Source organism: Quercus robur, chromosome 2, assembly GCF_932294415.1.
Source record: "Quercus robur chromosome 2, dhQueRobu3.1, whole genome shotgun sequence".
In the NCBI taxonomy this organism is placed as follows: Eukaryota; Viridiplantae; Streptophyta; class Magnoliopsida; order Fagales; family Fagaceae; genus Quercus; species Quercus robur.
Genome location: NC_065535.1, coordinates 33,928,652 through 33,998,472, shown reverse-complemented (window position 1 = coordinate 33,998,472; position 69,821 = coordinate 33,928,652). Strand labels below are relative to the sequence as shown.

The window sequence follows — 69,821 nt, the reverse complement described above, 5'->3', positions numbered from 1 at the left end:
CCTATGGAATGTAGATTAGGCATTTTCCTTATTTACTTTCTTTAGATTGACAACTCCATTGTTTAACTTCCATAGCTTAGGGGGATGAATATCAATAGTTGACCAGTATATTGACTCCATTATTTACTTTATATTGACTTGTATACCTTAGGAGACCAACTTAGTTGGGCGGGATGGGGTGATTGACACCTTTCCACCCAATAAGTTAGCCTTTGAACCTAATCTCTAGGGATGCAGATTAGGCATATTCCTTATTTAATTTCTTTAGATTGATGACTCCATTGTTTAACTCCCATAGCTTAGGGGATGAATATCAACAGTTGAAGCTCCATTTTGAGATTTGCTACCTTAAAGCAGTGGTGGGAGTTTTAATCTTGGAATTGAAGTTGTTCGTTCTTCTTACGATATTCATTATCTCATCGGAAATACGCTCTTCATCTTTTGTGTGAGACTGGTTTCTTAAGGAGCTCATCCTACTCGTATAGATTCTACTTTAATCTTGTTGGGGAGTAAGCTGCATTAATTAAAGATGTTGGTTGATACTGCTGATTGGTTGAGAAGTTAATTTACCTTAGTGTTACTTGTTGTGCTCCTCATCGGACTTAGTGGGCAATTCCCCCACCCCCCCCCCCCCCCCCCACAACCCCCCACCCCCAAATTTTTTTTTTTTTAATATTAGTATATTTATAGATACTAATTTTAGCAATTTTGTTCAATAAAAATTACATTTTGCCCTCCCTTAACAATGCCACCAATTTTTTTAAGAGTAATATTATGGTCACAAATTTTTCTATAACATTTTTACTAATTGTTGAGATAACAAATTCTTATTGGTTCGTACACTTGCATCACTTTTTACTTACCAATAACCACTCACCGCATTAGCAATTTGTAAAAATTTTGTAATTTTATCATTTCCCACCTTTTAAAGGCTATAAAAAAATTAATAAATTAAATCTAAAACAAAATATACAAGCTCAAAAAATTATTAGTCCAACAACAAAAATTAGTAATAATAAAGCTAAAAAAAAAAAATTAAGCCCAATCAACCTATTTTACCCAAAACAAATAACCTGGCTCTTTAAAAAGTTTTAAACAAAAATCCTTAATGGTTAAGCAATAGAGTCAGAGGCTAGAGCCACCGCACAACAACAGAGTCACCCTCCTTAACTCTAAGTCCTGACTTCATCCCTGCCAAGGAAGCTATGTGTTATTTCTTATGTCATGTGAAGGGTGCTTTTAGATGAGGACTATTGCACAAACCCATTGTTTCTCTGCACGTGATTGATTTTTGTGATGTTGACTAGGCTGATAGTCATTCTCATTGGCCATCCATATCATGCTATTGTACCTTTGCCAAAGGTACTATTGTTACTTAAGACAATAAAAAGTAATATGTCATCACTCGTTTTAGGGTGAAAATAGCCAAATGCCATGTTTTTACAAACTTTGTGGCAATCTAGCATTGTTTCGAAAATATTTAATAGTCTACCACTTTTTCAATACTCAAGCTTCATAAAATTAAGTTTTAAACAATACTCAAGTTCACTGAAGTCGAGTTCCTAGTGAGTTTGCTAGTATGGCATTGGTTGAGCTAGAATTTTGCACATTAAAAATGCCACCTGGAACTTGATGGTGCTAAACTCGAGTTCTTTGTTGAGTAAACTCAAGTATTGTCTTATTTACATACATAGAACTCGAGCTCCTTAAACGTGAGTATGGCTCGGGTACTTTACTCCACCATACTTGTTTTCACAGAACTCGAGTCTAAATCGGTTACTTACTCCATCAAACTCGAGTTCATAGAACTTGAGTACTATGTAAATTTAAAACTCCCTCTCCGGCTCAGTTTTTAATCTCACTCAGTCTAACTCTCAATCTCCCTCTCACTCTCAATCTCGCTCTCACACTTTCCCTCTCCGTCTCAGTTTTTAATCTCACTCACTCACTAGCCCATTACAATTGCAAAACCAAAATTTGCATATTTCTTTTGCTTGTATTTGTTCTGGGGATGGAGGAAGCACACACAACTTCTATTATAGTGTTGACATGCCATGAAAGTCTAACAAAGTCTTGTTTACGGGTCTTAATTTTCGATGTATCACAAATCCTGGATCTACCACACATTTTTGGACAATATATTTCCATATAACTCCTCAAACATCAATCATCCTTTTGGTTGAACCAAAATCAAGCTCAGATACTAAATAGGCCAAAACAAATTTAACATTTAAAGTTTGAATATGGAAATGGCTAACAGTTTCTTCAAGAAGCCTAAATTTCCATTAAAAAGAATTTTCTCAACTTTGTTAGCCCAATAAATATTAAACTGTACATATTATATGAAACTATCACAAAAGTTTTATAGAGTTGTATAGACGCTCCTTTACTTGCAAGATGCTGTGATAAAAAATCGCAAGAATACAACAGGATTTTTATTTTTTTGGTTTCTCCTTGGGATTTTACAAAAGTTGAACTGCTATAATTGCTAGAATTGTCTCTTGCAAATTCTTTGTAACGGTAACACGAACAATCATCACACCTACAGCTGGTCCCATTATCCTTACTTTGACTGTTGGTTCCTCAATTGCCACCAATTCAAGAGATCCACTAGCTACCCCTACCAAATAAGGCCTGATTTATTCAAGAACCTGAAATGGACAAGACAAGTATGATAGACAAAACATTAAAACAAGCACCCAAAAAATAGAGAAAGAGGAGGGTTGGAGAGGTGCGAGGGAGGATGAATTTGCAACCCCGCCATTGGAGTAAGGAACATAAAAGCAAGCTTTGGCAACAACTCAAGAACAGAACCTACATATGTCACAGATGGTAGGGAGTCCACATAGTAGTTCAACCATCAAAGAACAAATTCAGTAGATTTAGCAAAAATTATGAAATTCACTATTTAAGATCACACTCAACCCAAAAGAGAATCCTAGCTTTTAGCCAAAGATAACTTAAGTAGCTTGGTAATGCATCACTATCAAGTATCAACTATTTACAGATTTAGTTTTTCCAAGTCTTGAAGTCCTTAACTAAGCCCTACAACGAATGCTTTTACCTTATTTAATGAAATTCATCATTGCCTTTCCAGAAAAAACTACTTAAAAGCCAACAAAGATGAAGGACCCTCTTAATATCATCACTACAGCTTTGGCCCCTAGTGGCCGATCACTTGGTAAGAGTCAAGTAACAACGACGTTAACCTATTAGGTATCAATTCTATATGCTTCCATAGCCAACAACCAAGACTTCAGATATATACTATAGAATGGTGTAAAAGAATACATGTGGTTGAATCTTACTGGATTTTGGAACTAAGGTTTGGTTGTTGTTGTTATTATGAAACAATGTTTATGTTCCATATATTCAAAACTCATAACAATTAGAATTAATGTATCTCCTTGATTCACCCCTCTCAATTTTATTCTACTTGTTTAGCCCAAGTGAAATATGGCTTCTTTTTCAAATCCTTATTGTGTACCGACTCTTACTCTCTAACCCTTCTGTATGACAAGTATTATTGAAGGCAAAACCAGAAAAATAACACAATTTTTGCATTTTAGCAATGCAATACTATCTAGGTGTAAATGCACTTTTAGTCCCTACATTTTGGCTTTTTTCCATTTTAGTCCCTACATTTTAATTTTACCACTTTTAGTACCTAAATCAATTAATGCGTTCCATTTTGGTCCTTTCCGTTAGCCCACTAACAGAAATTGCTTAGGTGGCAAATTAAGTGCATTGCTGGCACATTAAATGCTAACATGGCCAATTAAAAAATAATAAAAAAAATTTAATTAGCATTAAAAAAATGCCATGTCAGCTCCTAAATAATAAAAAAATTAATTAATCAATTTTAATGAAATTAAAAAAGAAAAAACAAAATTAAAAACAATAAAATACATCAATTCAGATCTAATTCATTTTGAACAAGAACACAATCACAGATTTAAACATCAACACAAGAACATAAAGCACAAACCCAGAACAAAACACAAAAAACACAAACACAAACTCAAATTTAAACATTAACGCAAGATCACAAACACAAAGAACACAATATCAAACATAAACCATTTACTCTCAAGAAATGGTTGGAGGGAGCCGATTGGGTTGGAGGTTGGGTGAAGAGAGAGAGATCGTAGATTTGGGTTTGCTTACCCAAACGAAAATCTCTAAAGATCTCTTTATCAGACCAAAATCTCCCTCTCTCTTTCATCTTTCTAAAGCTCTAAAGCTCACAATATACACATCCTCACAGAGTCACCACACACACCCTATCTCTAATCCGTGGCAAACACTTCTTTCTCATACTCACAAGTCTCACAACACTGAGCACACAAACACAATAACCCAACACTTACTCTTTGTTTTTGCAAACGCATACACTTTGTGACTCTTTGCTTCACAAACACACACACTTTTACGTGTACACAGAGCCTCAGACACAAGCACACAGAACACAAATCAGCTCTTACCCTCTGTTGCACATACATACTTGTTCACGTGCCACCACGTGTGAACCCACGTGCCACCACTGCCTCAGTGTTTGGCTGATCCGAGATTCCCTTAGCCTCCACACCCTTACTTTGCTAGGTCACACGCTGTCTAGTGCCTTCGTAGGTGGTAGATCAGACATGGGTTTTGAGGTTGAGAGTGAGGGAGTAGAAATCAGAGATGGGAGTTGTTTTGGCTCAGGTTTAGGGGAATCGAGGGATAAACCACTGTCTATGATGGCGTTGATGTTTGAAGTGGGTGACTTTGGGGGTTAGCCATGAAGCTCGTCGCTTAGGGAGAGTAGAGATCAAGGAGAGAGGGAACCCGAGTTTGGGTGAGAGTTTGGGTGAGAGCTTGGTGAGGAGGAGCTCGCCGCCATGGTGGTGGCGTTGATGCTCAGTGTTGGGCTTGAGGAGCTCTGCCATGGAGGTTTGGTGACTTTGGAGGTTATTGTGTTCTTTGTGTTTGTGATCTTGTGTTAATGTTTAAATTTGAGTTTGTGTTTTTTTGTGTTTAGTTCTGGGTTTGTGCTTTATGTTCTTGTGTTGATGTTTAAATTTGTGATCGTGTTCTTGTTCAAAATGAATTAGATCTAAATTGATGTATTTTATTGTTTTTAATTTTGTTTTTTCTTTTTTAATTTTGTTAAAATTGATTAATAATTTTTTTGATATATTTAGAAGCTGACATGGCATTTTTTAAATGCTAATTAAATTTTATTTTTTTATTTTTTAATTGGCCACGTCAGTATTTAATGTGCCAACAATGCACTTAGTTTGCCACCGAAGCAATTTCTGTTAGTGGGCTAACGGAAATGACCAAAATGAAACGCGTTAATTGATTTAGGGACTAGAAGTGATAAAATTAAAATGTAGGGACTAAAATGGAAAAAAAAACTAAAATGTAAGGACTAAAAGTGCATTACACCTACTATCTATGCAGTCCATTGGTATGGTACAACAATTTACAAAGCAAAAAGTGAAAATGTTTGAGTGCTCTAATGGCTGTGATATAACTATAATGCATGAATTTTTTACTGAAAATGAAATACTACCTTCTCAATATTTTCTTCATTCAGCTCAAGGCCAGATTCTTCATTAGCTATTGATTCCACTGCAACTATTTTAGGCTTCTTTTCCATCAAACGACGCTTAGTATATCATGCATATAAAAATTGAATGGCATATAGCATGCATTTTGATCTAATGACATATATCATGCATTTTGATCTAATGACATATATCATGCATTTTGTTTCAAGTTACATTTAGAAAGATGCCACGGTTTAAACTTAGCGTACCTAGTCCGCGAGACTACTACTCATCGGTACCTCGTTCCGCTTAGGGCATGTTATTCGATTATGCACCTCTTGGTTACACAACCCGCATTGCACCTCCCTCTCCCCCGCCTTCCATGATGTGGTTCTCGACCGTTTCCCACCCTCATCCATCTCATTCCTGATTTTTGTTGAGACAAGGCGGCCTTTCTCTCGAATCAATCGAGGGTTAGGGATGACCCTTTGAGTTTTTTCAAGATTCGGCCATGATAATTTATCTTTCAACGCAGGGAAAATAGGAGCATAACTGCAGAATAGTGCATTCACGCTATAGCATAGGTCAATGTACTGCTCTGCATCGTGTTGACACCTACTACAAACTGCAATGACATGTGAATATGGTATCTTGTACAGTTTCCATTTCTCACATGTGCAAGTTCTCTGTAGCAAATTAACTTCATGTGTGTGATCCCCCCACCAGCAGTCCCTGGATTATGCAATGTATCTACTTGATATGATTGTTGTTGAGCGCTTAATCTCGTCATCCTGTGACGCTCTACCTTCTCCTTATTTCTCATGAGGATATCCAATGCATATTTACACCATTTTTCCTCGAATTCAACTGCGCTATGCTTTTATTGCGACGATCATCAAAGTAAGCATTCAGTTTAAACCATGTGTATTTCACCATTACCGTAATGGGCAGGCTGCGATCACCATTTAGAACACCATTGAAGCACTTAGAGACGTTTGTGGCCATCGCCCCATAACGGTAACCCTTGTCAAAAGCTAGAGCCTATTTGTCTTTGGGCACATCCTTTAGATATTGGTGCGCTACCTGGTTGATATTTTCAATTAATTCGAAGGTGGTTTTGAACTTTCACTCTTGGGTAGCACTTGCTGCCCTCCATACTAGATTCTTTAAAGTTTCATTATTCCATCTAATGTTGACATTACTACATAGATGACGGGGGTAGTAACAATGTTTTGTCATGGGAGGTTGCAAAGAGTCTTGACTAGTGTCTTTGAAGACAACTTGTGTCCTAGGGTGTCTGTCAGATATGACGCACAGATCGCTCTGATTGGTAAAAACCAATCTAAGAACTAACCCCAAATCTCTGTGCTCTCGCTCTCAACAACGGCGAAGGCCAGTGGATAAATCTTATTATTAGCATCTGTCACCATTGCAATCATCAAATTCCCTTTATATTTTCCATAGAGGTAGGTTGCATCAATGCTAATCACAAGTTGTAATGCTTGAACCCAACAATAGATGGACAAAACACCCAAAATACAAACTTGAATGTACAGGTTCCCCTTTCATAATTATCATCCACTAGTAACTTATACTTTGTACCCGAACTTGCATCTTTCAGTCCTGCCAAAAAACGCGGCAACTCTGTATACAACTCCTTAAAATCCCCGTATATAGCTGCAACGATCTTTTGTTTGACATCCCATACCTTGTAGGTGAACCATAATGATTACGTTAGAAATGAATACAAGTTAAATAATTAAATTGAAGAAAACAAATCAAGACTTTTAAGGCTATAAGATGAAGATAATCTTTCTTTCTCTTTCCTTTTCTTGTTTTCTTTTTTATTAAAACTATAGATGCTTGTTTAATCAGAATGTCAAGAATGAAGATGCTTATCAGATATTATTGTGTGTCACATGCATTTAGTGATTCACAAAACATTTAGTGTGTCACATGCATTAGTGATTCACGAAACAGGTTGCTGCCAAATACTTCAAATCACCACCTAGCCTTTTTTCTTTTTTTTCTCAATTTCAATTTTCATAATATAAGGTATTCATGGGTCTTGGGAAAGAGAGGCATGAACCTGTGACCTAACCCCCTTAAAAGATAATTCTTATACTTCCATGAAGACTGATGTCTGTACATTGTATTGAAAAAAGAATGCAAGTTAAAGAATACCTTGTAGTGAGATACATCGTGTTTTAAGTCTGCCAAAACAAGGTGGTGTAAGGACTCTATCTTATATGCGGGGTCTTCTCGTATATAACGCTTAAGTACGTATGCTAGGAACGTCGAATCAAGCATCTGACCATCATGGGCATCTGGAATTTTGTCGCACATGTGGGAGCCCTTGCATTTTGTGATTTTCTAGACATTGTCTCCCTTACAATAGATCACACGGACTGACCATGGATAGGAATCATCCTCGCAACTCACCATAAGCCTCTCTAAGTCTGAATGCTCAGTTTTGAAGCTAAAATTCTCCCGCACTGCGTACCAAGTCAATGCACGTCGCACCGCCAATTTAATCGGGAATACCATCCCTTTCACTAGCTACTCCCCATGCTGGCAACTTGATACTGCCGTTTGCATAACCGATGATGGATCAAACATATTATCACAAGTGTTTTTGGTGAACCATTCCAGCATAGGATCAAGACCGGGGCACGTGTCTTTATTCTCTTCTGCAAGCACATCTTCGATACCATCAATATCCTCCTGTTCACCCACGATATTTAGGAGCTTCTCGAACTCATCCCTATTAACTTCAATATGGGTTGCATTGTCACCAAGTCCGTGATCATCTTCATTTTCAAATGTGCCCCCATGCACCTCATCATGAGGTAAACGCTCTCCTTCATGCACTTCCTGGTAGCCTTCCTCCTCCTCAATGAAGTTCACATGCGGAAATGTCTAGCATGGTTCACCACCATACCCATCTCCTATGTTTTCTGCACACTCTTAATAAGAATGTAATGGTATTGAGTCGATATGCTCATCTCTAATTTCATACAAAACAGCGTGTTGTGAACCCTTTCCAGCCTCTACTATAGTGGGCTTAATAATGACATAGAGATCCGAAGCAATGAATCCCTTTACCAGCATTTGTTCAACAAATTCCCACATCATCTTCACTTCGGCGCCGCCCGATAACTGTAGTGAATTGTAGAAAACCTAGGTGTCTACAACCCATTGAGGTGCTCAATTCATGATAGAAATGTTATGCCTAGAGTGATCCAACCCCATTGCTGTCAATATTCTTCGTTGCAATTTCCTAAGGCTTATCCCACGCTTCACCTTAACACATTTATGCTTTTGGTTTGAGCCTTGGTATGCCAACCCATGCAACTCATGATAATACGTTTCTCCATCATAGTACACATAGAAATAGTGAAAATCCATCACTGACCTGTTTAAATAATATTGCAGTTGTCATAATCTATAACTAATTAAATAAATTAGGCGTATGGTAAAAAGAATTTATATTCAAATTCAAATTCAACCTCCTCGACTTCGTGTATACACATAAATAATTAAATCTCGATCATACAAATAATTTATACACAGACATAATGTGCACTTAACCCCATATATATATAAATATATATATATATATATATATATTATACACATATAAATAATTAAAACTCAACCATTTCGACTTTATTTTATTAAGCCAATTTTTTTGTTGAGTAATGAATTCATATTGCTATGAACTCCTATATTACTATAAAAGTCAATAGAATACCATATTACCTTTATTTATCAACCACAAGAGTTTTATACAATTAAGCCACACGTGAATTATACTTGGCACTAATTGGGAATTCAACTAACATTTATTAATATGTGTGTGTGTGTGTGTGTATAAATCAGCAGTTGTACATAGTTAATATTTATCTAAAACTCATTACATGAAATACACCTCATGCACAAAAATTTTATACAAACCACATGCAAAGACAATCTAACTAAGCATTTAACTATTACCTCTATATACTGATCATAGCAGTGTTGACCCAAAGGTGGAAATGGACAACACGTTGGTCTTGGATGGAGACACTAACACTAAGAATCCAAAACTTGCAGATGGTGACCTAACTATCAGTAAGGCTTCTGCTTCTTCAGAGGAAATAAAGTGGGAATGGTAGATACTGAAAATGGTTGAGAGCTGGTGAGGGGTTAGAATGTTAAGAGGTACTTGAGTTTAACAAACTTGAGTTCTTAAAGTAAAAAAAAATACTCGAGTTTAGAACTCTCAAGTACCATTCATTATGCATTAATTGAGATGGTTGACACCAGTAAGTTGGTCTGCGTAATAAGTATAGAACTCGAGTTCAACAAACTCGAGTTATGTACTTGCTAAATACTCAAGCTCAGTAAACTCAAGTTCCTTCAATTAAACGTCCACTTTTCTCCAACGACCACTTTGGCAGTTTGTATCCAACATTAACTTCAAAAAACTACTATGGTGGAGTATTAGTCACAATTTATGTGAATTTCTTATTTAAATATTTTATTAATTTATAGAAAATTTTAAAACTTATGATTAAATTTAATACCACATCAAATTATATTACTTACCCAGGTTAAAAAAAGATACTAGTTTGACACAAATACAAATTCTAAGACCCAATTTTTATTAAACAGTATGGCATAGTAACTCTATTTTTTTCTTAATGGTTGGCATCACAGAGCAACGCTTGTAACTTCACTATCTACCTTCCAAGCCCGTTAACAAATGAAAGTTTTTTTCTTTCAAGAGAGAGAGAGATTGTCTTATTGTACTATTGTTCAACTAGCAAGTGAGATACTCTTGACCTACAATACAATGTTAACAACAATCACTACATATAGAGAGGAGCCCTTTAATAAAAGTGGTAAATTCATCAGTAGCACCAAGAATAATGTCGTGGAAGCCCAATTGGTTCAAATGAAACCGGCTTTCATAAGAACATCGTTCAAATGATCCTAGGTTTTGGGTCTTAGCTATATCCTTTCTCTAGTAGCTTTTATTGAGTATTTTTTTTGTTTTGTTTTAATTCCCATTAATTTATACTTCTTTATAATATTTTATGCATATCATTTGTCCCATGACATAGTTCCTATTTTCCAATAAAAAATAATGACTAAATGAAAAAAATTGACATAAACTAACAATTCATAAAAATCAACTTATGAAAAAATTTGGATAAATTAGATTGACATAAACTGAAAAACCAACGTTCCTAATTCCATTTCATGCGTAAGTTGGATAAATAAGATTTAGTAGGTTGAACTAAACTATGCGAAGCGAGGTACATCTGTAACAGAAAAGCCTTTGTGAACTTACCAAAGTGTCCCAGTACAAGGTCTTTTTTGTAATATGGTGTCGAGTGCGGGGAAGAAACCACACCATATACTTGTCATTGTAGCTCATCTCCCAATGAAAGAGTAGTGCATCGGCAATTGTGGCGTGCGTAGCCCATTTAGCAATATGCGTGGCATGTTCTACAACTCAGTTTTTGTCTTGCTTGCCCTGGAGTGTTATTTTGTGTAGTTCAGGTAAAGTATTGACATCGACTGGTATGTCTAGCTTCATCCCAAACTGTCAAAGAACACGTTTTGGGTGATGGCCTTCAACCACCTAAAAATGTATGAATGGCACGATAGACCTCCATATATGTTGGCTTGTCGTTCAATATGCGGGCAGGGAACCTAACACAGACTTGTATGGCTCCTAGACAATCTGCAATGATCCAACAAATGCAAACAACCGTATTAACAATATAATTAGAAAAAAATGTGTAACTAATGTGAACAATACATAATACAAAGACATATCTCTATTCTAAAAAGTTTAACTCAAAATGTTTATTCATTCCAAAGCAAACTGTAAATAGAACAACTACATGCCAAAGCGGTCCCTACCAAAGGCACGATACTTGATTTGGCCGTAGCGAAGCAAGCGACATACGATAGGCGTGTAGGATGAGCGTTGCATGTTTAGTTGTGCACTTAGCCCCTTTCAATCTAGCAAACAACACACACATAACCTTCATATTAGTTACTTACATAATTCCCATGCAAAAAAGTTAATGCGGAAATGTAAAACGATAACTATCTAAGATCCTACATACCTAACAGCAAGTGGACTTGATGTAGTGCCTGGTGTGGATGCCACATCACAGGACATATGTGTGGAAACCTGGCCCACGCCCACAACTACACCAATAGCAATGCACCGCCAATCTACTTGGTTGTCTTCTCTGATGCCTTACAGAGGTGTCTATATAGCCAACTTAGTGCTGCTCTACCCCAGCTATAATTCTTTCCATTGCTGATTGGATTGAAAAACTGTAGATACATGACTGAGAACCATTCGCTAGACTTGTCCATAAACAGCATACCACCCAACATCTCTAGTATGTAAAACCGAGCATACCACTACACAAGCAAGTCATTGGCGCTAGCCAAGAGGGGGTTGCTAAACCGTGACTTAAGCCAAGACGCTCTTAATCGAGCCCCACACAGCACTGTGGTGTTCTCATTAGCACCGACGTCTTTGTGTGGCGGCCTATGGCCTAGCAACTTGGCGCAGAGGTTGCCCCAATCATTCATACGGGTAAATCCCACCACCGGCAAGCCATCTACAGGTACCCCCATTATAACCTCCATGTCTTGTAGCGTGATGGTCATCTCATCGTGGGACAAGTGGAATGAGTGCGTCTTTGGCCGCCATCTCTCCACCAACGCCGTGATCAGTGCATGGTCAAGGTTTATATCTGGGACCCGAAGTAGCCCACCTAACCCCGCATCTATGATATAAGCGGCAACCCGTGGATCTAACCCACCTTTAAGCACACCACTAAATCAGTGACGACAAGTCAGTACACCTAGCACTTCCTACAAACAGAGTAACGTTGTAATAATAATAGCATTCAATAAGCACGTAATAATTACACTTCAAATTTAAATGCCAATGTAAGGGACAAGTGCATAGTAAGAAAAATCTTTGTAGTACATATAGTAAGTACGATTTTGGACAAGTGCATCCCTTGCCTACCGAAGGAGCATCCCAAAACAAACTTGAACAATGCTCAAGCTGCCTTGTCAAGACAGTACTCACAGAGGGTCCCGCTCGATGTGGGTCCATATCTGGCATAAATTAAAGGTGATCAATGGCCCATTAAGTGACTACTAGCCGAGTACATACAACAGTTATGCCAATTGTACTTAAAAGCAATAAAATACAACAATATGCATCCTAGTACAAGATATTCAAATAGGAGCTTAAACACCATAAAACATCAAGATAAAATACTATCAACAGGTCCAAATCCAATGGTTTATTCTTTAATCCCAATTACCAGTACTGGACAAGGATTAAATCGTGTAAAAAACCATAAGAAACTTTGGGCACAGAAGAATAAACCTAACCCCCAAACCGTAACCCCCAATGGTTTAAAAGATATTTATCTAAAACTATAAGGTTGATATAAAAATATTTGAGACAATGTGATTTAAATCAAACTTTTCATAAACTATATGAGGTTAACAATTTCACAATTTGTGATTATTTTAATTTTGTGATTCATGGGAAGTGTTCACTTAGGAGTTAGGACTTGTGTTTAGAGGAAAGTAATTATTGTTTCACACTCCCTAATGTATACTTTGCACATACAATATACACACTTTTACGCAAAGACATATCGAAGTATTCATATTTTTTAAAAGTGTGTACGTTTAACACGTAATGTACACATGATTTATATAGAAAGTGTGTAAAAGAAGTGTGAAACAATCAAAGTTCGAATTCAAAAATCTAGAAAGTCAAACTAATCGTAAACTATATATAGGAACTCTTATATTTATGCATGTCATATTGTATTGTATTGTAGCAAAACAATGGATATACGATTAGAATATATATCTCAGTTATTTTTCTCATAACTCATAATCAATAATCGAGATAGAAGTAGGTTATTGTCCTATTTTGACTTACCAAAGAGGAATGTTGTCCAAGAGAAAACAGAAAGGAAAAGAAAAGGTAACCTGTGTCAAATCTAAATTTAATCCCAATCCTAATTACCACAAATAACCCTAACCCCCAAACCATCCTAAACCAAATGGTCAAACAAATATTGAGAGTAAGATTGAGTATGTACCTTGTGATTCGAAATTGAAGATGCAGATCACCAACTAAAGACCTCAATATCATCAACATCGAGATTGAGAGTGAGAGTACACCCGAGAGAGAGAGCGAGGGGGAGAGTGAGAGTGAGAGCAAGAGCAAGAGCGAGAGCAAGAGCGAGAGTGAGAGTAAGTGAGAAAAATTAGGTGGGAGGGAGATTGAGAGCGAGCGGGAGAGTGAGAGCGAGAGGGAGACTGAGAGCGAGAGTGAGAGGGAGATTGAGAGAGTAAGATTGAGTGAGAGAGAGGGAGATGAGAGTTAGACTGAATGAGTGTTAAAACGGGGAGTGATTTTTAAACTTGCATAGTACTCGAGTTCATAGTACTCGAGTCTGTGGAGCCTAGTACCCGAGCCAAACCCAAGTTCATTAAACTCGAGTATGGTGGACTATAATAATCCTGGAACCCAAGCCAGACTCGCGTTTAGGGAGCTCGGGTACTGTGTATGTAAAACAACATAGTACTCATGTCTTAGGAACTCGAGTTTAGTCAACAAAGAACTTGAGTTTAAGACCATCGAGCTTGGTGGCATTTTTTAATGTGCAAAATTCCAGCTCAGCCAATACCATGCCGGCAAACTCAGTAGGAACTCGAGTTTAAAGAACTCGAGTACTAATCAAAACTTGATTTTATGAAGCTCAAATACTGAAAAAGTGGTAGACTGCTAAATATTTTCGAAACAGTGCTAGATTGCCACAAAGTTTGTAAAAATGTGGTATTTGGCTATTTTCACCTTCATTTTAGTGCTGAAACTAGATATTGAGCTATGGCTTATACTGCTTCTGAGAATTCTCTCTCTCCTTTCATGACTTAAGCCAACTTTTCTATGCAAACGTTCTATGACAATCAAATTTCCATCTTCATCACTAGAAATTTTGTTTTCCATGAGAGACTGTTACTTTATTCGATATATGTTAATGTGGCAATGGTTCACTTAGATGACATTCTCATAATTTATCAAGAAAAAGATGACATACTCACAAGGCATTTAGTTAAAGCCTAATTCAACGTCTACCTTTTTAAGTTGGGCATGTTTGAGGAGTGTTATAATTACTGTCATTATTTTACCTTAGCAGCGTTTTCTATTTACCATAGTGGTATTCGTGTAATCTCGCCATATCACTCTAATATAATTATACAAATATGAGCACAGGTGAGTGGCTGATTAAGAAAACCCTAAACCTTTTCTCAAATCTCCCCTCTCCGCACATCATTTCTCTCCTTCAACCCAAAGCAAACCATCAACCTGTTTTGCACAATACTTCTTACCACCCGTGGAACCTTCTGCAACGGTTTCAAAATCTTTACAAGATATTCCCTGAAGCATCTAAAACTGGAAAAGGCTACAACAGGAAATTCACAGTATATCAGTAAACATAATAGTGCATTCTAATTAATTCAGTCATCTACTGTTAAGAATCACGTGCATATCACCCTTCATCTTTTCCAGCCAAAGAAAAACAAATAATCAAATACATACATCATAACCTCCACAGCTATCTACTTTGAACAAACAATACATGTGTTGAATTGTTCATGCCGCAAGAGTGCATCTACACCCTTCTCTAAGACTCGGTCTAGGAAAACAGAATTGCACACCAAAAGCTTGATGTCAATGATTAAACTAAAGAGAAAGATGTCTCAAGCAGGTAAAATTTGGAAGAATTTTCTCTACCAACCCAAAAAAAAAAATATTATTGGTAAGAGAACTGAACTGAATATGCCATATGATTGGGCTCCGAACTTAAATGAGGAAAATCTTCCAAGAGCTTGACCGTGAGAATCCACATGACATGATGCTTATAACTGGAAAGTGCCCAACTCATGGCCATGCCCTGTAAGAAGTACTTTCCGTTCACCAACCCATTCTAGCCGATAAGACAGATCAAGATTATGAATCAACAGTTTCAAGCGGTCAGCATGACTCACACTGCTAGCATTCTCCTGCAAAAAGAAAGATAAAAAGGTGTTATCTTCAACAAGGAACACTTGCAGTGATCCTTAGTGGGTCAACAAAACCAGATGGATGCAAAATATATAGATGGCAGTATTATTGGCAGAAGTCATAATCAAACAGACTAAAGTGAAAAATATTTAAGGATAGATGGTAGTATCAGCTTCAAAATTCATGTCTATAAATGCAACATAACTGATAACACAAAGGAAAAATACCTGTGAATTGACCTGTCTGTCGTTTCCCGTTATGCTTGCCATGATACTCAACCTCGAAGAATTAGGTGAGAGTCCCTCCCATGGAGGAACAAAGATCAGTTTGGTGCATTGCACAGGAACATAATTCCGGCTCAATCTTTCCCACCATACAGATCCCAATGACCACCATCTGATCATCAACCCATGCTCGGAAAAAGCAAGCAGCCCCTGCATTTAATAGGATACAAATTAAACTTCACCAATTCAAAAAATCAGTGGAGAAGGCAACTGGAAAAGATAGGACTAGAATCCATTAACAATAAACGCTAGACAGCTAGAGCATAATAAAGCCTTATTTTGAAATGTGAATAAGATCAATGCAGCTGGCCATGGTTGAAAGTAAGTCAAATAATGAATTGACAAAAAGATTATGAACAAAAAGAATACAACAAGTTTGAACTAACTCACTGGGCAAAACTGTCTTGTGAGAGGTAAAGACTAGCTTTGCCTAGTGAGTTAGAGTGAGGGCACCTTTGGGTGTGTTGGGGTTTTGGGTTAGTTTATGTTTGAGAGTCTTTTTGTGACAGTTTGTGTGGTTGTAATTTCTATTATTAATAGTGAACTTTGGTTGGCATTGCCCGTAGAGGTGGGCTTGGAGTTAGCCTAACCATGTAATTTTCTTTTTTTGTTCTGGTGCTTGGTATTTTATTATGTTGCATGTATTTCACAACACAAATAATTCTTGCCCCTGCCATATAAGTGCTAAGCCCCAATTTAATCTATAAGAAAAAGATAAATTACCATGGAGTAGACTTGGGAAGGATCATGCTAGAAAAATGGTTAAGCAATTTAGCATCTCCTATAAGCTTAAGCTTAAGTTCTTGGTACAAGTTGTAATTTATCATGTTATCAGAACAGGTGGTCCTGAGTTTGAATTTTCTCTAATCTACCTCCCATTTAAAAGTTATAAATTCCACATGTTGGTCCCACCTATTGATAGAGAGTCTAGGCCCACACGTAGGGGGGAGTGTTAGATCTACCCTTCACGAATTTAAAAATTCCAAGTGCAGGGACCAAACACATGGAATTTACGACTTTAAAATTGAAAGTAGATTGCAGACATGGTTTGAACTTAAGACCACTTGCTCTAATACCATGATAAATAATAACTTGTCCCAAAAACTTAAATTGATTGGTAATGGTTAATTAATCACTTAACCATTATTCTACTAATGGTTCAAAATCACTCAACCTAACTAAACCTGCTAACTCACAATTATTCAAACTACAATATAATGGCACTTAACATTATAGAGATCTCCAAACAAAAAATGAAAAGACTAATATTTTCTTTTCTTAAAAAAAAAAAAGAAAAAAAAAAAAGAAAAGAAAAGCAAACTGGGTTGGCACTGGTCAGTCAGATCCAGAATCAAGACCAAACCTTCTAAATCAGGTTGGTTACCAGGTTTGTTCAGACATTGCCACTATTAATAAATCTTATTTTAATTATCTGCCAAGTGAATACATGCAGAAATAAAGATGCTATAGAGAAAAATAAGGTTGGTCATTGTATTATGAACAAGCATGAAAAGGAAAATTTGTGTTTCTAGAGTCTATCAGCAAATAATTAAGTACCTCTCCATCTGGCGAAAAGCTCAAAGCTGAAATTGCAGTAGTTACCACCGTTTCTGATGCTGTTGCAAGCAAAGTTGGAAGTCCAGGAGGTCCAATTGCATCCAAAACTTTGATTTTCATCACACTACATTGGAAGTCAAAAGACACAAAAAATTGAAACAATTGTTCTCTTCCATAATCTTTGAAAAGAAATAAAAGAAGCAAGATGACTGAAACAGTTCAAGAAAAACATATAAAGTACATAAGAAATATAAAACTAATTCCAAGGGTGTCAGGAAGAAGAAATTCTTGCTCGTATTGAGAAAAATTAAAGATCAAAAGTAATTTAAAATAAATTTGTGCCACATATATGAAGAATTGATCTGTCAAGGATGCATAGCTGACCCCAAATTTTGGGACGAAGGCTTTGTTGTTATTGTTGTATATGAAGAATAAGTCTTTTTTTATTAAATATGACCCCAACAGACAATTCATCATATAAACAAATAATTAATTTGATAACATATGCACCAGCTTGGAAGCTAATTAATAATTAATCACCTAAACAGAGTACTATATGCATGGGTTTTTTTCCAATTTTTGAGTTAATTATAATTAATAGGACCTCAAAAATATAGCATCAGCTTCCCAAGTTCCTTTTCGTGATTCCCCAGATACTGTCTTTGCCTTGCCTCCAGGAAAAGAAGATCATGATCTGTAGGCCTTCTACCTCCAAGCAGCACTGCTCCATTAGGCTTTTGCCCATGCTCAAAAACTAAAAAATTAAATGGCTGTCCAACCATGCTTGTGTATTTCTTTTTTCTTTTACTTTTGGTGTTGGGGGGGGGGGGGGGGGGGGGGGTGGTGGGGGATGCAAGGGATTTTTTTGATAACATGCTGGAAGGTCTGACATATTTAATAACCCAACACTGTTAGTCCCATTTGTGCATTCATTTAAATGGAAAAAGGTTATATTGGATCTCCTAGTACCTTTGCACATCATATACCCGAATGCTAGCATTGTTGAGCTCTCCAATCACATCCCCAATAGCCAATCTGGTCCATGTGTCATTCAAGGCTACCATCGGGAATACACGTGCAACTTCCTTTAAGGCTGTCATTGAACTTTGAAAGCAAGTTTTACGCATGACAGAATTGCTAGGGTCCATAGTTTGTAAAATGAAGTTAACCACCTGCAAATCTGTCCAAATGTCATATATAAATTCATATTGACTCAATAACAATATTTTTCGGTGGTGAAAACTGATTTAAATTTAAGAGAAGTAAAATATTCCTCCGCATTGTGAATAACTGCAATAGACAGATAAAAAAAAACAGGGATCAGCAAGGGTGTTAACTTTTGGTGGACTACAACAAATCTTGATAGCCTGTGGAATTGGATCAGTCACCACCAATCAAGTAATAACAATAATAAAAAGGAAAGTGATAGAAGCATGAGCCCACAGATAAAATATTTGAGTAAAAACCAAATGTGTGAAGCAACAAGCAGTTATGACACGAACTTCCCTAAAAGATTTGAAACAAACACAATACAAAATAAAAAGATGATTACTGAAATTATTCATTCAGCAGTTATAACTGAGTACATATACATAAGTGCATACAAACACAATAATCATGACTCTTAATGTAATTATCTTAACAAGGAAAGAATAGGATACACATCAACAAACTAAGAGTCCAAGATATGTAAAGCAATATATAAAATGACTCATATAGAGGCTCCAAATCCTATCATCAGCATTCCAACCTGACATACTAAATCTAACAGATCTCAAAACCATATATCAAGAACATTAATGGCATCACCCGTGCCTCCTTTATGCTGCTACACACAATGCTGAATTTTCTATAATTTTGCGTGATGTCATGAATTTAAGATTTCATCATTTTAATCCCCCCCCCCCCCCCCCACCAAAAAAATATAACAAAAGCACATGGACTATTCGCTGCTTAATTGGAATTGGCCATACAAACCTTATCAAGGTACTGAGCCAAGCTTCTTGGAGAACCACGGATAACCCTGATGAGTGTCATAAGGGATACCAAATGAACAGGTGAATCGGATGCTGTAGACCAGACTTGGCTCTCTATAAAAGTTAAAAATCCTGGTATATCAGCCAGTGCTAAACTTGGAAGAAGAATCTCAACCAAAGTTTCCCGAATGGCAACTGGTATAACTGGATTCTGTGCAGCTGAGTTCGCTGATGGGCCACTAACACACTCTATTTGGAAGAATATATCTCCAACCAAACGAGGTATTTCAGAACCAAGGCAAGCTTTCCATGTACTTTCCATGCCTTCTGCAAGGAGCTCTGCTGCAGTAGAACTATATTTCCCATTCATTGCCATAACCAATTTCACTAATGGATGAACAACCAGCATGGCAAGATTTGGCTTGACAAGGCTGGGATACCAAATAGACAATGCTGCTGCAACAATAATATGAGAAGTCATTGCATCTTGGCTCGTTCCTCCTACACATGAAATCCAGTCTTGCATTTCAAATGATTCTAGCCAAGCAAGTATCTTAGATTCCTCAACCTGAGATATCCCTTGTGTTTCCAGCAGCTGGTCAGAATGCAATCCGTTAGCAGATGTTTCTTCTATGTTTAATTTGTCATGTTCATTTTCTCTGGTTCCAATTAGAGAGTTCAAATTTGCTTGATCAGTTGCTTTTTGACTCCGTAGAGGAAGTGGAATTGCCCGTGAAGCAGCACAGTGGAATAAAGAACGAGCAGCCATACGTACGTGTTCACTTTCATCTTGCCAGAAACTCACCAAAAGCTGTAAAACAGAGAATAAGAAATAAATAACTTAAAATTAACCAAAACTAACTGGTCTACTCAGCCATGCCACTAGCTCAACTTGAAGTCATTTTTCTCATATTATCTTACAGAATACTAGAACAATGAAACACACATGATTTCTCACCAGACATTAGGATTGTTAAATTACTGATTGTCCCAAAAGCTTAAGCTATGGGATAGAACTTAAGATCTTCTGCTCTGATACCATGTTAAATTACCGATTATCCTAAAAGTTTAAGCTATTGGGATATGAAAATTTTAATTATTTAACCACATACTTCTAACAAGGATAAATGCTTTTTTTAATAAGTAAAAAGTTACTTATGAAGGTCATTAGGATAAATGTTAGGTATTTGAAAAAACTGAAACCAGGCTGTCAGGATTCCATCCTGTTAATACACATAAAATGTAATTAAATCTTACCTGGAGTTTTGCAATTAACTGAACTACTAATTTTATTTAATGCTATGTTTGGTTGGGGAGAACTCAGACCAGGAACAATGGTTTTAGAATTTTAAGTCTTGTTTCTACATCGCAATCTTCTCAGTAACCAAATGGATCAGATGTGCACAGTGAGGACTAAAAATCAGTATATACTTTCAGAAGATATATCTGCATCACATGTTATCTAATTGCTTATAATAAATTATCATGTGAAATTACTACAAAAATATAGAATGCTTCTGTACCCTCTGGTTAGACAAAAACCAGGTGAGAAGCCATTTATATACACAGAGAAGAATCCTATAATGTATGAATCCTGTGCCTGACAGCAAATCAAAACAGTTGTTGAAAAATAGAAGCTTTTCAGGTACTCATCACCTCTAGAACATCAGGAAGGGAAATCCCAATTAGTAATTTAGTTAACACAATTTAATGACCTTGTTCCTTGATAGGAGTTCATTCAGATCTGACATCAGCCTAAGTGAGTAGTTCAAATAATGTGATACATTATTAAGAAAATAAAGTAATTTTGTTGCTTTCTTAAGGTAACAACATTATTAAGGCTGGACTAATAAAAAACGAGCCTCCTTCGGATAGAATGAAAAACATCATGAATATTTGTCTTATATTTACTAAGTCAATTTCACACAATATTAGGTTCAGATAAGGAATATAGAATAACAAAAGCATTAGCACAAGATAGAACCTGGAGTAAGGGTGGCTTCAAATCTGGATATTTTTCTGCAAAATTCCTAGTATAGAATGCTGCTAAAGCACTGCAAATAATTCCCATTATGTTGAAAAATTAGCAATAAAAATATATATAACTAGTCTACATCACTTCTAAGGGAAAACAATGATTATACAGGGAATAAAAAGACCAGAGGAAATGCTCAGTTGGCATGATTGACATTTAGAGAGAACATTGCTACACTAATAACCTAGAAAAGGAATTAAAATTGAGCACCGTAATTACATTTATTCTACTGCAGAGGACAACCTTAGTATCAGGCTTCCTTTAAAGTAAACGATCAGCTAGGCCTAAGGTCAACTGAATGAAATATACCTAATCTTCATTTGAAGTTTTCTTTTGAGTCAAAATATATATATTGCTCACCATTTGGAGTCAACAATTGCCCAGTAGACAAGACAATAACTTGATTTAAAGAACATATTCATATCCAGATGGCCAAAGAGATTACAAACCTACAATTCTTTTAATCACGAAAATTGTCCACAAACCTCTTCAGATATAAGCCAAAATGGAGCTAGTTAATTTTTTCTTTATCATTTTTAGCTATTTCAAAATTTTTGACATTCTTACCTTTCCTACACAAGTTTCCAGCAATATTGCAACTAAAAAATGAATAACTGAACAGGATGAGGAATAATAAGTCTAATAGAAATTATATAATGCAGTGTATGGAACCTTTGTATTACCTACTAGCAGTGGAGCCAGAGTGAGACAAGCTAATCATGCGTTGGGCAAGGGACACTATTGTCAGTGATCTCATTGCACAAAATTCGGATGAAGATTTCCAAAGCTGAAATATTGTTTTCAACATCTCAGGAAAAAGTGGAAGGAACCAAACAAGAAAACATGTCCCAACATTTAAAACAGTTCATCCAAAATACCTCAAGGATAGAACTCAAACCAGGAAATGTCAACGTCAAAGACCCTTTGTCCCCAAGCAAACCGGAAGCTACAATAAGATTCTCCGGCCTCTTTAGCTTCATGTCAGTTATAAGTAAATTATCAAGCTCACAATCTACATTCCACAAGTGTAAAAATGACAAGCTAAATCGAAGTAAACATTCTTCAAGTGATCTAATCCAGTCAAGTTCTTCCATAGAATCAGTCATGCTTCCATGCATATCAGAACCATCATCTAAATTAATGTGGCGTGGGCTTGGTCTTTCAGTAACCTGTTCCTTCACATTGGTACTATCTGCCTTATCATTGCCATTAGCAGTGGATTCACGCTTCTGACAGGGAAACATCAACAATCCAAGGTCAAAACTCAGAGTTGAAATTCCAGGGAATGGACAATAGCATTTGATGGAAGGCTTGATGCTTTGAAGGATTGATTGAGTGGTTAAATAGGGTTTTACAGAAATTCCTTTACTAACATTTGCTTGGGAAGTATTGGGCTCAATTATATTTGTAATACCTGGCACCACATTTGACAAAGTAACCAACTTCTCTTTATTATTTAAATTAGAAGGAGAAAAGCTTCCATCGTCAATTATTGGAAGATTTAATAAGGAAACTGAGGTATTTCCATTCAATACAGTGCCATATAAGGAATTCAAGCTGATGCCTTTACAGAAATGATCAAACATTGAATGAGAAGCAGTCCCACGAAGAACCCGCTCCCTGGCACCAGACTTTACATCCCAAATATATAGAACATCATTGGCATCAGACGTTCCTGAATAATTTTGGCAGAGGCATGCAATATAACCTCTTACACCATCCCATACAACTTTAGCAGGACAGCTGGGGTGTCCAGGAAATATTCTCTCAACCCGCAAAGTCTCAAGAGAAGCAAGAGCAACACATGAGTCCTCCCCAACAGAAAGGAAGCAATCACTCCAAGGGTGGTCAGTCCGAGATGGAGGAAGAATTATTTGGCACACTGGAGCCACATGTTGGTGCATTACCGTAATGATATTTCCTGTGTCAAGATCCCATATACGAACCGTGCAGTCCATGCTACCAGACACTAAAACCTGATTGAAACTCCATCCTTTGCTAGTACCCAACATTTGATGCGCTGCCAAACACAATACAGCACCTGTGTGTCCTAGAAAATATTGCCTGGATACATGTGAACTCACTGCACATCGTGGACTATTACCATGAGAAGTAAGTCCATGAAACAAATCAAGTCTTACAACCTCTATTTCCCCACTAAAGAAGCCATACACAATACCATAAGGTGCATAGAGATTTTCTGAAATAACCATGGAAGAAGATACAATCTGTCCCTTATGCACACAGCCATAATTATAATCATCTTCATGTATATTATTAACACTTGTTGAACTTGGACCAGAAGATTGCTTAGAACTTAACTCATTCTTCCAACCAGCGGGGCCCTCAATTTCTTGAAGTGGAGTAGAGTTCGCAATCCAATCAACAAAAAAACTACTTTCTCCAAGCATTCTGCATTGCAAGCACAATTTTCCGTGGTCATCATGTTCTGAATGTAGTGACCAGATTGTGATGTGTGGTTTCCACTGTAAAGGTTCTTCAACACCAAAGCAAAGTGAGTCAATGCGAAGAAGATAGCAGTTCAATTGAATTAAACAAACTGACAATCTTACATCATGGGGATGAGAAGTGGAAGGGATCTCACAAAGTAGCTCACTTTTGAATATGCTATTTGAAAATGATATTGTGTACACAACTGCATAACCTTTATTATTCCACACGGAAAATTTTTTAGAAAATAATTCATTTAGTTCATCGTTGTTCAGCTCATTCCCAAAATCTTCACTTTCAAGAAACATTCCCCCTATGACATGAGATTGAGCTGACTTGCTTTCTAGACAAATGAAATTGTCCTCAAAATAAATCTCTCCAATTGTAGTACCACTGGCTAACAGCCTAAATACGCATCGGTTTTGCAAAACAAAAGCGATAACATCCCCACGAGTTGCAATTGACAAAACCTGTCCGCCCTCACTCAATTCATCTGCCCAGACAGTCATTCCTGACTGAGAAGAACTTTTATGTGAACCAGTCCCAACCTCCCCATCTCGGTGGGGATCCTTTAATATCGAAACCAATTGCAATCTACCAGACAAATCACCCATGACTACAGAATGTTTTTCTCTATGCTCAGTGGGTGGAACTACAGCCATAAACTTCAACGAGCCAATAGATAAATTCCCATGAAAAACAGTTTGGACAATTGTAAGGGTATATGTATCAACAACTACTACAGTACACTTTGGTGGTTTTCTCTGCTGAGACACTCTATCCACTGACCCTTCACCTCCTTCTGCAGAGTCAGTGGAATGATGACCAGACACATGGACAGTGTCTACAAAAGAACAGCCAATGCATACGTATCTTGCATTCGAAGGCAATGTTCGAACCATGGATGGACTACCTACCCAAGGTGGCAATCTCCTCCTTCGTCTGCAATGCCCACTGCTTCTGCTCCATACACACAACACACCATCAGTACACGCACTGATTAACGCACCATAATAACCAGAAGTAGAGTTCCCCCCACCATTAGTCAAAGAGTCTTTCTTCTCATTTCCAAATGCCACAACAGGATAACAAGTCCCGAGATCAGCTATGGGCGCAGCATGGCCACACAACATAGCTATTGGCGTAATTTCCTGTTCCAAATGAAAAGTTATCACATTAGGCCATGACCAATTTTTGCTGGAAGAAAAATCTGGTTTTTTTATATTTTCTATAAATTATAGAGAAACAAAATTATTTATAAACAAACAAGAATTTAATCCAGCCAAGTACTGTGGTTGAAAAAAGAAAATTTGCTTAAATCTAAGAATAGCACTAGACTGACACAAATTCCAAACTGAAGCTTATGTTTGGTTGCTGAGAAAATGTAGGCAAAGAAAATGCCACATATAAAAATTGAAAATTTAACTAATAACAACATTTTCTCAGCAAGCATACAGAACCACATTTCAAAACCAAAACAAAAATCCATTCGAATTATATTAGAACTTAATTTGTGCGATTCAGCTAAAAGTTTTGAATAAGTGATTTTAATAAACAATGAGTAATGCAAGAAAGTAAATTAAAAGAACGCTAACTACAATTAAAATTTTAACTATATTACTAAATTTTCTCAGCAAACAAACAGAACCGCATTTCAAAACCAAAATAAAAAATCCATTCCAACTATATTAGAACATAATTTGTGCGATTCAGTTAAAAGTTTTGTATCAGAGGTGGTGAGCGAAAAACAACGAGTAATGATAGAAAGCGAATGAAGAGGAGGCAAGCTAAGATTGAAATTTTAATTATTACTACATTTTCTCAGCAAACAAACAGAACCGCACTTCAAAACCAAAACAAAATTCCATTTGAAGTATTTTAGTGCAAAATTAGTGCAATTCTGCTAAAATTTTTGGTTCAGTGATTTTAACAAACAGGTTGTGAGCCAAAAAACAAAGAGTAATGATAGAAAGGAAAATTTTTGAAGAGAAGCGAGTTGAGTTACCGGGTTGGACTCGGTGGAGGAGAGGTTCCACCAAATGATAGAGCCATCGGATCCGCCGGTGTAGAGAGTCGGAGGAGAGTCGAGCACCGCCGTGGCGGTGACTCGGTGAGACGGAGGCGTGGCTGACCATATGCACGCCACGGATCGGCACTTCATGACTCAGTGAGTCGAGGTGAGTCACGATGATCGCATTCGAGCGCGAGTGAGCGAGTTTTGATTAGAGAAGAGCAGCGGACGGAGAAACTGTACGGAATGAGTTGAAAAGCAATTATCGTAAGAAGTTAACTGGAGGGAAACTGGTTGTTCTGACGTGGCGTGATATGAATGGTTCAGGGGCTTTTAGTCGAAAATTTTGCATTTTTTTTTAATAACTTATATTTACGAAAACCAGTTTTTTTTTTTTTTTAAAAAAAAATCATTTATTCAATTTTTTTAAGAAATAATTTATGTCTTTGGCCAATTCTTTTGAATGGTTTCAATTCATTGTATTTTGTGTGTATTTCCATCTTGTTACAACACACACATATATTCACTTTAAAATTATTTAAGAGCATGATTGTTTTAATCCAAATCATGTTTTTGAAAATACTCACTTTTTTTAAGTATATAGCTAAAATTTTATTTTAAAAGGGCTAATTTGATTTTTTTTTTTAATTTTAAGTTAAAAGAATTGGAATTAAAATCTTGGAATTCTTCGGTTAAATTATCAATAAATATCATTTAACATAAAGATCATCAACAATTTACTTTTATTGATGAATTAGCGGTATGTCAAAAAATCAAATTTAAATTAAAAAAAAATCATTAATATCATCAAAATTTTTTTTAAAAAAAAAGTATTAATAAAAAGGTAAATTTTTTTTTTTTTTTTTTTGTTGGTAAATCTTATATTACATTGTGGAAATATACCATGCATAAATGACCTGTCGCACAAAGTGCTTAGGAGTTTAAACTTCAAGGAGAGGAGAGCACATATTTAAGCTGTTGGGGCAGTATATATTAGGAGTGTCAAATGAGTGGGTTTAGGTGGGTTTCGAGTGGGCATAATTGGGTTAGGTATATAAAACTCATTCACCCATTAAAACCCATTTAACTAATTGCTTCTAACCCAAACCAAATCCAACCCAACCCAATTATAATAGGTAAACCCCAACCCACCCAATTACCCAATTATCAAATTTACCAAAATGCCGATAAACACAATGACAGCATAGCAACAGGAAAATAGAGGAATGTTAACCGTTTGGTTGCCAAGAAAATTTAGAAAAAAAAGGAAATGAATTTTGAAAATTGGATTCCAATTATTTACGAACTGAAAACCAACACACACAAAAAAAAAAAAAAAAAAAAAAAGCGCTTTCTCCTCCTCCTCCTTTGAAACCCCCAAGCTCATCATCCACCCTAACCCAACCCAAACCCGAATCTACGACATCGCATGTCGAGTCAAGTACCTTGTTGACTCGTCGGAGAACATTTGGGGATGCCTCGATGAGTCCATGTTTATCAAGTCTGCCACGCAATACGTTCGCACGAAGCACATGCACCACACTCTAACCTCGACCTCGAGCTCCTCCTCCTCCTACAACAATCTCTTCGTTTTGTCGAATTTTCCTCTACTTCACCATTAATGGCAGATCGTCAAGAGTTTCAAGGTTCAGATCTCGCAGCGGAGTCGCGAGTGGTTGCTGGAGTGAGAGCTTCTAATTTCGGCTTATGCCAATGCGTTGGCTGGTGTCGCCATCATCGATGAGATTCATCCCAATCAGGTTCTTTTGGTCGATCATCCAATCGTTTCCAGCTTCGATTCCGTCTTGAATTTCTCTCAAGGTTTGGAAAATGCTTCCTCCGATGCTTCAAAGCCACTAGAAATGGACTCTGGTGAGCTCTCTTTTAATGCTTTTGTTAAAGATATTAACGAAATTGGAATGTGTTTGGTTGCCAAGAAAGTTAGGGAAACAAAAATAAGAAAATTAGAGTTTAATTTTGTTTGAGGGCTGGTTTTTTTTTTTTTTTTTTTTTTTTTTTTTTTTTTTTTTTTTATGGGAAGGGCTAGGTTGAATTTGGGTATATTGTTTTTGGGTTCAATGAGTTTTTAGTTAAAACCCAATAATCACTAGGTCTAATTGGGTTGATGCCCATTTAACACAACTAATAATTGGGTAAGTTTGGGTTCAATTAAAATGGGTGAGTTTTGGTGGGCAAATGGGTTTGGGCTTATTTTACCACCCTTAGTATATATAGTAATTAGAATTTCTAACCATCTAAAAAAAGGACATATGAAATAAATTAAGGAAGAAAGATGAGATAAAATGAAGTGGAGTATCACCGGAGTGGATGGTGTCATTAGAGTTGTTCATAGGAGAGAGAGTATAAGAAATAATAAATTTATGTAGTTAAAAATTTGTATTTTTCTATTTTGTTAAACAAGTAGGTAAATATTTTAGTGTAAGCAATTAGGAACAAAACTAAGACCATGCCGTTTTAAAGGGATAATTGCAACTTTTAACATGATGATGGTTTAGCGTTGGTAACAAATATGAACTTAAGAGCCTGTGCTCTGTATCCAAGAGTTAGACATTTTTGGATATACATCATTGTCAGTTTCTTTAAGACCTTATCCCTTTTCTGTGTATATGTGTTAAAATACATAGTATTCTAAAAAAAAAAAAAAAATTGATGGAGGAAAATGACAATTCATTAAACTTATAGGTGTAATCTATATCTTCATGGGATATTGCTTTATGTAAAAATGCATTTCTAATTATAGGAAGCGTCATCGTATGAACAATTCATTGTTTGTTTTAATAGTACAAAAAACAAATACCACATAAAGATTAAGTATTACATTTTTCTTTATTTATATATATAATTCATGTGTTACAACAAGTTGAGGGAGGGATTTGAAAATTGAAACCTTAGTTCCAAAATTTCAGAGAATTCAAACTATATAGGTTTTTTTAATACTTTTCTTTGTTTTTTTTTTAAATGTTTTTGATATAAAATTATGATATTTTATTCACTTTCCAAATAATTTGTGTATCTCAATATCATAAAGTATATTGTATATAAAAAATAAATAAAAATAATTTTTTTTGAGATAAAAGATAGAAAATAAAAATAATTGATATTGTTCACGATTTAGTAGGTAATTAAAGAGAACTGGATTACCAAGGTTAAACTAATTCTACTTTATTAAAATAAAATGAGAAATGATATGTCTACAACATTTTTACAACATATCCTAAGTGACAGGTTGTTACTGGTTGTTATTGTTAGTACAAAAAAGTAATCTTAGTGTTAGTTTCAAATTTGAACCAATAACAACTAACCATCTATGATTTGTTGTAAAAATGTTGTAGACGTAGCATCTCTCAAATAAAATCATCTATACTACTATTTAAGGGGTTTCTTTTGTTTGAAATCCTCAATTTTGATGCCTAAAATACCCTCAAATTTACCAGTTTATAAAGCTTAAATGGTAGAGTTAGACATGTAAAAAAAAACCACATTCAAACCAACGTTCAATAGCCCGTTTGGTATTATTGTTTAAACAACAGTTTTCTGTGTTTAAACACCATAACACGTATTTTCACAACATTTTTTAACCCACACTATTTCTATAATACTTAAACAACGTTTCTAAAAATCTCTTACCAAACAGACCCCAAATGTTTCTTAAAAAAAAGAAAAACACGTTCAAAATTTCCCTAAAAAAACCCATGTTCAAATTTATAAAAAATTTAAAAAAAAAAACCAAAAAAAAAAAGCCACTTTCAAATCTATAACAAAAGTTTCGGATAACTACTTTGCTAAAAAACTTGAAAGTTAAGAACAAATCCAAAAAATTTCAAATACCAGGTGTGAGCAACCGTGACCCCTGCCTACCAATTTTTTCTCAAACTGGGCCTAACCCGCACGAACGGGTGGGATCATGATGCTCAAAATGTTGAATTCACTATAAAGTGTACTCCCCTATAGATCGAGGGTTTTACATGGAGTCGCCACTTATTTAATTTAAATGAAAAAATAAGAAAACCTTCTCTATAAAAAAAATAAAAAATAAAAAAAGCTTCTGTTGTATTAATATATATAACAATTTACATCAATTTTGTAACAAAATTTACACTACTTTTTTTTAATCCTAGATACAATCTAAGAAAGTAAATTACATTACTTTGTTTCCTAGTTGCATTCTAAAAAATGTAAAATTGCATATACAAGAGCCTAGTCTAGAACCCTTGATCTTGGTTTGGAGGCTAATTTATGAGATGGAAGGGATTAAGCACCCATCTCACCAGGTAAAACCAGTCTCCTAGGTTAAGATAGCTAATATCATATCATGTCAAACAAATGCAAATAATATATCACATAAACATGTTAATTTGCAAGAATTGTAAACAAACATGTGTTGGGGAATTTAATGTAAAGAGAAACAAAAAGTGAAATTTGTTAGATAACAATGTAAATGTAAAGAAAGCATGAAAGTATGGCATGTTCATCCACGAAGTTAATGTAAAACAGAGAATTCCTAACTTAGACATGTTCATCCAAGTTTGTTTTATAGATCAAAAAATTAGATATGTTCATCCAATCATGTTATAAAAGGTAAATAATAACTTAGAAGTGTTCATCCAAGCATGTGAAAGAAAACAGAGAATTGTCATGCTATTTGTCATTCACACAATTGCAAAGAGAAAAACAAAACATTTAAGCATATTTGATCATGCAAGCAATTATGAAAAAATAAAAAGTAAAGAAAAATCCCTTAGACATGTTCATCTAGAGAAAATCAAAATATTTAGACGTTCGTCTAAGCATTTAAAAAAAAAAAAGAGTAAAACAACTACCTAGACATGTTCATCCAAGCATTCAAGAGAAAATTGCACATTAGCCTAGAAGTGTTCATCTAAGCATGTAAAAGGAACATCAATGAGATATCTAGACATGTTCATCCAAGTATATCACCGAAACTTTAGAAAATTTGAATGTCATGTGTCAAGAGATTAGGTAATGTTATTACATTAATTTCATGTGAAAACACATTGTATTACAAGAAACCAATTCAATATCTATATTTGTTAAAAAAACGAGTAAAACAACTACCTAGACATGTTCATCTAAACATTCAAGAGAAAGTTGCACATTAGCCTAGAAGTGTTCATCTAAGCATGTAAAAGGTACATCAATGAGATATCTAGACATGTTCATCCAAATATATCACCGAAACTTTAGAAAATTTGAATGTCATGTGTCAAGGGATTAGGTAATGTTATTACATTAATTTCACGTGAAAACGCATTGTATTACAAGAAACCAATTCAATATCTATATTTGTTAAAAAAACAGCATGTGTTATGAGAACAAATTCAACGTATAGATGAAAGATCAAGGATTGGCATGCAAAAGGAATTCAAGTATTTAGCATGTGATGAAGAACTAACATCTGAACATGTTGGAGGAAAAAAGAAAATCAAGCATGTGACAAAAAACAAAAGTTTAAACATGTTAGAAGAAAATGAAAACCAAGCATGTGATAGCAAACAAGAGTTTAAGCATGTTGGAGGAAAATGAAACTTAGGCATAGGATAACAAACTAAAAGTTTAAGCAAACTCAACATTTAAACATGAATATCAAACTAAAGGCCGAATATAAAAAATATATGAGATCATAAACTCAAGTTAATGCAATAGATATAGTTTATATACACGTGATAGTACATATGGTTTATTAGTATGATACATTATATAAACAAGATTAAAAAGAAAGAAACTGTGTAATGAAAAGAAAGCTTAATCAAAATCTACATATATTTTATGAGAACATAAAGGAAAGCAGATCAGCAATATGAGACAAATTATAATGAATCTTAATATTTTCTGAAAGACTAAAGAGAGATCAAGAAATATAAGGAATAATAAACTAGTGCAGAAATTTAAAAATATAATTAACTACTTACCAGCATAAAGCATAAATTAAAGGGGAAAATGATCACTTAAAGGGTTAGGGAGAAAGCAAAGAAGTACTAAACTACAATCAAAGTAAGAACAATGGTTGCACAACAACGTTTCTTTTTTGCTTTCTCACTAGCTCTCTAGAGGGAATGAGGTGCCAAAAATGGAAGAGGTCTTCTCTATTTATAGGGGAAGGGATGGCTTAGCTTTAAAGCTAAGTTATTAGCTTTTTTCTAAAGCTAAGAGAGGAGATAAACCTGTTTAGATAAGCTGGAATGGATTTGGTGTTGATCCCCACTTGAAATTTGGAAAGAAAGTTGAAGATGATACTGAATTTGTGTTATCCTTTGCACCTATTTCGTATTTTGGCTATAACTTTCTACTCAAAATTTCAATTAATTCGAAATTGGTGTTTTTTAAAAGGAAATTCAATTCTCTACAACTTTTCCAAAAATAGAGAAAACCAAATTTCAAAGTTTTCTAGGCCAAAAATGCGATTCAAGTTGCTACTAAAAATAGTAACTTTTTTTTTTAGCATTTTTTAGCTTTTTGAATTTTTTCATAAAATGTATCTTTTTCTCTATCCAAATTGTTTTTCAAAAGCCTTTTTCTGAAGCTAAGGGAGGAGAAAAGCCTCGTAGATAAGCTTGAACAGGTTTGGTGTTGATCCCCATTTGAAATTTTGAAAAAAAGTTGAAGATGATGCTGAATTTGTGTTATCTTCTGCACCTGTTTCGTATTTTGGCTATAACTTTATACTCAAAATTCCAATTGATTTGGGATTGATGTTTATTGAAAGGAAATTCATTCTGTACAACTTTTCCAGAAATAGAGAAAACCAAATTTCAATGTTTTCTAGCCAAAAATGCGATTCAAGTTGCTGCCGAAAATAGTAATGTCTTTGAGCATTTTCTGTTATTTTTGAAATTTTTCATGGATCATAACTTTTTCTCTATCCAAATTGGTTTTCATAAGAGCAGATAAGATGCCATAAAGGAAAACCTTTTTTTATTATTTCTTAAAAAATAATAAAATAAAATGAAATTCAATCAAAAGTCACACTTAATTAATTTTAAATTAATTCTTCTTAGAACCAATCAAAATTAAGTATTTAAAATAGGATGTGATCGGGCCTATTGTGTAGGTGAGTCACGATCATTGAAAATTATTTGTATAATAACTTTTGATCAGGTAGTTCAATCAAGGCCCATGACATACCATTGTGATCATTAGAGCATTAAGATTTGTTTTGTATCACAAATTTGAAGATCTAACTGTTGAAATTACAATCATGCCCTTGGTGCAACATTACTGTTTTGCCCTTAATATAGGTTAAATGCAAGTTGTAAAATGGGATGTCTACACCAAGTCCAAACCCAACGCACATTCAGATTCTTAAAAATAATTTTTTTTTTTTTTTTTAAAACAAAAAAAAAAACTATGTTATCTTTGACAAAAAGCTTTGGATAACTACTACTAAAATAATTGAAGGAAGATTCGGATAACTACTATACTAAAAAAGCTGAAGTTAAAGCCTCCCATGAAGGAGGTTAGAGCCTCCTATGAAGGAGATGAAGCTTCAATTGCTATAAGTCATAGCACAAGAATCCTCTGTATGATTTTTGACTTGAATGGATATACTTTGCTGCATTAATCACAGATTAACAGGTAAGCATTAATAAGTGTTTCTTCAATGGGAGGATGTTAAGCAGCATTCTCTGTTATTAGTAGTTTAGCACCGGTGCAAATTGGGTGTAATTTTAGATGTTGAAATTAATCTGTGGTGATAAATTCTTTTTTTTTTTTTTTAACAAAATGAAATAAATGGTGTTGAAACCATCTTTACAAATCTATTAGGTTTACGTATATATTAAATTTTTATTAAAAAATTTTACCATGATGTATTGTAACTTTCATTTATATTTTTTGATATTCCCAATTAATTTATATAGAGATGTTTAATTAGAAGAGGACTGCCTTTCAATATAATTTGTGTATAAAACCAATATTATTTAAGGTAAAGTTGCAAGAACAAAGGCTTCGTAGACATTGATTTCAGAAATAATTTGCTTAACTCTCTTATGCTTCTATTTTGGTATGGATTGTGTGGGACTAGGTGGGGATTTGACAATGATTCAAGTGTGTTGGATTCAACTCAATGGACTCCTCCACATCCTATGTGATTTAAGATCATTGTAGGTCCTCCCATAGAGTTACTCTGTTGTTCAAAGCATTGTGGAATGTGGACACTTCATTATAGGCTGCATATTATGTTGCTCAGTTTGCTATTGATGTTGGCATCTTTGAAACAAATGTGTTGCCTGCTGTTCAAGCTTTGAAGTTCTGTAATCCTAAATTATAGATTCATGTACATTTTGTTTCTTCATTGCTTTCTTCCATCCAAATTAATAGTATTGCAATAATGTTAGCAAAGTAGGCTGTTTTTATTACTGATGATTGTAATTGGTCGGAAGATTCGTTTATTCAATTTATGCAAGCTGTCATTTCCCATGTACCAATTTAATTTTCATCATTCGAGCATTCACATTAGTCTCACCAATTTAATATTTCAGGAAAAATTTATCTAAACTCAACCAAAACAAGCGTGCATCAACCTTACTAAATTAACTAAAGTTTTTGAAGAGAATAGTCTCATCACTACATGTAGTGAGCCTCTATCCTCACTGCATTAAATTTCAATGTTGATAAAATATTGTGGCTGATGTATGTGTATGAAAATAATAAATAGCTAAACAAGCAAAAATAAAGTTTTTTGGATTAATTTAACTAAATATTTGAGGAAACTGATGTGAATGCTCTTAATTAAATAGTTTTTTTTAAAATACTTGGCAAACAAAGTAATCTGAGATCTCAATCAAAAGGATGTAGAGAGTCCAAAATTTCTTGGTGACATTATCTGTAGTTACACACTTAACACTATGTAATCAGTTCAGGACAAATTCTGGATTTGGAATTATTCATCATTACTAATTATTTATGGTTTGGAAATTTGGTTAAATTAATGGATAATTTATGCTTCCAAATTTTACTCGGATCCAATAGTCTAAAAGCGAAACAATCACTTGGTTAAACGAGACCAAAATTTCATGTGAAATGTTATTTGTGGACTTTTGTAGAATTGGACCCTTTTAGGCGGGTAAGCTTTACATAAGGATTTTACATGTTCAATTGGATGGGAAAATGTTTACGGGTGAGTGTAACTGTGTAATTTAAAAGCCTTTGAACCGCGTGTTAACGCGTGCTTTGAGGCCAATCATAAGCCGGCATGCACTTTCCGAACTAACCTACTTGTAAAGCATGTCGGCTCCTCTTCCTAATACGACCTGTACTTTGTAAAACACAATTTCTGTAGAAGAACACAACTCAACTTCTTTGAAAGTTGAAACTCTCCTTTATATACTCCACGCTATTCCTATTTCCCTCCACACACAACACAAGCACACTCTCTCTTGAATTCTCAACTTTTTTTTTTTTTTATATATATTTTTGGTTGGTTGGTTGGTATTTGACGCTCATGGCAAGTTCGCTTGAAATTGCAAAGAAGGCAAAAGAAGCCTTTGTGGACGACAGCTTCAAACTCGCCGTTGACCTCTTCTGTGAGGCCATTGACTTGAGCCCTAACGACGCCAATCTCTTCGCAGACCGGGCCCAGGCCCATCTCAAACTCAACAATCTCACTGGTACCCCTACCCCCACTCCCTCCTCCTTTGTTTTATTTTGTTGTTACGCCAAAAACACCGATTGGTGTATTGGTCTTATCATAAAGTAAGAAAAAATCATCATGGAGCAGACACTTGAAATTCGTAAATTAAAATAAAATTCGTTGTTCATTAATTACACTTTGTTTTTTAAAATCAATAGTACAATGGGGAGGAGTATTTGAATTCGGGTTCTGTAACTTTTGTGTATAATAATTTTGTGAAAACTTTGATTTTTTTAATTTTATGTTGATGTTTGAATTTTGAGCAGAAGCGGCTGCCGATGCAAGTAAGGCAATTGAGATTGATCCTTCCATGGCCAAGGCTTACCTTCGTAAAGGGTGCGTATATATACTATACTATACTATACATGACTTGAATTTAATACTTACGACTTAATTCAAAATTATAAATCATTCGCTATTGGTTCATAATAGCAATTTTAGTCTTTAAGTTTAAAGCGGTCATCTTTTAGTCTAAAATTAAAATGCCTAACGTGTCATCACTCTATAAGAATTAAAAGCGATCACTTTAAGTTTGTTAGATGCTTTTATCGCTCATGAATTGAAATTTCAGGTCTAAGTGTTTATTCTGGTCCATAAATGAAATGAAAGATTTTAATAGTATCTTCAGAATTGAACAATAATATAGATAGCGGAATCCTATTGTGCAGGATGAATTTCTATCAATACAGAAAGTCATCATAAATAAATGAATTTTTTTTCAATTTTCTTGAAAATTTTTGGTAATAGAGTTTTAATTGGAGCCCCAACTTATGGAACAAGCACCTCATGTAAGAGCAAACTTTTATATTTACATTTTTATTTTATGTAAGATCCAATTTTTTATGTTATTTATTTACTATTTATATATGGTCAAGGTGTGTAAATTTTTGTTATTATGACACTATTTAATATTTTTTATTGAATTAATATTTTGAAAATTTTCATCTTTGCATTATATATTCTCTATGTTCTTAATATGCATTCCAAATTTTATGATAATAAGATGTTATTTACTACCTAATCAATAAACTTATGTTTTTTGTAAAATTTTAAAGTACAAAATTTGAAAATTTAAACATTCTAATTTTATATATGAAATAGTTAGTTGTCACTGTAGTGGCTTTAAGGAGACATTGTAAACCCAACAATGGATTTGTGAAAAGAACATATCCGATATAAAGTTATTAAGTAGTTTAACATTGATTGGTTATTCAATTAGCTTTAAATATTGTAAAATAGCTTCTTCTTCTTTTTTTCTTTTTTTCTTTTTTTGTGGTAATCCATAATATATTTTTCAATTCCCTTTGTGTTCCACAAGATCTGTACATGTTATAGTTTGCTCAATATTTTTTCCAGTCTCCTTGCATGTTTGGGGATCCCAATGACTTGGGAGTTCTAGAATATTTGAATCCTTGATTTAGATGTTGATTTGTGATGCACCACAAAGCTTTTTCTTTTTCAACGATTGGGCTGCCTGTTTAAATCATGTCCATCCGTTAAACACAGTGGTTTGCATATTATCTTGTAGCATTGCATATTCTTTTTTGAAGTAAAGTATTATTCATCTGATTATACAAGTGTTCTAATAATATTGAATTGTTATACTTCAAAACGATTAAAACTCTGAACTTATCCGTTGAGTTTTTTACTTTGTAATCTACAGCACTGCCTGTATGAAGCTTGGTGAATATCTTACTGCTAAGGAAGCCCTTGAGATTGGTACATCTTTGGCACAAAATGATTCAAGATTCACGAAGATGCTTAAAGAATGTGATCAGCATTTGGCAGGTATGTAATTGTCTCCAATCAGTCCGGGCTTTAATGCTTTGCAGTTTTTAGAATCAAGCTCCGAGCTTTGATCTTTGGCAATTATTGCTTAGCTGGTAAATCTTTTAGAAGCGTTTAAGATAGTGTTATGTATAAATATATATATATATATATATTATTTTTTTCAAATCTTTATTCAGAGAAAACTAATGATCGAACCTAATGCTTGTCACCAGATTTTCAACCAAGTACCGTACCTGCTTCTGCCTCTAAATTGTCTGATACAACTGCTGGAACTCTTGAAGAATCTAAAAAAGGATGTGGCATGCAGATTAGCACGATTACATCAGTCAGACCAAAATACAGGTTCTTGCAGTTTCTCTTACTTAATATGTTGTGTCTTGACTACCCAGAATCTGTATTACAAAAAATATTTGCCCCTGTAACTGTGTAACTTTTCATTGAACTTGCTAGTTATCCTTCAAGCCCTTATGCATGCTTTCACTTCATCCATTGTACTATGATTATGTAGCCATAAATCAAAATATTAAAGCGGCAATGTGCTGAAACCCTTACTTAGCCTCTGTCTCACGAGTCAGAAATGGAGGAAAACCCTTAGATTACTCCACACACACACTATATATATATATATACACAAAACTGTTGCTACATGGAATACCAAGCCAAATCATTTAGGGTACTAGGGTTATTTGTGCCTCCTGTTGGACCTTACTGAGTTACAACACTAAAACTACCACAATTGCCTCTACTGTCCTCACCCACTTCTGCCATTAAATCATTTTTAATGTCAATACTAGTACAACAAATGAAACAATAAAATGTTAGGTTGTTTATAACGAGGATAAATATGTTTCATTCTTCCTTGGTTTTTTATTATTTTTATGGTCATCTGATAATTGATGGTTGAACAGCCATGGATACTACCAGAAGCCGGAGGAAGTGGTTGTCACAATTTATGCGAGGGGCATACCAGCAAACAACGTAGTTGTTGACTTTGGAGAACAGATTGTACGTTTCTCTTCTAGAGATATCTTTTCTTTTCTTTTTCTTTTTCAAAACGTAAATTATACATTTTTTTTACCCTCGTTTAAACCGCTGTTTGTTGATTTATTCTGTTCAATATTAGATAGCTTTTCTAGTATCTTTACAAATAGTTGATAAGCTAATTTAAATTTTTTTATGTTGCAGCTGAGTGTCACAATTGGCGTCCATGATGAAGATGCTTATTATTTTCAGCCTCGATTGTTTGGGAAGGTATTGCATGAATTTCATGATTTTATGGCATTTCTTCTTGCACGGATCCATGGATCATATAAGAATTTACAGTTCTTTATCTAGCTGCTTGAATATTAGGAGGGCATTACGGTCAAATGTGTAATCCATGTTTAATAATTGCTTAGTGTAAAGCATCTGTTCTCTTCTCCTTGAGCCCTGAATGTGCTTGTTTTGCCAGTAGAGAAAAGAAAACTCTGTTTCTCTTTTTCTTCCAATTGCATGGTTTGTAATAAGGAGCATGTAGTGGAGCAAGTATTCACTCATAATTTCCACTTTAGGCTGAGGTTGGGAGTGAAAGTTGGGGTTCAAGAAGAATAGGCACCGAAGTTTTCTGTACCCCCCTGTCCTGCCCAGGACCTCTCTTCATCAATTTTCTGTATAACAATGTCTCTCTTTTCCCTCTTAATTTTTCTCTCGTATAAAATGAACCATATGGATAAATGAACACTCCTAATTGTCCTTTTTCAAAACAAGACCATAAAGGATTGGTTGTTTGACCATAAAGATGCATGAATACTTGTAATCTGATTTTGGATTTTTTTTTGTTTTGTGGAAAACAGATAATACCTGATAAGTGCAGATATGAAGTACTGTCGACTAAAGTTGAAATCCGTCTTGCGAAAGCTGAAATTATCAACTGGCCATCACTTGAATATAGCAAGGAAATTGCAGTTACTCAAAAAGTGAATGTGTTGTCAGGTAATCCATGTGCCTTCATTATGCATACTTGAGCGGCAATCATAATTATTGAATATTGTCACCATACTCCAATTAAGCTTCATCATTTTTAAAGTAGACACAGTACACCAAATAATCATTGGTACCGGTAAAACCAGAAGTGATCTTTATTATTTCCTTGATTGCTAATAACTTGCTTCTTATTATGATTTTGCAGTTGAATCTCAAAGGCCTGCATATCCATCTTCAATGCCAAGAAAAAGAGATTGGGATAAGTTGGAAGCACAAGTGAAGCAAGAGGTAGTTTTATATGGGAGGATTTCTGTTTTCAATACTCTCCCTTCCCTTCCCCTAAAAAAAACCCTAAATTATAGAATTAAAACAATCATGAAATTTTGTCTGCATATCTGCTTTTCATTCATATTATCGTTGCTTTAAGGTATTTAACCTCTTGATGATCTGAAATTCAGGAGAAAGAAGAGAAGCTGGATGGTGATGCAGGTGTAAACAGGATGTTCCAAGACATATACCTAAATGCAGACGAGGACATGAGGAGAGCTATGAGCAAATCTTTTGTAAGTTTCCTACAGATTGTACAATTCAAAATAAAGTACACTTGTGTTACCTAGAGTTCATATATATATATATATATATATATATATATATATATACATAATTTGGCTCCACATGATTAATTTTCATGCCTTTAGTCCCCTCTTAGAGTATACCTTTCTCGCCATTTTGGCCGGCCAGACTTGTCCATGACCTGTTTTATTTTCTCCATATGGATGTTCAAACTTTCTTGGTGATTTCCTTTTCTTCTTAAACTCGTTGAGAGTTCTAATGTGACATTTCAACATTACAGATGGAGTCCAATGGGACAGTGCTGTCAACAGACTGGACTGATGTGGGTTCAAAGAAGGTGGAAGCCACTGCACCTGACGGTATGGAGTTGAAGAAATGGGAGTATTAATGCCAAGCACCTGAGATCACAGTGACAGAGAGATCTAATTTTTCTCTTTGAACACCAATTTTGTTTTTTATCAGCGTTTGTTTATCATTTGTTTTTTAAATTTTCTATTAGGTTCTATTTGTCTAGGTTGTGACAACGAGCTTTAGTTCAAATAGAGGTCATAAGTTTAAACTTCAAAACCCATTGGATTCGTGTTGGCTAGAAATGAGAAAATTTTAATTTTGTGGAACACTGCTATCTTTTGTAGTTCAGTTAGGATTTGTTTCATAGTTACTGTAGTTGTCTGAAACCGTTCAACGGATTCCATGTGTTAAAGAGGCTGGAATGCTGCTTAAAATTTCACTCAGTTCTGAAATACATAAAATTTCATTCAGTTTTCAGTTCTTAAAAAATGCAAGAACTTGGGTTATAAAACTCAATCATTAAGGTTGCCAAAAATTTTATAACTCAACTGGTTGATACCTCCTAATACCCACCACTAACTATGGAATTATCAAAAACCTCGATCAAGGCCATGGCAGATATATGTGTTAATATTTGGTAACCTTAACATGGCCCCATTTTCTTCTCTAATATTTGATTAAAAGAAAAAGGGTAAATTTTACTATATTGCTAGCTGCTGTTCCTATTACTAAACGCTCTGGCAGAGGGCTATCCTCACATTTTGGGTATTAGGATCTTCTCTATTTGAAATTGATCTATTTTAATATCAAAATATCAAGACAAATATAAATAGATTCCCTTTCTCCCCTCCCAACTAGAATCTTTCTTTCAAACAAAGACATATTTAGAAGTTGCGATTAGGTCAAATTACAACTTTACAAGGCAACCAAAACATCACTGGTATTAGATGTTCCTGAATGGTTTTGGTAAAGGCATGCAATATAACCTTAATTAGTAAAGTTCATTGTCATCAAATAAGGAATCTAGATTTGAAACTCACTTACACTAAAAAGAAATCCATTTAGTACATTGGCCTGATAATAAAGAACAATCATAATGGAATGAATGTAAGTGAAATCCTATCAGATAAATGAATGAATAAATAAATAAATATATTTTGAAAATAAATAAATAAAATCTTAAACCACCCCTTACCACTTTAGCGGGACAGTCAGGGTGTCCAGGAAACATTCTCTCAACTTGCAAATCCTCATGAGAAGTAGGAGCAACACAAGTTCTCCCCAACGGAGAGGAACTAATCACTCCATGCAGTCCATGCTTCCAGACACTAAAAGCCAGATTGAAACTCCATCCTCTGCTAGTACCCTCCATTCGATGTGCTATCAAGGTATTAAGCTTAAGTGGTATTCAGGAAAGATTGTGTCCCAATCCAACTCAATATCTTACTATCCTTCTAATAATGAGAGGAGGTATTATGAGCTTACTTTCAACAAGAAGTACCTTCAAATCGTTACTAAGAAATATTTGCAGTATGTAGTTTCAGAAGGCAGGGAAATCCAGTTGAATAGAACGCAAAAGTGGCTGCACACAAATAATCCTATCAAGGACAATAACAATAACAAGCTACGGACCTATGTAGTTTTTGAGCATCCTGTGACTTTCCAAACTCTTGCAATGGATCCAAAGGAGGAGGAGATTATCAATGACCTTGTTACTTTCAGTAAAGAAAAAGAGTATTATGCAAAGATTAGTTAGGCTTGGAAGCGTCAATATCTCCTCTATGGTCCACCGGGAACAGGAAAGTCCACCATGATTGCTGCCATGGCTAATTTTTTGGGCGATGATGTTTATGATATTGAATTGACTTCTGTTAAGAATAACACACAGTTAAGAAGGATGTTTAGGAAGATATGTAATAAATCAATCATTGTGTTTGAGGATATTGATTGTTCTTTGGACTTAATTGGCGAAATGAAAAAGAAGATGGTGATGGTGGTGATAGCAAGGTTACACTCTCTTGGCTTTTGAACTTCATTGATGGGATTAGCTTTGCCTGTGGAGGAGAAAAAATCATTGCATTCACGACTAGCCATATTGAAAAACTCGACCCGGCTCTCATTCGAAGAGGAAGAATGGACAAGCTCTTTGAGTTATTCTACTGCAAGTTTGAAGCTTTCAAGGTATTGGTTAAGAGCTATTTGGAAATTGAGTCACGCCCACTGTTTGAAAGGATCAGCCAGTTGTTGGAAGAGGTAGACATGTCTCCTGCAGATGCTGCCAAAAATTTGATGCGCAAGACTGAGGATGTTGATGAGGATAGTAATACTAAGACTCAAGACAAAGAAAGTAGAAAAGAAGAAACAGAAACATCTGTTATGATCCTAGTGTCTCACATGAATTAAATATAAGTTTAACCATGTGTTTATAAACTCTTGAACACTCTCTCCTTGTAAGCTGATTTTCAAGGTTCATGGCCGTTGTATTTCTTTGTTATTCTTTTAAATCTTAATGGTTTTTGATATCAGAACCATTAAATTACCAAATTATTTTTTTAATACATTGATAATTAAGAGTGAGAAAATTTGAATCCGATGGAAACACCGAGTGCCAATTAAGCTATGAGACACTTGAAAAATTACTAAATTAATTTAGTGATATGAATATTGATTAAGATCCGGTGCAATTACTCTCATTCCTCTCATAAAAATTTTTAATTCTCTACTTTCTTTACCTTTTAAAACTTTTTTTATTCAATAATTGAGATTGAAAATTACTTTTTTAACTCTTTAATTTTAGTCATTGAGAGCAATTGCACATGATAGGTATTTTACCTCATCTCAATCCATATGAATATAAAAAGCCAAGTTAACGAAAATCAGGATTATTAAATTCTCTCCCCCCGTTATAACTATTAAATTAAAATTTTTTATATATATATATATATATATATATGGTAAGTCTATAGCTTACAATTTAGATTCTTAGAAGCCACAAGAAATGTTCTTAGGTGCCCAAAATTATCTCATAGCAAAGAGCAACGATAACTCTTTAGGGACCAGCAAAGATTGGCAGTTTTATCTTTAGACACGATGACATAATAAATTGGCACATGATGCTAAATCTGCTTTTTTATGGTAATGTGTCTACCAATTTCACATTCTTTAAAAATGAAAACGCTTGCAACAAGATGGTTGAATTACAAACACCAGAAAGAAAACACTGACGCAATGTATTGAAATGTAAAGTTAAACAGCAATATATCATTGTAAAATATCAAGACAACGTAAATAGATACCTTCCCCCGCCTCCCAACTCTCTTCCTTCTCTCAACCAAAGATATATTCAGAAGCTACAGTCAGTCCCTAAATCCAACCCTCATTTACCAACTAAAAACCCTGAATATTCATCTCTATACAGACCGACCATAACCAGCATTCGACTCACCAATTAACTTTACAAGGTAACCATGGAATACAAAATTGGTCATGGCATATTATATTATGTACACCTCCCATTAAGCTAACATAAATGCATGTCTATAAAATGCTCAGGCCGAATACTTGGGCTGTGTCATTGGATATTAGACGTTTGAGGACTGCGGGCATTTCTGTTATTTGCGATCAATGCCTGCAGTTGTGGTAAAACATTAGATGCTGGAGGAGTCGAATTTGGTGGTGGTCTCGCAGTTTGAGCTGTCTGGGTTGGCTGAATCATGAATTGACTAAGAGCATCAGAATAAGCCCGACCTGACAAGCTTCCACGCATTCGACCAGAAGGCCGCCAATTCTGCTCTGATGTTGAATCCAGCAAACCATCAGCCCTTGGAACTGCTTGTGACGTCCCTCCCATGTTCCCTCTTTGCTCCCCTGTGGATGCCCTTAAGCCATCAGCACTCACTGGAAGGGACTGCCCTGTTCTGGACGTTTGATTTAGAAGTGGAACAGATGGTGCCTGTCTACTGTTCTGGGGATGATATCGGTTCTGATTAGCCAAATATCTAGCTGGTTGGCTACCAGTAGTTCCTGCTCTGTGACTGATTCCAACTTGTCCACCACCTTGCTGAACTTGGGTCCGCGAGGGGTGCGAAGATGGTGGAATAGGGCTTGAAGATTGACCCACAGACTGGGGCATCCTTGGGTTAAAAGCTTGCTGCAGGTGTGAATTTTGAAATTCAGTTAAAAGCCCAGAAGTTGTTTTGTAATGACTTTGCAATCGACTCTGAGCTGTATGGCCAAGACCGGGTGGGACTGATGGACTGGAAACATGTGAACGACTGGAAGCATGTGAACGATCTTGATGATCCCGGCTCTGCAGATATAATTTTTTTTTTTAAAAACTATAAAAATTAAGACCAGATGCAGAAAAATGTGATCAACAGTGTAGGTCTCTGGACATAACACGAGTTCACACACACGTTCACACAAATAAGAAAACAAAATGTATGGGTAGGCTCAACAAACAACAATTAATACTAAATCCCAACAAACTGTAACTATTTCATCAAACCCACAGGTGCTCCCAGATTTCAAACTTGCTTAAATACTGGTAATGCCTGCATAATTAAAAGGAGAAAAGACAATATGGGGGAGACAATAATTTAATTCCAACCTGTATCACTGAGGGACGCTGCAATAAAGATGAAGGAATATCTGACACCTGAAGTGGATTCATATGTGCTCTAAAGTGCTGTTGCCTTTCCATATCACTACATATTGTATTGAAAGCATCTGCTGTGGGTGCCATAGGAAGGGCAACCTGAGGAGAAATCAAGGAACCATTTGGAGTCAAACCACTTCTTGGTCTTTCTTGTGGATTTGGTGTCTGAGACTGAGCTGGCAGGGCCTGAACTGCTATTGGAGTCCTGCTCACATGTCTGGGTATAAAAGGCAAGTTAGGAAACCTCCCATACTCGTTGAAGGAATGTGCATGTTGTGACTGTTGCAACTGAAAATTATTGGGAGAACTTTGACTTTGTATTAGAGAGGTGGTGAAATTAGTATTCCCATGACCCTCAAGTTCTAGATTAAGTGCAGGAGATACAGCATCAGTCAACAAAGGAGACTGCATAAGATTGGCAGGGATAGGCTCAGAGATACCACCAACTCTTTGAGACCAAGCACTGGAGGTCGACACAGAATTCAAAACACCAGACCAATATTCCTCTAATTGAGAAGAAGAATTTTGATTAACCCCACTTGTAGTGTTTGAATCTGGCAGCAAAGTTAAATTTGAAGCAACTGGAAGACTAGCCAGTATGGGTTTCCTGTCTTCAGTTTCCCCAGCGCTAACTACTTCCATCTCATCATTATCCTCAGTAAGATCCAAAACATTTGGAAGGGAATTTGAGACACTGTTAGATTCTTGTTGCTCAGTCTTTTCATTCTGGCACTTTAGGGTCTTTTCTCGTGACGGATGTACATGATCATCACTTTCCAGTACAGCCTTCCATGATCCATCTGCGGAGATAATCACCTCACTGACATTCTCTCCCACCTCTCTCAAGACCTGGGAAGAACAATAATTATTCAATGAGAAGAGAAAAGAACATTAAAAACCATATGAAAAGTGGAAACAAATAGCTACTTGCCTTAACCATATTCTGATCAAGACGAATATCCAAGTAGCAGACATACTGATTACAATGTGGGCAGCGCCAGGATGGTCTTCTTGAATTTATATCAACAAAGTTACCAAAGTCGAAACACTACAGCAAGCAGAAGTAAGAGATCACAAAATCAAATATTAATCATAATTATTAATAAGGGTTAATTACACTTTACTAGCCTGTGGTAAGGTTGAGTTCATTTTTTAAACTTGTGATTTAAAAAATCACACTCCACCCCCACCAAAGATCAAGTCCATTAAGGCATTAACACCATTAGTCCTAGCTGTTAAAAATTGCATGTACAATTAACATGCCACCAGAAAAGATCCTTAAACACGACCAATGGAAAAAGAGAGAACATGAGAGAAAGATGGGAATTCTAGGCTGATGCACAGGAAAGAGAAGCCAAAAAATTGATAGTAAGGAAGAGAAAATTAGAGGAAAAAAAGGAGAGAGAATGGAGAGAAAAAAAAAATGAAGTAAATTGTTTCCAAAAAAACAGCATGACAAGATTTGATAATGTTGTAACACAGCTTTCCAGTGTATCCAAGTCTTAATGCAGATCAACAGATCATCAACTAATCAATTATATTTTCAACCATGGCATGTCTTGACCCGTCCACCTCCATACAACCAGGAAAAACGAATAAAAATTTCTTTGCAACCATACTTAACAAGAATGCCAGCACACCTATTCACAGACGGAAAGATCAAGGAAGAGCAAGGAGCAGCCATCCATGTGTAATTTCATTTCAAAGCAACAATGGAACCTACATGGCTTTCGAGGTGGACGTGGCTAGTACAGATAATGGCTGAGGTGTTTGGTTGTAACGGAGAAGCCATGCAATGAACCCCCCCACAGAAAAGAAAAAAAAAATCATGTCTCTGTAGTTTCCTCAATCTCTCTCTTCCCTCTATTTTATCTTCAGTTTTTGAGAACAAAGAAAAATTAACTCCAAACTTTATGGCATGGTTGCTTCTTTTCTTTATTATTTTCTTCTTCTTTTTTAAATCCCTAACCCAAACTCTCCATTCTATTTTTCGTTCACTAGATCTTTCTAATTCCCTAACCAAAACCTAGCATTATATTTCAAATCTGCTTCTCTTCACATTTTGTCTTTTATCTCGTTCCTTCTCTCAGCCACTCTCTTTCTCGTTCCTCCATTTATCTCTTTTGTTTATCATAATTAGGCAAGTGGCTTTTTTCATTTGCCTTTTTAAATGTTAAGACAGATGGATGCTAGCAGATTTTATCTCAAGTGGATAAAGTGCAACCTTTCAAACCACAAACTGGTAAAATAAACCCAAGATAGGAAAAATGTAAATTACCCGGTGAAGAACACGATTTGATTTAGAGGAAGACTGAAAAAAGCTTTATGAATTCTGCTCCTGCTCCCCCCCACTCCCCTCCCCCACCCCTTCCTCACCCTCTCCACCCCCCTCCTCCACCCCACCCTCTCCCTCTCCCTCTCCCTCAACCATCACCTTCTTTCTTTCCTTTTTTGCCACCCTCACATTTTCCTTCTCCCTCCCCCATATGCTTTCCTCCACAGTTTGGGTTTTTCCCATATCCTTACCCCCCTCCTCCACCACTACCTTTGCCTTCCCCTTCCCCACCACCTCAAGGGTCTAACCAAGATTTGCCTAAACAGCCTTCCCTTATACCTGCAGCTTTAACCATACCAAGTTCTCCCTCCATTGAAACCTCTCTAAACATCCCTCCTAAACCTCAATCCTCTGTCCTTGGGAGCAGCAAGAGGTCGTTTCATATTGATGCAAAATCTTTTTCTTTTTCTTTTGATGGGGGGCGGTCTGATTCGTATGCTATACTTGAGACTCGGCGGAATGTTAAGAGCTCTATTTGGGTTGGCCGTAGGGGCATGGAGTGGATACTTACTTGTCTTGAAGATATATGAGATTGGGTGCCTTACCATGTTTTACTCTGTAAGAGATTCAGGGAAAATGGGAAGTTGTTAGAGTTCTGTGGGAGATCTAACAAAGCTGGTCTGTTTGTAGTTATTGCAGTATATTTTGGAGGTTCTAGGAGAGGCTGTATCATGATACCAGCAAGCTCTAATCGTGCAGGCTGGTCTTTATTTCAGAGAGAGTTAAAGCATTTTTTCACTGGTGCAAAACCAGTTTCTTTGGCTAAAGTATCCTCCATAAAAGGTGGTGGAGGAGGTCAGTCTGCTGGCGGTGGCCGGAGTGGGAAACTTTTATCTGTTTTTGGTATTCAGCAAAAGTTCAGAAATTTTGAAAATTTTGGAACTATATCAAGGCAGAACGTGATTCTTGGAGACTATACAGAAAATGGTTTAGTTAAAAATGGCAAAGTTTCAGTAAAAAATGGCAGACCCACGCGAGCTTTCAATTTTAAGTTGACTCCAGCTATGTTGGATTTGAGAGTATGCAAGCCTGAGGGTGGGAGACGGTATGTGACCTGTCTGGTTGCTAAGGAGTTCAGAGGGCCCAAGGCTGTTGGTGGTGGGCTTGAAATTACAACACTTTCAGGTGGGCTTGTTAAAGCCCAACCTGTGGCTACAGTACCCTCACTTAGTGAGGGTACTTTGGTCAAACCAAAGTCCTTTAAAGGAGTCTCCGTGGGTCAGTCTATGTGGGAAGTTGGTGAGAGCTCGAGAGGACTTACCAAGCGTGATGCTAGGTCACCAGTGATAGCAGCGGTGCCAGTCTCGGAGATGCCTAAGGCTCCGACAGGAGTTAAATCGGCGTTACCCAGTCCCGATCAAGCTCCGGTGATCCTCGCACCTAACCTAGTGGCTTCGCACCCCAATATGGAAGGCGATATCGTCGCTTTTGCTCTCCCACTACCCTCTGGGGTCACCAGAGAGATGGAGTCTCAGATTCTGAATAATGGGTCATAGTCTCATCATCAGCATCAGTGGGAGAATCAAAATCGTTTTTCCCCTTTGTCTGAGCTAGGTAACGAGATGGGTATTGATCAAATTAATAAGTCTGAGTCTTTGGGGGGATTTGATTTCACCAAAAAGTCTTGTAAGCTCATGTGTCAATAGCTAGCAGACCGTGGGTTCCAGTTAGCTCAACTGGTAAAGTCTCTGATGGTTGTATAAGAGATCTGGGGTTCAATCCCCACTTACACCAAAAACTGATTGGTGTCTTGGTCTGATGATAAAGAACAATCATCAGGAGCGGACGCCATAGGTTAAAACTCTCTCAAAAATAAAAAAAGCTAGTAGACCGATACAAGTAAGTCACCTGAAATGGACCCAGGCCCATTTTAATTTAAAATTTTCAGTTGATTTGATGGGTGAGGGTAAGCAGGCTGTTTATTGGGGTAAAACACAGCCCAACGTAAGTGGGCATTCTCAAGCCCAAGCCCACCACACGTCCTCAAGTGAGAATGGGAAGGGCCAGTCCATGATTGTTCTTCCAGAAAATATCACACGATCTTCTGGGTGGGAGACAGGGGAAGGGTCGGGGACTCATGAGGAAGAGGAAGGAGTGATCCCGAGCTCCGGTGAGGGACCAGGCTGCCCTCCCGCCGCTGCCATGAAGCCCGAGGTGGGTTTAGACTTGTCCTTTCTTGTAACTAAGGTGGGTTGTGGTTTGTCTGAGCCTTCGAATAAGGGTGAGGCAGATTCTGTGGACATTACACCTTTGGCTCTGTGGGACCCATATTATGTTAGTGATCTCGTCATTTTGGAAGATGATTCAGATGGGTCTTCGATGGAGGAGGAATTGGAGCCTTCAGAATGGGTAAGAATGATGATAAAAGGATTTGGTACTTTTGTGGGATTCCCCATTGCTTGCTGTGAGAGACAGTGTATTGATTTTTTCCAGAAACTTGAGAGGGTTTGGGAGCAACAAGCAACTGTTGCTGCTACTCGCCGGACAAGCAACTCTACCCAAAAAGGTATGAGGGAATTAAGGAATTTGTTTTCTTCTATTAATTATGATGGGCATTTTGGTAGAGGTACTAGAGGCAGTTTGACATCCTCTGGTTTGGGATCATATGTTGGTCAATGATTTTGAAACTTCTATCTTGGAATGTGAGGGGTCTGAATGATCCTCATAAGAGAGTAGTTGTGAAGAACCTCTTAAGGGAGTGGAAGTGTGATATTGTATGTCTTCAAGAATCTAAACTGGACAGCACCAGCTCTATCTTGGTAAAAAACCTCTAGGGTAGCCCTTTTGTAGACTGGGGAGCCTTAGATGCCTTGCATACAGCTGGAGGTATAATTCTAATGTGGGATAGAAGGGTTTTTGAGAAAATTGATCTGGTGGTTGGTAGTTTTTCAGTTTCAGTTTTATTAAAGGGAGTGTCAGATGGCTTTGAATGGATCTGTTCAGGGGTGTATGGACCGACTAACGGAAGCCTTAGGGATGCCATGTGGGCAGAACTGGACTCTGTGAGGTCACGGTGGGATGGGGCTTGGTGCTTATTTGGTGATTTCAATGTTATCAGATACCCGGCTGAGAGATTTGGTTGTAATTCTTTTAGTCCAGCTATGTTTAAATTTTCAGATTTTGTTGCAAAACATTTGCTGGTGGATTTGCCTTTGGTGGGAGGTGAATATACTTGGTTTCGAGATTCAGATAATCCATCAATGTCCAGAATTGATAGAGTTTTGATGTCAGCTGATTGGGAGGAGCATTTCTTAGATGTATCCCAAAGGACTCTCCCTAGGGTGGTGTCGAATCACTATCCTTTACTAGTGGAGGTGGGTGGAGTTTCAAGGGCGAAAAGCCCTTTTAGATTTGAAAATATGTGGCTAAAGGTGGAGGATTTTGTGGATAAGGTGAGGCTTTGGTGGATTAGTTATCACTTTGTGGGGCCGCCTAGTTTTGTTTTAGCTTGTAAGTTGAAGGCTTTGAAAGGGGATTTGAAGCATTGGAACAAGCATGTTTTTTGGAGATGTAGCTTTTAAAAAAAAGAGTCTACTAACTGAGCTCTTAAACATTGACAAGAGAGAAGAGATGCAGGTGATGACTCCAGAGGACAAGGCTAGAAGGTTGGTGGTTAAATCTGATATAGATTACTTGGCTTCTTTGGAAGAGATTTCTTGGAGGCAGAAGTCCAAGGCCCTTTTTATTAAAGAAGGTGATAACAACACGCGGTTCTTTCATAGAATTGCCAATTCACATAGGCATACTCAGATCAGGGAAGTGGAGGTGGACGGCTTTCGATATGAGGATGAATCAAAGGTTACAGATCAGGTAGTGGATTTCTATAAAAAATTATATCAGGAACCGGAAGCTTGGAGGCCTACTATTGACGGTTTAGAGCTTGCTTGTTTAGACGAAACTGAGAGGTCTTTGTTGGAGAGGGAGTTTGAGAAGGAGGAGATTATTGAAGCTCTCATGGAGGCGGAAGGGGATAAGGCCCTTGGGCCAGATGGGTTTTCTATGGCTTTCTTTCAAAAATGCTGGAGTATTTTGGAAGGGGTGTCATGGCATTTTTCAAGGATTTTCATAGTCAGTGTGTTTTTGAGAAATCTCTTAATGCCACCTTTTTGTGTTTGATCCCCAAGAAGACTAATGCAGTCAATATTAAAGACTTTCGCCCTATTAGTCTTGTGGGTAGCCTTTACAAGCTTTTGGCTAAGGTATTGGCTCATAGACGCCGTGGGGTGTTGGATAAACTGATATCTGACTGTCGGAATTCTTTTGTGGGAGGAAGACAGATTCTTGATTCGGTTCTAATTGCTAATGAATGTTTAGATAGCAGGTTGAAGAGTGGCATCCCGGGTGTCATAGTTAAATTGGACATAGAGAAGGCTTATGATCATGTGAATTGGAATACCTTATTCTACCTTATGGAAAGGATGGGCTTTGGGGCGAGGTGGAGAGGTTGGATTAAGGCGTGTATTTCTACAGTCAAATTCTCAGTTTTGGTCAATGGGTCTCCTGCTGGTTTCTTTGGTAGTTCTCGTGGCCTGTGCCAAGGGGATCCTTTGTCTCCCCTTTAATTCCTATTAGTTATGGAAGTGCTAAGTAGACTAATGAAGAGAACGGAAAATGGTGGTTTTCAAGCAGGGTCCCATAGACAAGGGGGTGTGCATATCTCTCATCTTCTTTTTGCTGACGATACTATTTTGTTCTGTGACACTTCTAGGGACCAGTTATTATACATTCGGATGGTGCTGATCTTCTTTGAAGCTATTACAGGCCTGAAAGTTAATGTAAATAAGAGTGAGATTGTTCCTGTTGGGGATGTTGGGAATTTGAATGCTTTGGCCCATACCCTATGTTGCAAGGTGGGCACATTGCCTATGAGATATTTGGGCATGCCACTTGGGGCCCATTATAAGGATGTGTCGATATGGAATCCTATTATAGAAAAGATGGAGAAACAGCTATCTGGCTGGAAAAGACTTTATTTGTCAAAAGGTGGCAGGCTTACTTTGTTAAAAACTACTCTCTCAAGCCTTCCCACCTACTTTTTATCTTTGTTTACTATCCCTCAAGCTGTGGCAACTAGGATAGAAAGAATTCAGAGGAATTTCCTTTGGAGGGCCTCGGAGGATGTTTTTAAATACCCTTTAGTTGCTTGGGATAAGGTTTGTTTGCCTATTGAGAGTGGTGACTTGGGGATCCAAAGGATTGGGTTGTTTAACAAGGCCTTACTCAGGAAGTGGTTGTGGCGTTTTGGGAATGAAAGTAACAGATTATGGTGTCAGGTTATAGCAGCCAAATATGGTGAGGGGAGAGGAGGCTGGTGCACTAGAGGGGTAAGAGGTTCTCACAGGTGTGGGATGTGGAGGAGTATTAAGGAAGGCACAGAGAAGTTCTTTAGTCAAATTCAGTTTAATGTGGGGGAGGGTTGCCGTGTTAGTTTTTGGCATGATCCTTGGTATGGGCCTATTCCTTTGAAGGAGCTTTTTCCTGCTATGTTTGCATGCTCTCTTTCTAAAGAAGCATGAGTCTCCGACTTGGTAATATCTAATTATGAAGGAAATAGGAGCTGGAATTTACTTTTCTGTCATGGTCCTCAGGATTGGGAGGCAGGCACTGTTTATTCCTTTTTTGAGCTTATTTATTCCTCTATGCCGAGGGGTGAGGGGGAGGATCACTGGGTTTGGAGATTGACCACATCTGGGGTTTTTGATATGCGCTCTTTTTATAAGCTATTATCTAGTCCTAACACTGATGAATTTCCTTGGAAGGGCATTTGGTGTGCAAAGGTGCCTAAATGGGTGTCTTTCTTCCTATGGACAGCAGCTAATGATGGGATTCTCACCATTGACAATCTTGTCAACAGAGGTCGGTTTCTGGTTAATAGGTGTTGTTTATACTGCTGTGATGGGGAATCAGTGAATCACCTCTTGCTTCATTGTAAGTTTTCTCATGCCTTATGGAGCAAAGCTTTTGCAGTGTTTGGGATCCAATGGGTAATGCCAAGGTCAGTCAACTCTTTTTTCTTTATGTGGAGAAACTAGTTTGGAAGGCATCATTTGACCATTTGGAATATGGTCCCGGCATGTTTAATGTGGTTAGTTTGGCAGAAACGCAATACCCGCACTTTTGAAGACAAGGAGAGAACATTAGATCATCTAAAATCTCTCCTTTTTGGTACTCTGTTTCTTTGGGCTTGCATTTGGGGGTGTATGAATTGTATTTCTTTATCTGAGTTTTTAGCCTCTAGTTCCTTTAGTTGATTTTTTTTGTATCTATTTCTTGTTCAGAGTGTTCACTATCGTGAGCATGATGTTCAATTTTTTCAATATAAAGTCTTATTGCCTATCAAAAAAGAATAAGAAAAACTACAGCAACAACAATAATAATAAATACTAAATGATTTTTTTAAAGTAATTAAACAAAAAGCGCAAAAGGGGTGCAAACCTAGTACACAGGAAGTATACAAATTAAAACCCCAAGCAAAATAAATAAAGTAAACAATAAAGGTTAACGATAATATATACTGAATGATGAGAAAGACAAAACAATTAAGAACTGCAAAAGCCAAATCATCCATGCACAAAGACAGCTAATACAATTTTAAACGAATGATGTTTGAAGACAATGAAAGCAGACACATGCAGGCACCTCAAAAATTAAAGTGATCTAAGAACCTAATATAAAATAATAATCATAGAAGGTGACACGTGAAGATCAAGATATTCAGCATATTGAAAAAATAGATCAAGTCACAGTAAGTATAGTGTGTGTGTGTGTGTGTGTATCACTTCTCTGTATTATGTGTTGAAACTAGTCAGATCACTAACCTGAAGGTGCTTGCATGAATGTCCTTTGACAGGAGTCCCAATACGTGAATAACTGTTAGGGAATAGAGAGCCAGACAGATAATCAGAGTACCAATAAATTTTTGTTCATGTAATGATAATGGAAACATTATCTTGTTAAAAATTTCCATCCAGTTTGTCACAATCTAAATTGACAGGAAATGTAACACCCCATCCACACTCACATTATAATATATACATGCACTAAAATTGCTAACTCAAATTGTCGCACTATAAAATATCACAAAACCTTTGAGACGCATGCAGACTGGGCAACAAGGTTGGAGGATTGACAACACATAATCATATATAAAAAATAATACATAGCATCATTTGATTCAGAACGTAAGGTCTCCCTCTCTCACACAGACACCCTCCCCTCCCTTTCAACCAGCTGAGCTCTTTCCCTTCAAGGCTGACAGAGGAAGTAAAGTTTCCAAAGATCAACACCATCAGTATTCTCATTAATTGACAAAAGTTAATACTGATAATCTGTTCCTCATGTGAGAATGTTTATGAAGCCTTAACTTCTAGGGAAGTAGTAATATTAACAAGCAAAACAAGATAAGAAATTAAGAATGTTGTTTTGTTTGTTAGTTTGTTGATTGTATGTTTGTTCATATACATATACAAAATATAATAAAATAAAAAGATCTGACAAGTATCAAAACATCACAGTTCTAAGCAACAATACGGCATACCTTATTGGACAATTCAGTGATATTCGCGATGGCCCCTCAATTATGTCAGAATCTGATATTCAAAAGAAATGCAGAAGGGAGGAGATAGCCATGCATTAAACATCAATATAATGGTAAGCCAAGAAGTATAGTAATTCAAATCATAATGAAAGACTGAAAGTACTGGCAGCATAAATCAATACAGAAAAATATCTCTATTACTACATTATAGTCCTAAACATACCAGAATCAACTGTAGCTACAGCAGGCTGCACGTAATCAAGTAGCACTGGAGTGTCAAGTGATGACATCACACTCATGAAGGCAACAAATATAACATAACGACCTAAACAACGATGACAGTTTCTGTTATAGCTGGATGAATATCACACTGCATACAACATGCTTAGATGTAAAAGATTTGTCTTTAAGCATACCATTGAACTGGCCCACGGCTTGTAGAAGATTTGTCCCATATTTAAGCATATGAGTCACATTTGTTGGTAGCTGTGGTCCAGCATCCTGATAAAGAAAATGAAATACAAGAAAAAAAAGTCAGATCAAGCCTATGTTACAATCAGCACCAAAGCTGTTATACAAATAAAGTTATCCATAAAGTAAATGGAACTGCACAAACCACATGAACATTAGTCCTCCTCTCTACTCCCTTCCCATTCAGAAGAAAGCTACAGGGGTTAAAAGAAAATGTTGTCAGAGTAGAAAATAACTCTAGTATATTAAAAAGAAAAGGATAAAACAAGTCATACTTCACTTGGGGGGGACTTATAATACATGCAGATGTCTCTATGCTATCTGTTTGTGCTACAAATAACCACTGAAAGCAAAACAAGAAGTAACAACCACAAAGTGAGATTCTAAAAATGATTTTAATAAACAAATTTTCTTTCACGTATAATAAGGAAAAACAAAAATAGTTAATTGAGAAGAAAAGGAAACATATACCCACACATATAACTACATACATAGACGATGCATCATTGGATTTCAATTCATTTCAAACTGATAAATTACATAATCATTGAAGGGATGGGGGTTCAACATTTCAACTGAATAGAGTGGGGGAAAAAAAAGACCTTTAAGTGGGGAAACCCCTATATTGTCAGCTAATTCATATTGACTTGAGAGATGCTTACAATTTTTTCTTGAGGAGAATGTGCTGTATTCTTTGAAATATGGAAATCAATCACATATGCCCCATATCCAGCCTACAATGCAAACAAAAAATGATTAAAAGGTGCTCCAAAATAATACAAGAAAATCAGGTTTGGACTTTGGAGAAAGAGGATCACTCACCTGGACTTCAAGAGAAGCCAGTGTCTGGCCCATCTTCATTCGTGGGTAGAACCTGCAGAGAGAGAGAGAGAGAGAGAGAGAGAGAGAGTTCATCATCCAATCAAGGCTGTCATTAAAGTATATTTATAATTTGTAAGGACACAACGTCCTACTGTGTGAAGACAATCTGAAACTATATCACTAGTCCAATTAGGAACTCGACTTTTGAATACAGCTAGCTTAAAACCTTTCTGTTGGATTTCCCCTCAACATCTATCCAATTGACAAGAAAATTAAAATCAATATAAAACAGACACTGAAATTCTACGGTCACTACGACAAAGCTGAAGTTAAAGTTATATGGTCTTTTTATTAATGTATAAGGAGACTTACTGAACAAGCTATGGTTTTAAGTTGGGATTAATTTTTACCAGGTCAGAAATGTCGGACCCTGTAATTATAATCTGAAAGGAATATCCATGCTAGCACAGGCATGATCATCATTAAGGGGAAAAAAATAGAATAAAACAAATTGGAAAGGATCCCTATACATACTCTATCAATCAAAGACATCAGTACTAATATAAATCTAAACAAAAGAACAACAAAGAAACCCAGATCAAATCCATGGAAAGATTTTGCACTTAAATATTTCAGAATTTCAAACACTGCAGTAATTGCTTAGACATAAAATGGTAAGAAAAGGAGTCAGAATGTACACATATATCTTACTTTCCTTCAATGGGAAAAGTCAAATCCTAGTAAAACTCAGATTTCTAATTCAATGTGGTTCCTTTCTGGGGCCTGAGCTACAAGCCCAGTACAATTATTTAAAACAGACATTAAATTGAATTATAGTTGCAAAAAAAAGTTGAATACGCATTAAACATTCAGTAAGAAATTGTGGAGAGCAAAGCACATTCCCACCTCTCCATAATTTTGCTAACAGAAGAGAGAGAACCACTATCTCCTGTGTTAATATCTCCTGGACTGCAGAAGCTGCTACCCAACTATAAATCAGAAATATGACCATTAGCAATAGCTATATTACACAAAGCCATAATCAGAATACACTCTCTATGAGAAAGTTAATTGATAGCAAACCTCATTAGCAAGAGCAAAAAGTTCTTCAGTCTCCTTTTTTGAAAACCACCCAATCTTACAAGCATTCTGCCATGGAAAAACACAGATTAATTAGGAAATATATTGTAAACACAATATACCTAAAGATTTTTTTGATGTATAATATTTAACTTACAGGACATTCCAAGGGATATCTAAAAGTAAAGGGAGAAACACAACTTTGGTCCTCCAACTATTGAGTAAAATTCAATTTGGTCCCTCAAATATTAATTGTGTCAAATTAGTCCCTCAACTATTACTTGTGTCAATTTAGTCCCTCAACTTCAAAAATCAAGTCAATTTCATCCTTAGATCTCCCCTCAGATCAAATTTAATGAAATTAACTGATGTAGCAACTGGAGTATATCTGTAAATGTTAAAAGGTTATTATGAAAAGTGAGAAAATTTCAGAATCAAGTCAACTTGAACTATCAATTTTGTTAAAATTTAAACAGAGAGGGGAGACCTAAGGATGAAATTGACTTGATTTTGGAATTTGAGGGACGATACTGACACAATTAATAGTTGAGGGACCAAATTGAACTTTACCCAATAGTTGGAGGACCAAATTAGTAATTTAAACTAAGATATCTTGAGCTAGAATCCAAGAGAATCTGTGTTAAACAGAAAAAGAAAGAAAATGAATAAAGAAATACAACATAGAAGTTCTAACTTCTAAAAGAGTGAACTGCAATCAAAAAGAAAAAACTATTACAAATAATGTTTCTTCTATCAATAAAAATGCACAACTACTTTAGTCAGATGTTGTCAGAATTCCCATCAACAAATCACAGAATCAGACACCCTTTTTTTTTTTATAGGTACACAGAATCAGACACCCTATATTACCCTGAACAACCAAGAAAATGACTAAGCATGTTATTTTAGACGCCACATATAAATTTCCAACATGCAAAACATTGTGAAGGAAAACATTAAAATTTTTACAGAAACCACAACAAAATAGCTGCATTTAACTCATACCTTTACAGAGATCATAAGAACCATGATAGGTGCCTGTAAAAGGAGACTATTTTTACGTTGGCATACCTATAAAACATCATAATAAAAATACAAGGGCCTGTGTCAGAATATAAAATTCATACATAAACAAATACAAAGATGAGAGATAGTATACTAATGAGCCTCATAGAAAGATAAACAAGTCAAACAGGAGAATAAACAACAAGAATGATATCATCTGAGAATGGATGGCATCCAGTGCATGAGTTGCAAAGGATGGGCCAGCATAAAGATATGTGAAAGTCTGAATGCATGACGGCAAAAAGAAAAGAAAAAGGAAAGAGAGAGAGGGAGCAATAAAGAAGTAAACACCAGTGCAGTGATTCAGCTAAATGATACTTATGAACTCATTAATTTCTAGCTACGCACAAAAGTTGAAATTAGATATCATGAAAAGTTTTTCTTTATTAGTAAGTTCACACACCCTACAGGTCTTGAACCCACAACCTTACCCTCCATCCCATATTAAAGAAGGAGGAAGTCCATCTGAACTAGGCCTCATTCGCTATGATGAACGGTATATGTATCACATGCATATCTTTTATCCCTCATTTTCTGGGTTCATTCTAGAGCAAATGTGTACTACAATTACCATTTACTACAAAAGTATCACCAAATTTCACACTGCAAAATAGGTTTTCAGTGTCAACAATTCTGACATATGCAAATGCATAAATATTATAATGTATTTACTTTCTACTTTCTCTGGAGAAAAATGAAATTTTCTTTTCCTTCTTGTGCAAAAACACAAGCCAAGAAAAAACAAGGGCAGACCCTATAAGCAAATTCTGATAGGCAACCATATAATTTCATTCCCATATTTGAATATGACATCATTTTCTTCATGCAGGATATTACAATGATTGTGCTCCTTAACAGAGTGAAAACGCGAGAATAAACCACAAATTAAAACACAATGTTAGAATATTTATTAAATTATTAGATTAACCATTTCATAACAGCTTAAATTGTTGGGACAATCAGTAATTTATCATGATATCAAAGTAGGTGGTATTAGGTTTGAACCCTTTCTCTGCTCTACCTCCCATCTAAAAAATTAAAATCTCACATGTTAAGCCCTACTATTAAGAGAAAGTCTAAACCTACACATCTGGGGGAAGTATTAGAATGTTAGTTAAATGCTTAAATTCACCATTTCCTAATAGCTTAAGTTTTTGGGACAATCAGTGAGTTATCATGGTATCTAAACAAATGATCCTAAGTTCAAACACTCTCTCTGCACTACCTCCCATTTAAAATTCTCATGTGTTAAACCCCACTTATTAAGGGAGTCTAGGCCCACACGTGAGGGAGAGTGTTAAAATATTGGTTGAATGATTAAATTCACAATTTCCTAACCACTTGACCTTTTGGGATAATCAGAAATTTATAGCAAAGTAACAACCAAAAATCCAATGAACATCCACCAAACAATTACCCGAACATTTTATTTTTTTCCTTCTGGCTATCACTATCTTAGGCTCATCAACTAGTTTAGCCATTGGTGCAGAAACCTCAAGGTCATAAATACAGGAAACTAAGAGTTGTTATGAAAATTATATGTTAATTGTATAAGTCATACTTCATGAAAGTGTATAAAAAAGTTCAAAACATTAGCATGCTACAATTCCACCACAATTCCACAAACACCAATGACCATCATTCACCACCTCCCGTAGTCTAGTCCATAGGTGTAAAAGGCATCAAACATTTTAAAAAAATGCAAAAAAGATAATGATAAATGTCACCTGCTTCAACAATAGAGGTAAATCTTGAGCTTTGGGCGGGACCTCATTGTTTGCAACTGCATAATCTATACCTCTGTTTTTGTCAGAGTAAATCTAGTCAGGTACATCAATAATAATGCTAGTAATAGTATTGATAATCATAATTTAGCAATAGTGTTGATAATGGTAATTTATCACCAAAAAAAGTATCGATAATGATAATGATAATTTTAAACGATAATAATAACTCCAACTCAAATTATAGGTGACCTCAAGACACCAAGTCCTTGTATAGCCCAACGCGTAAGGTGCCAAAAGGTGCTCTCCGGAGTGAAGCAAGGAGCCAAACTCTAAATATAATTATCATACAGATAATGAATTCAAATAAAATGTATCTAAAGCTTATTAGGCACTTTAAAAAATTTTCAAACTGATAGGATGCACTACTTATTAATCTATAAGTACAGACTTTACAATAAGCTTATATAAAATAAATAAAATCTATCTCTAGAGCAATGAGTAAAGAAAAAGAAGCGAGAGAAAAAAAAAAAAAAAAAGAGAGAGAGAGAGACACCCACTACCTTAAAATAAAGTACAAAAACTACCATTTTTGCCAAATTACAATTTTATTTTATTTTTAATTTCATTGAGGCTCTCACCTCAAGTATCTTACAGTTTGTTTGAGGTGCTCGGCAACTAGCCTAGGCTCTAAAGGCAAGTGCCTCAATAAAGAAACCTCACCTCAAAATTCTTTCTTTTTTTTTTTTTGATAAGTAAAACATAAAACTTTTATTAATAAAAAAGGCTAACCCAAGTGCACTGGAAATGTACTATAAGGGCAAAAAATAAAGAGCCCAAATTACAATGATCAAACAAAACAAGAAAAAGCTGGCAAAATCTAGCCTCAAATTTTTAAAGACATCTTAGCGGCGCCTTATCTTGCCCGAGCACCTGGCTTGCCTTTTACTACACCAGGACATATAACTAACAAGGACAATAGTCAAACTCCCAAGGACAATCATAGGCAGCATTCACAAGATGTTCGACCATAAAGTTTGGGACGAGTAAAAAGGAAGTATAGCTGTCAATGAGCAATATTGCATACTGTACATTGTTGGAGACACGCACAACAGCATAATAGAATATAAAACAAAAGAAAATAATTTTTTTTTTTTTATTTTGGATAGACAATAAGAGATTGCATTAAACCAAAAAAAGAAATATACATAAAGGATCCTTGGATCAAATTACAAATACAGTGAATTAATGAAATCACAAATCATTGTAGATCTACTGGATCCAAAGACTTCCACTAGAATAGAGATCCAACAAACTGAGATTTGATTCTCTCTATAGATTCCTAGCCTGTGAACATACTCTTATTTATCTCCCTCCATACATTCCACATTAAGCAAAGAGGAAGATCACTCCAAACACTACTATTAAATGTTTCAAAACACTGTCACCCACATTGAAGCACTCCTTTCGCCATCTTATGCACCCCACTTCACATTGAATAATTAAAGGATGAAATCCCATAATTCTTTTTTCTTTTCTTTTCTTTTTTTATTTAAAATCGACGGTTACTATGGGGAAGGGGGGATTTGAACCTAGGACGTGTATCCGTTGGAAACACAGGAGGTGCCAATTGAACTACAAGGCTCTTGGCAAAATCCCATAATTCCATGGCCACTAGGCAATGCAATAGCAAATTATCCACATTTTCAACACTACATTTACACATAACACACCAATACACTTCTTTTGAATAAGTTATCCAAAGTAATATTTTTCCATACCACAGTCCACTCTAAAAAATGTTACCTATGTAGAAATTTTTAACCACTGAACTACCTTCCTTTTCCCAAGGAAAATCTGAGAAGGCAACACCTCTAATAACCTCATAAAAGGATCAGACACTGAAAGACCCATTCTCATTCAATCACCAGTGCACCTCAAAAACCACATGTCAAGTGTAATCAGTAGCGTAGTTGTCAAAGCTGATATCCCTACTTAAAGTTTCAATCGTTGCTATATCACCCCTTTTTTTTCTTGGGGTCAGAATATGTAGTTAATGATTCTTGAATTCATTGTCATGGGTGGTTCCTTCAACATTCCAAAAGCTCATCCAAAATCGTGTTCTTCCAAATCAGCCTAGATGGCTCTTAGGTGGAAGTGAAATCAGTGAATATATAATCAAATCAGAATCATTAATTTAAACTGTTGCCAATTGGGCATATCTATAATTGCTCAAAAATTGGACAGCCTAGCAAAAAGGAAAACAAAGGAACATGCATAACTAAATTGTGTTCATTCAAACTATCAAAACTCTAAAATACCAAAACAAAACTGCTTTCAATTTTTTTTATAAGTAAATTTCATTGAGAAAACCACCCATGAACACAGGAGGTAATTTCTTTCAGTTTATTGAAATCCAATGTCAGTCAACTCAGTGCACTTCCTCAACAAATTTTCAGTTGGGACTTCTAGGGAGAATTATGACCAATCTAAGTAAGAAAGGTAAGCAAGAACTATTTTGTTATAAACTTATTAGGTTTTTAGTATACTAGCCAAAAGAGGAGTCCTGATACAACTAGAACAAGAAAGGGGCACCTTATATATATTTATGCACTATGTACTCAAAGAATAGATGTAGTTGATTGAAGAAGAAAAAAAAGAGTGTTTTTAGTACTAAGGCATAGTAGTCTCATTGTTCTCTTTCCCCCTTCTCTTTCTTGTGTTACTATTCATACAGCTTTGAACACCATAAATTTCCCACTTCCTTCTGACTCCCAACCCCAAGTCAAGCCCTTCCTCTTTACCTATCAAAACCATAGAGCCCTACATACTCCCTCTATCAAATAGCTATAAAAAAACTCATCAACCCCACGCCAATTTTGAGCCTTAACCTTTTCTTCTACAACTCTAAAACGTAGATCTATAAATTCCCCTAAACCTTAACCCACACCACACCACAAGCACCCATAGACAAAATCCCAATTTGTCCTGCATCAAGCCATAAGCTTACTACTATTAGTTTATAAATTTTTTTTAAAAAAAAAAGCTAACCATGGCATTTACACATAACTACCAATTACAACCCTCTCCAAAAATCTAATAAATATCACAAAAGCACCTTAAACCAAAGAAACAACTATAAAGGAAGCATTGGAAGCAACCCCATAGTCATCACCCTATTAACCAATATACAAATATTTTTTAAAGGAAAAATTACAATTTACCCCACCATCCCCCGCACTTTGGTTTGGTCTTATCACATTTTGGTCCACAAACTTTCAATTGCTGCATTTGAACCCTAAAATGAAAACGTTAGGGTTCCTTCCAAATTAACCAACTTTGCATTATATGCACACATTTTCGGTTACAATTTACCCTCTTGTAGTTCGGCTCTATCACAATTTAGTCCAACAAAAATTTCAATCACTACATTTTAACCCTTTTCCGCATTTTCTGGCTCGTATGACTAGCTTACGGGCTTGATTTACGTAACTGACTTCAGGTTTAGGTTCCCGAAAGCAAACATTCCATTTAACCAAAGCCGGATGAAATCATTAACAGGTCTTTTGACGAAACCCTAATGATTTTATTTTAAACCACACCAAAACTTGTGGATTAAATTGTGATAAGACCAAACCACATAGGGATAAATTGTAATTTCCCCTTTTTGATAAAGTGTAATTCTTCTTCTTTCTTCCTTTTCTAGTTAGTAAGTATCACATGCACTTAGCAAAATGCTTCTACATCATCAAGATTCCAGAAACTTCCATAATCCTCAACTCAACTGTCTTTACTCCATATACATAAAGGGATTAGCATTTAGCACCCTGTTTGGTTGCCGAGAAAATTTCAGATAAAGTTGCTAAGCAAAGTGAAAACTTGAATTTAAAACAAAACTAAGATCCCGAATCCACCAAATACCGCACTTTCTTTGCAAACAAACAAACGCATTTTCAAGCAATCGACGAAAAGATAAATTTTACTTGAAAAATAGGTACCTGGCGAGGGATAGGCAGAGATTGAAGAACTCAACGTCGTCGGATACGAAATCGGGTTGCACGTGGGTGGCCAATCGTTCAGCCACGGCGGCGACTCGGAACGAGTTCACGAACGACGCCGATACATTAGCCCCTATGTTCAGCCCCGTCATCGACCCCGCCGTCGGTGAAGGTGTCACCGCCGTTCCGGCCATTCTCTCTCTCTCTATCTATCGAAAACACAATTTTTTTTTTGTGAGATCGCTCGCGTGCGTTCTGTAAAATATTCTTGTTTTTCTTTTTTTGGCTATCTGTTTGTAAATGAAACGCACGGAATTTGAAAATAAATAAGCAGGACTCTGTCACACCCAACTTTTTCTTTTTCTTTTTCTTTTTAAATTTAGATGGTTTTTTTTGTTTTTTTTTTTAGATAGTTAATGCAAAGGGGAATATGAACAGTAGTGTAAAACGGTAATATCTTCGTTAAAAATATGGAGAGACAAAAAGTAATTGAGCCATAGGCCTCTGCATACAACCAATTAAAATGTCAAAATTCTGTAATAAAACTAGTGTCAGTGATAGACACATGTGACATAGATCCTTTTCAATTCCAAACCCGTCATTTTTGTACATTTTATGGTGTAGATTCTATTTTTTTGCATGTGGCAGTACATCTTTAAATTTGCTAAATCTAATCTACATGAAATGGTAAAACTGGATAAGACTTGAAATAAAAAGGATCCTTTTATATAAAGATATAAAGATGTTACTTTCATTATAAGTTGATAACTTAGTAAAATGTGAAATTGGATATGTTAGAGCATCCGTAGCAGATATTGCAAAAATTATGCCATTTTACCACATCAAAGACCTATTTTATTATTTTACCACATCATTTTACAACATCTCATTTATCAGATATTTTATCATTCAATTCTATACATTAAAATAATATTTACTATACATTACAATAATATATTATCTCATTCTCATTATCATCTACAACAGCCACACCATCAACGGCACAACCACCAGCCACCAATATCCACTACTGCAATAACACTTCTACTGCAAACGAACCACCACAATTACTCACCAATATCAAATCAACCCAAATTGCAGCAAGAAAAAAACAAACACCCATAACCAGAGAGAGACAGAGTGAAAGGCGGACAGAGAGGAGAGGGAAGAGGTTGAGATCAACCGCGGCCTCAAGGTGAGATCACCTACCAAACCCAAACCTATCACCAGCTAAACCCATCTCCACCGAGCCTAACGCCATAGCGACGTTCTTGAAGGCGATGGTTGGCGATGGCCGGCGATGGTCTCCACAGAGCGTGAGTCTACGGTGGTTTATGGTTTTGGTTTGTGGTTGTGGTCTCAAGTAATGGATCCGTGGGCTGAGTTTGATTTGCAGTGGGGGAGGTTGTGGATTCCGATGGAGTGGTGGATTTCGATGGTTGTGGGTTAAGATATGGTGGTGCCGTGGTGGGTTTGTTGGGTTTTTTTGGATTTGGGTTTTGTTGCTGAGGTGGTGGTTATAGAGGATGACGATGATTGGCCGCCGCCGCCGCTGCCTTCTTCTGCGCCACCTTCTTCTTGCTCGCATCCGATTGTGAGAAGAGGAAGAATAGGTTGGGAACTTGGGAGAGAGAGAGAGAGAGACAGATTCTGAGAAGGGAGAGAGAAAATCAAATAAAGAAATGAGAGGAGAGAGAAAAGTCAAATAAAATAATAATTTTTGGTTTACCACATCTGTCCATACCGTTGCAAATTTGCAACGGTATGGACACAAATGGTATAATTTTACAACATATGCAAAATCTGATGGGAAGCTGTTTTTTGTGTTTGGTGTGGGATATGTGCCAAATATTTAGCATTTGGCACATATCCCACATCTGCTGTGGGTGCTCTTAGTAGATCATTAATGAAAAATCGATATTTAACTATGAGTTATACTACGTATTTCTAAAGAGAAAAATACTTACCAAGATAATTTAAAGTTATAATAAGCATTCTTTGAAGAGAAATATATTTGTCAATAATTTATTGAAATATGTATTTAGTAGTAAAGTCATGGAAAAATTCAAAGTGTGTAATTATGTATTGCTTCTCCTTCTTCTTCCTCTTCCTCCTCTTCTTCCTCTTCTTCTTCTTCTTCTTCTTTGTTTTTTTCACTGTACTAATTACACTCTTTTTTTTGAGTTAAAACTATACTAGTTTCTAGCCTAGTGCACGCACACACACTAAAGGACCTTTAAAAAAAAAAGATAATACATCCACAACATTTTTACAATATTTTCACAACAAATCATAGGTCTAAAGTTGTTATTAGTTCTAATTTGAATTTAAAACTTAAATTACTATTGAGAAATGATATGTCCACAACATTTTTACAACAAATCATAAGTGGTAGGTTGTTACTGGTTGTTATTGTTGGGGCAAAAAAATAATCTTAGTGTTAGGTTCAAATTTGAACCAATAACAACTAACTACCTATGATTTGTTGTAAAAATATTGTTGACGTAACATCTCTCATTACTTTTTTATCTATCCGTAACAATTAATAACAACCTACCATTTAGGATTTATTGTGAAAATATTGTAAAAATGTTGTGGAAATAGAATTTCTCTTAAAAAAATCTATTGTATGATATTTCTTTTTGTTCAAACTTCTAAATAAGTAATTGTATATGAAAAAATTATTTTGAAAATTTTGCTAGTTATAAATATGAAGAAAAAAAGATGTAGGGTGTGGAGTTAGAAATATTTAAGAAAAATCTTTATTTTTGACCTTTTTTTTTCCCCCATTTATCCTTTCCTGTTATTCTGATTTGTCTTTGACACATTTGTAAAAAAGAATTTTTGGTATGTAATTTGTGTTTTCGGAAAAAATAATTTTAACTAACCAAACAAAGGAATAGCAAAAATTGGTATATCAAAAATCATATACAGGAGATATATAGTATTTATTAAAAAAAAAAAAAAACACAAGCCTTAATTTTTATTTTTATTTTGTAATAATAAGTCGGCAATTTAAATAAGAAGTGGAAGTCTACTCTTGTGTAGTTAATGAATCTTGTTAAGGAGTTAGTGTTTTAGTTAAAAATGAATCACACCTAGGTAAAGAGTTTTTTGAATAGGGAGAAATATTATAAGTGTTTTAAGTTATTGGACTTAATGTTTAATGCGGAGAAATGAGTTAATAACACGTGCAATTGAGCCCATTAACTAAAAGAAATAGATCAAACAACAAAATTTTTAATTTTTTTTTAGAAACAAACACATATACACAAGGAAGAGAGAAAAGAGTCTAATACAAAAGTACACCATAAACTCCACTCAAAAGTCATGGCAGATCAAATGACAAATTAATTGGATTATTTTTACCCAAAAAAAAAAAAAATTGGGTTATTAACATTGGAAGATCCAAGCAGGTATGCTTCATGACTCAATCGAATTATGTTTGAGATGATTCTCAATTTCTTGTAATTTCAATAGTATTTATTTATATTTTCACCAACATTTTGTTTTGCTTGTATCTAAAGAGAGAATTGGCACTAGATGTTAGAATAGAGTAGATCTTTTTTTTATTTTTTTGTTTAGAAAAGAATTGAAGGGATGAAGGGCCCAAAAATGTATATTGGGCCATGGGTCTTGTTCGAGGACATTTAGCTGTTCGAGGACAGTTAGACATTAACGAAGACATACACATCAATAAGTTATGGAAGGATTCTGGTCATAAAGGTCTGGGAAAGTAGTCCGAGGAGAAATTCCTCATCGGCTAAGCAGAGTAGAGGTCAAGGGTTTGACCTGCCATCAAGAACAACACATCGAATAGTTTTACTGGTAAAGATAAGCATCAAGAGGGAATAGGACAAAGGGAAGCTGATAAATATCTAGGAGAAAACTGTTATCACCGCATTAAATACTATGCAGCTAACTCTCTGACCGCATTAATGTGGAGGTGATGCATGAACAGTAATTTTCAGCCTTATAGCTACCCCCAAATACTTCAGGAATGTGCTGATGGGACAAGAATCAAAACCAGCAACTTAATCTACACGTGGAAGGCTGAGATGAAGGGAAGTAAGGGAATATAAAGAAGACAGATCTCATTACGAAGGGGGATTTGAGAATTTAGAAAAAAAAAAAAAAAAAAAAAAAAAAACAAAAACAAACATTATATACTCATGAATTGTAATTGGGCTTAAGCCCAATAATTATATAAGAATTACTCTCCTCGGACGTTGCCGAGGTGGATCTTCTTTACGAAAACTCATTTATTTTCATTTTCTTATAATCCTTAGTCTACTATGATTGTTGTCTGATTTATTAAAGTCCAGTTCTTAGCCCACTCTCTACAAATTCATTGTATTGGACTCTTTGAGCCTAGATCCTTTTACTTTTTGGGCTTGGGAAGCAAATTCTATCCTTACAATTGGCGCTGTTTGTGGGGAGTTGGAGTTTTGGTGAGACCAATGTTTAGTCATGGTAGGCTCAGGTCCAAACCAGGAGGAGTATGTTGGTTCCCAACGTCAAGATCAATTTCTCAACCTTGAACGTAGGAGGGACCGGGAAGTTAATGTACATACCGCCCACACCAACAGGAGCCAGTGTCAAAGTGGGAGTCGCATGTCTCATGGAGAGAATACTAGGAACATGTAGTTAGAGATAGACCATCTACGAAGGAAATTGTGACGTAAGTGACGGAGGGGGACTCCTTCAAGTTCATAACCTTCTTCTGATGATGATAGGGATGATAGCTACCAACCGAGGTCAAGGACTCCTCCAAGTGAGTTTTTTTCATGTGATGAGAATCGCCATCATAGGCGGAGAAGTAAGAGTCCACCGCACAGAGGCCTGGGCAATGATGCTATGAGCAGGGCTTTGCACCAAATATCTATTTCACCTTTCACACGTAGGATTAAGGGAAGAAAACTTCGTCAACGATTTACTCAGCCAACATTTACCATGTACTCAGCCAATGTTTACCATGTATAATGGTAGAACAAACCCTGTGGAGCACGTCAATCACTTCAACCAAAGAATGGTTGTTCACTCAAAGAATGAGGCCTTGATGTACAAGGTGTTCCCATCTAGCTTAGGGTTGGTGGCTATGAGATGGTTTGATGGTTTGAAGGAAGGTTCAATTAATTCCTTTAAGGAACTTACTAGAGCATTTAGGGCTCATTTCGTTACTTGCAGTAGGGTTCCTCGGCCCCTCGATTCTCTGTTGTCCATGACCATACGAGAAGGAGAGACCCTGAAGACGTATTTTGACAGGTATTAAGAGATGTTTAATGAGATAAATGAGAACTTCGATGATGTGGCTATAAGGACTTTTAAGGTCAGCCTTCCTGCCAAGCACGATTTGAGGAAATCTTTAACAAGGAAGCTTGTTAGGAGTGTACGTCAACTCATGGAACATATTGATGAGTATAAACAATTAGAAGAGGGCCAACAACAAAGGAAAGGGAGGGCCAAGATAGTCCCACAAGATTGAAGAGATTTCAGGTTAGACAGGTAAAACAACAACCAGCCTAAAAGAGATTTTGCTGGGCATACTAGATCTACCACTACCTAAGTAGTTAGCACTGTGTTTAGGGAGCCTATGCATCAAATGTTGGAGAAGATAAAGAATGAGTCATACTTCAGGTGGCCCAATAAGATGGGTGGAGACTCTACAAAGCGCAATCAAAGTCTTCATTACCAGTATCACCAGGATCGAAGACACACTACGGAAGAGTGTAGGACTTTATGGAGTCATCTGGAGCTACTAGTTAAGATTGGGAAGTTAAAACAATTCTTGTATTAGCCCAATGGATAAGGCAGTCAGACAGAGTTAGGAGCTCAGAATGATGCTTCTTTAAGACCACCTTTAGGGACAATCAG

At 36.0% G+C, this 69,821-nt stretch overlaps 3 protein-coding genes, 1 long non-coding RNA gene and 1 pseudogene across 5 annotated transcripts; 2 read left to right on the top strand and 3 right to left on the bottom strand.

Moving 5' to 3' along the window:
• Window positions 1–10,838: 10,838 nt before the first annotated feature.
• On the bottom strand, window positions 10,839–11,994 carry LOC126713447 (uncharacterized). Its single transcript, XR_007651346.1, has 3 exons — window positions 11,660–11,994; window positions 11,451–11,552; window positions 10,839–11,268 (listed from the first exon to the last, which is right to left on the bottom strand). It is a non-coding gene; the product is annotated as an uncharacterized LOC126713447 (long non-coding RNA).
• Window positions 11,995–15,079: 3,085 nt separating this feature from the next.
• LOC126713442 (uncharacterized) lies at window positions 15,080–26,242 on the bottom strand. Of its 2 annotated transcripts, XM_050413196.1 has the most exons (9): window positions 25,966–26,238; window positions 22,388–25,111; window positions 22,193–22,296; window positions 21,459–21,528; window positions 19,476–20,285; window positions 18,468–18,670; window positions 17,499–17,622; window positions 15,885–16,091; window positions 15,080–15,656 (listed from the first exon to the last, which is right to left on the bottom strand). In XM_050413196.1, the coding sequence occupies exons 1-9, from the start codon at window positions 26,119–26,121 to the stop codon at window positions 15,513–15,515; spliced, it is 4,542 nt and encodes a 1,513-aa protein (XP_050269153.1). In that variant the 5' UTR covers window positions 26,122–26,238; the 3' UTR covers window positions 15,080–15,512. The 2 variants fall into 2 exon arrangements, 1 of the variants encoding a protein (XP_050269153.1); XR_007651345.1 differs by lacking the exons at window positions 15,080–15,656; window positions 15,885–16,091 and having other exon boundaries at window positions 18,468–18,678; window positions 25,966–26,242.
• Window positions 26,243–35,112: 8,870 nt separating this feature from the next.
• On the top strand, window positions 35,113–40,586 carry LOC126713441 (protein SGT1 homolog A-like). Its single transcript, XM_050413195.1, has 10 exons — window positions 35,113–35,618; window positions 35,908–35,977; window positions 37,305–37,429; window positions 37,645–37,774; window positions 38,341–38,437; window positions 38,618–38,683; window positions 39,265–39,403; window positions 39,600–39,682; window positions 39,853–39,957; window positions 40,248–40,586. Exons 1-10 carry the CDS (start codon window positions 35,453–35,455, stop codon window positions 40,353–40,355), a joined length of 1,089 nt encoding a protein of 362 aa, XP_050269152.1. The 5' UTR covers window positions 35,113–35,452; the 3' UTR covers window positions 40,356–40,586.
• Window positions 40,587–41,564: 978 nt separating this feature from the next.
• LOC126698013 (AAA-ATPase At3g28580-like) lies at window positions 41,565–42,661 on the top strand (annotated as a pseudogene).
• Window positions 42,662–43,467: 806 nt separating this feature from the next.
• LOC126713440 (E4 SUMO-protein ligase PIAL2-like) lies at window positions 43,468–64,269 on the bottom strand. The gene is given in 17 exon segments (XM_050413194.1): window positions 43,468–43,871; window positions 43,873–44,567; window positions 44,868–45,764; window positions 45,847–45,963; window positions 54,069–54,120; window positions 54,788–54,839; window positions 55,011–55,112; window positions 55,204–55,288; window positions 55,404–55,452; window positions 55,534–55,601; window positions 55,921–55,992; window positions 56,081–56,132; window positions 56,987–57,069; window positions 57,164–57,229; window positions 58,166–58,231; window positions 59,953–60,025; window positions 63,948–64,269. Coding segments are annotated over 17 exon segments (2,799 nt in total). The 5' UTR covers window positions 64,142–64,269; the 3' UTR covers window positions 43,468–43,795.
• Between the last annotated feature and the right edge of the window lie 5,552 nt (window positions 64,270–69,821).

Bases quoted from the DNA above. Each gene is read 5' to 3' on its own strand.
- LOC126713442 (XM_050413196.1), bottom strand. From the start codon at position 26,121: ATGAAGTGCCGATCCGTGGCGTGCATATGGTCAGCCACGCCTCCGTCT. The intron at 17,623-18,467 runs GTACTAGGAGAT...CTTCCAATGTAG, and splicing joins CGGGTATATGATGTGCAAAG to TGTGATGAAAATCAAAGTTT. The intron at 15,657-15,884 runs GTATTTTTCCTT...TTCTTTTTGCAG, and splicing joins ACAGACAGGTCAATTCACAG to GAGAATGCTAGCAGTGTGAG.
- LOC126713441 (XM_050413195.1), top strand. From the start codon at position 35,453: ATGGCAAGTTCGCTTGAAATTGCAAAGAAGGCAAAAGAAGCCTTTGTG. The intron at 39,683-39,852 runs GTAGTTTTATAT...TCTGAAATTCAG, and splicing joins AAGCACAAGTGAAGCAAGAG to GAGAAAGAAGAGAAGCTGGA. The intron at 39,958-40,247 runs GTAAGTTTCCTA...TCAACATTACAG, and splicing joins GAGCTATGAGCAAATCTTTT to ATGGAGTCCAATGGGACAGT.